The 60,397-nt window shown below is 37.4% G+C and overlaps 1 pseudogene; it reads left to right on the top strand.

The window, feature by feature from the left end:
- Nucleotides 1-6,700: 6,700 nt before the first annotated feature.
- Nucleotides 6,701-52,879, top strand: LOC103076344 (ethanolaminephosphotransferase 1 pseudogene; annotated as a pseudogene).
- Nucleotides 52,880-60,397: the final 7,518 nt, after the last annotated feature.

Here is a 60,397-nt window from a genome sequence, read left to right on the forward strand (position 1 = left end):
CTTTCCCTATCTCACTTTTCCAGCTCTCTTATTCCTGCTCCCTGGGGTCACCTCACCAGTCAACCACAGGCACCCAATTTCCCTGTATCAGATTTTGCTGTCACAGGAAAGGCAAACAAATACAAACCTTTTGTATTAATCTGTGCAAGGACAGATGAAAAATCTTAAGCTCTTTGGGTGAGGAAAGTGACAGGACTTCGAGACTGTGTTAATGGGGAGAAAATATAGGAGGGAGAATTCAAGGATATTCCCAGGTATATATTGGTGTAATCCATGCTGGTGGAAAAGAGGGGGAGGGCAAAAAATGAATAGTTCAGTTTTCTAGTATGACAGCCAAGGGCAGAAATCCAGAAGATATTTGAATGTGAAAGTGTAGAGCTCAGAAAAAATTCTTGAAAGCAACTAATGTTTCTTGGAGTCAGCTTCAGCTTGGTGTGGGAAATAGTTGAAGCAAAAGCAAAGAGAAGATCCCACAGGGGTGATGGGTAGAATGAGAAAACAAGAGGAAAAAAAGAACAGATTCTTGCACTAATGACCCCTCCAAGTCCTGAAATAAAGAGAACAAATGGCCATACCTGGATGGTTTCAACTATTCAGTGGTATAATAGTTCCACTGGTTTTTAATTGATATTTTACCCATAAAATGGTCTATGGTCAAATATAATTGAACACAGGCTTAGATATACATAAAATAATTTTCATTGCAGAAGAATTTTGACAGATGCTAACATGCTTTGAGAAGTTTCAAAAAGGGAGATATATGTGGCTTTTCTTAGCATTATTTGTAGTTTTCTTCTTGAACAACCCCAGCAAATATTATTTGGCAAACATTAGCTTAGTTGCACTTGAAGGTTCTTTCTAGTTATAGTATCCGATAATTACATTGTCTATAGTTTCAGTGATCTTTAAGAATAGTTTTCCTGACACCCTAAACAGTGAACCTCCAGAATTCAGGGATCCTATAAATTATAATAAATATAAAGAAAGCAGAATTTAATTTTGTCAGAACAAGCCATTACATTAAAACATTTTTAGCAAAGTGTAAAGCCTATGAGGAACATGAGAAAATATTCAGGAGTTCAAAGATGTGGTAGATAAATTTAATAACAAATTGTCACATCCTGGATATCCCTTCAGATTGTGTGGTAAAAACATGGCAGTGGTCTTATCCAGACTCTTACAAGGCGGCAAATGCCAATCCCTGATTATCCCAGTTCCAGGGAGATTCAGCTCCTGCAGGTGCCCAGGCATGCAGACTTGATCCCATTCAGTGCTTAAATCTAGTGGTCAGATGAAATCTTAAAGTGGTGATCTGAGTCCAGCAGGCAGTGTTCAAACCCCTCTTGAGGATATACTTGACGAGATGTAGCCTGACTCCCTGGTCCTGGCTCTGATTGCTCTCTCTGGCTGGTTGTGCCATTCTCTGATTGACATTTCCATTCTTATCTAGGTGAGGAGCCTTGCCCTGCATTCTATCCTGTTTTCTTGTGGCTCTAACAACCTGAAAAACTCCTGTTAGTCTCTGTAGAGGGTAAGAATAGAGTATGTGAAAACTGTTCCTATACTTTAGCTTCTGAAGTGGCTAAAGCCAGATGGATTCTCCTGTACCCAAGACATTCTATTCCATTGAGTGTAACTATACTACTGCTCTGCTCATCAGCTTGAATAGTTACTCCAAAAGAAGTATGAGACAAGACTGATTACCAGTTCTTTCAAGGACATTGTGATGTGGATGCTATTACGTAGGAGGCATAAAAGCTATATAAATATATAAACATATATACTGCTGTAGTGTATTCTCATTATAGCTGAATCTCCTATCCAGATTTTACTAATTGAAACAGAGAGAAAGAGGCAGAGGGAGAGGGGAAAAAACTTGAGAGCATATTGTTCAAAACTTAAGACTGAAAGAGGGTAAGCAAACCAAAGACACATGTTCACTCATTGATTCATTCAACAGATATTCTCTGAGAACAACTATGTGTCAGACACTACTCTATATTATATTTCACTGGAAATATAGTTATAAAAATAGACATAAAATTATCTCCCTTCATGGATGTTAAGTCAGTACATTCACAGCACATCTGCTCTTAAAGTAAATTCAGCTTATTTGGAAAGACCCAATTAAGGATAGTCCATTTGTTCAAGTACCAGATTTGAAACTTGTCTTTCTATAGTAGGTAAGGAGGATAAATAAGCCAAGGGTAGTTTTTTTAGGCATAAGAGCTATGATCACATGATCAGTTTTATTTACCTCTATTCATATTTAATAAACAAAAATTGAATAGAGTTTTTAATGTAGGAATTCCAGAGACAAAGAAAAACAATGAAAAAACTGTAAAGTATTACACTTTCTAAAGAATTAGTTTGTTCACAAGCATGATTAATTATCATATAAATAATCACAAATAGCTTTTATTAATCACCAATTTCAGTCTACCAGAAATTGAAATAAAGAGAGAATAGTCAACTCAGGTGGGTGCAGGAAATGTTTTAAGCACAAATTTGGGGCTTGTCTATATTTTCTTATCCTTTTCTCTGCTATTTCACTTTTTTCCTTTTCAGATACTCCTCAGTATCTGGAAGGCTTTCTCATTCTATTAAAATTTACTCTCTGCAAAACTCTCAGATTCCTGTGGCACAAACCTCACTCTAACTGCTTAGAGAGAAAATTCACCCATGACCTGATTCTGTTAATGGTCATCTAACCTAATTGATATGTCTCTGGTACTTGATGATGTTTACCACTTTCTCTTTCATAAAATTATTATCTTATTTTGCTTTAACAACACCATTATTTCCTGTTCTCCCTTTACTCATTTCTTCTCAACTTATTCTTTAATTCTTTATTTAACCACATCTTAAGTATTTATATTACCGTGCTCTTTAATTTAGTCCCTTTGTTACTCATCAATGAAACATGATTTCAAGATGTGTAGCTGCATAAGGGAATATATAGTCTATAACTATGGAATCCACTCTGTCATTAATTAATTAACTCATTAATTGACTAAATCTTTAATGAAATTGTCCTTTTCTATACATGATAATTTCTGGTCCAACATGTGACCTCATTATTCTACCATTACATCTGGAAAGATAATTATGATTAAAGTATCTCAGCAGAATTTTAAGCCTAATAAATTTCAATGGGCAGCAAATAACAGAAACTACTCTATTTTGCTTAAGAAAAAAAAAGAAAAGAAAAAAGGACTAATTGCAGTAATATTGTGGCAGCTCAGAGAATCAACGGTAAGGAGATAGTTGGGCATTGGAAACACACTGGAAGTAGATATTTAAACAACGCTGTTTCTGGCTATTTGTATTAGGGGACTATTGCCATAATAATGCCGAGTAAAAAAAAAAAGTATTTCAAGAATTTATTTTTCTTGCTTTAGGTCTATTACATGTTAAGTTGGAAAGCTTGCTTCAGACTGAGGCTTGGCTGGGTTTGGCTAGGATTTTCTCCAGGTTGTGGATTGGGTATAGGTATTTTCCATGAGCTTTGTCATTCTCCTTGGAGCCAGAGCTACCTGGAACGTCTACTTCTCCTAGTGCATCCTTGGAAAACACAAGTCTGAGCAGAAATGTTATTCTTATTAAAGCCTCAGCCTACAACTGGCATATTGACACTTCGATCCAAATTTCATTAGCCACAGCAGTTCATTTGGCCAAGCCCAACATCAATGAGACAAGGAAAAATACTCCATCTCCAGTTGGAGGTACTACAAAGTCACCTGGCAAAGGTCTTGGATAGATGCAGAATGACGATAAAGAATTAGAGATTAATGATCCAATACACCATGCTCCTTCATTCTGTCTATTCATTGTGAATTATGTATAATGATTAAGGGGATCACAAATCACTCAGTCTCCCAGGGTAAAATCCTCAGAAATGTCTTTGACATATCCAGATTCATAATTCCCTACATCCAGTCAATCATAAAGTTTCCTCTAATCTTCTCTCTCACTTCTAACCCTTCTTTCATTTTTATTACCACTGTTTGACTTTAGGTTTTATTGCTTTTATATTATTATATAAGTATAGGTTTTGTTGTATTTATATTATCACATAAATTTAAATTATCACATGGCCATCTAAACATAATTTAAGCATATAGGAATATAACCTAAATATAAATATTATATATAAATAATTGTTATATCCTCTGAACTGGTTTTCCTGTCTCGTCTCTTCTTACTGTTATCCACCATCTACATACCACCTAGAATTCCACGTTTCACTTTTTAAAGTACAATTCTGAGATTTTGTTTCTCTTCTGATAAATTTGTAACTATTTCTTATTTTCAGAGACTAAAATTCCTTAGTGTGGAATAGAAGTCCATTCACAGTCTTCTCCTAACTCATTTTTCACATCTCATTTTCTTCTTTCACTCAGCATGAACCCGCACTCCAATCACAAATAATTACTTGTCATTCTTGTATAGTTCTGTGTACTTAATGGATTTCACTTTAGGACTTCCTGTTACCTACCCCTTAAACCTCTGTCTGTGACTTCCTTTTTAGACCTTACCTCAAATTTCACAACTTCTGGGGAGCCTTAGCTGAGTTAGTGCTTCCTTCCTATGTCTCACCACAATACTTCATTTATCTAACACATTTTTTGCACATTACTGGAATGTTTACTATTATGCGTTTTATATACCATATTTATTCTTATCACTGCTTTGACTCCTTTGATGTGAGCATTTTCTCCACCTTAGTGATGAAGAAGTAATGGTTCAGAAAACTTAAGTAACTTAACCAAGGTCAGTGTACTTAGTAAGTGAAAAGGATAGTGTCCAAAGCCAGGTGCATCTCATCTCTCATGGAACCTGTATTCTTCTCTCTCATTTCCATTCCTTCTTTCATTTTTATTATCAATATTTGACTTTAGATTTTATTGCTTTAATATTTATATAAATATAGTTTTTATTGCTTTTATATTTATAATGTTTCCAAATGCTACATTATAATGCTACACAGTATATAATTGCAGATTGTATGTCAAGGGGCCTAGTTGTCTTGTTTTTTGTGTAGCTACCAGCCCCCAGATTTTGTCCCCAGGTATCTGTTGGACAAATTTATAGCAAGGACAAATAAACACCAAAGTGTAGTAAAACAACTGATTGCCCATCAGCAGGTACCTAGGAACTGTGGTAGAAAAGCAAGGGAGAAATATACAGAAAAGACCTGGAATTGATTAGAGTTGAGAGAGAACTTGGACGGGGTAAGAATTGTAAGTTTTTTACTATCCAATACCAAAGGAAATTGCCTTATGGCTCCGTACATATGCCTTTCAGAATTTCCCACAGGCTAAACAAGGCAATCTCCATGTATTATAGTGCATGTTTTATTTCATTTTCTTCCTGTTATAAAAATGAGTCAGTTCTGCTTGGAGAAGGAAAGTGTTTACTTTTGCTTTTTGAATAATTTCCTGGGGAGAACTGTTCTGTTTATGGGGGAGGGGGATGGGAAACTTCAAAATTGGTTTTCTTATGCAGAGCATTTTGAAAGCTCTGTAAAGATATCATAAAATAACTTTCTTTATAGAGGTCTCATTCTTACCCCTCAGACTGTAATTATTAACATAACCCTCTAGGCACTCTTGTCATCTCCACCTGAATGTCCTATCTTGTTTTATCTGTGATCTTTCTCCTGATTTATTAGTTTAAAGAGCCCTTGGCTACTCTCTAATGAGAAGAAACTGAATTTCTGTAGCTTAGGTCACCCTCTATTGCTTGAAGGGAGAAAGAAGAAAGTTCACTGGAAGGTAAAGAGGGAAAAAAAAACCTACAGGCAGACCTAATCTCCTTAACATCCTTTTGTAACTACTAAGAACAACCGGCCTGATAACTGAATTTTTGTTTTTGCTTGACCAAAGTTAAAAAAAAAGAAAAGAAAAGAAATTACATCACAGGCCTACAATATTTCCCCTTGGGGGAATTAGCCTTATCTTGCTGTTCTCTATCTCTCCTGTGATCTCTAAATGCTGACAAATCTGCTGAACAAAAAGCACTGGTGTTTCCTTCTGGACCCCCAAGTCCTCTCTTACAGCAGTTGGCCCTGGGTGAGGTTTTTCAATCAGTGTCAGCTTCAAGCTAGCAGCTTGCATCCTACTGCAAAATTTATGAAGCATGCTGATGAGAACAACGTGGCTCCCTGGGAAGATGACTGGGAATTGGCAGAGGAGTTTTTGTAAGTCTGAGCACTGCAGCTGGGCCATCGATTGTTCCTTCATCTGGTTGGACTTCAAAAGGTTACATGCCTTGTTATGTTTTGCACCCCTAACCAGAAGCTACTTTGGGAGCATGAGGTGCTTCTTAGAATACATTAAAGCCCTATCCACAACCTCATCTCCTGTTTAGCTGAGACCACTCATCCAATCTTCAAGTTTCTAGGGTGGTAGGGGAGAGAAGAAGGGAGTTATGCGTTTGGTTGGTCAGTTACCTAATCTATCTCAAACACAGGTGTTCAGGAGGGAAAACAAAACAAAAAAAGAATGGGTTGTATTAAATGGTGGTGAAATCATCTGCCATAGAGCCTGCTATATAGTATGCACCAAGTGGAGAGGAAATTAGGGATAGACTCTGAAGCCAGACTGCCTGGATTTAAACCCTGGTTCTGTTCCTTATCAGCTACATGAACACAGGAAGTTACTTACCCTTTTAATGCCTCAGTTTTCTCATCTACAGCATGGGGACAATATTAGTGTCTCCTAAGGTTGGTCTAAGGAAAGTGTGACAAAATACATGCATATTCTTGTAAGTATATTTGGCTTATGGCACATGCTTAATTAATGTTAGTTATTTTTTTAAATTGGAGCAATAAATAACAATAAATAGAGAAAATGGATCTCAACCACTTTCAAGGTCTACTGTCTCTCATTCTTCAAATAATATCTGAGCTATGACTGAAAACATTCATACTTTTCCATAGCTATTTCATTTCTGAAAGTGACCTAAGGAGGAGAAAGCTCTGTCTGATATAAAATGTATACAGTATACAGTATAGTATATGGTATATATACTATATATATGTGTGTTTATACATAAATTATATAGTTATGTGTTTATACATAAATCTTTCTATTTTTATATAAAGTACATGCAAGTCTTATTTATATATGTATAGGTGTATCACATTATATCATATTATATTATATATAATCTTATTTTTGAGCTCATTTTTGATATTACTGCTAAATTTCAAATCAGTATGTTTGTAAAGAGGAGAATGACTATTTTGAAATCTGAGTGTCTAAATTGTGACTATATTTGTATTTGCTGCCTAAGAACTGATGTGATGATATTATTTGGTTTAGAGAGTATTTGTTTTATCAGCTTTTGGGGGTACTATTTCACTTGGGCCAAAATAGTCTCTTTGAGAAGCACTTTTTTTTTTTTTTTGGCTCTGCTGCTCGGCGTGTGGGATCTTAGTTCCTCGACCAGGGATTGAACCTGGGCCCCGGCAGTGAGAGCACAGAGTCCTAACCACTGGCCCACCAGGGAATTCCCCAGGAGAAGCACATTTTGATCTGCTAATATAACATGGGGAAGCAAATACCATTGGATTCTAAATGTAAAATAGATGGGATGATGTTGGAGGAGATTTACTTTGTATTTGTCCTGGCTTATACTGTTATTCAGTGTGAACTTCATTTCATTTTCTCGATGGTTTTCTTAAATGCAGTTCTTCCCCAAAAGAAGCTGATGAAAAGCCATGAGAATTTTTGATCATCCACAGTAATATATACAAGAAAGCAGACCAAAGAACTCTTAGATATGTCTAGATGCACTCAGTTCCTATTAGGGACAGGATTTGGCCAAATTATACATCAAAAGAGGCACCCAGATGTGGTAGAAAGGACATAGGGTGGGGAATCTGATAGAGATGGGTTCGATTCTTAACTCCATCACTTGCTAGTTCATAACTCCGAAGGTTTAGATTTCAGAGTTTCCTCATTTATGCTTAGAGACTTCCATATTATCCCTCTGAGCCTCACTTTCTATACAGGGGTAATTATACCTCCTTATTGTTGAGTATTATATGAAGTACTGCTGGAGAATTCAGTCAACCAACTTGGCTGAGATTTTTTATAAAAAATTCATATTTTTGAGTGGTATGGATTCTTTCCCTAATATAGTGTCAATTAGAATTGTCAAATCTTAACCCAAGTTTTGATGAAGTCAAAATAGTATATATTTTAGAGATAAGATTAAGTGGACCTGAGTTTTAGACTTTTTTAAAATTCAAGTTTATTATTTTTTTAGAGCAATTTTAGGTTCACGACAAAATTGAGGGGAAGGTACAGAGAATTCCCATGTAGCCCCTGCCCCCATGCAGGCAAAGCCTTCCGCATTATTAACAGCTCCTATGGAGTCGTATATTTGTTACAGTTGATGAACCCACATTGACACATCATAATCATCCGAAGTCCATATGTTACATTTCACTCTTGATACTGTACATTCTATGGGTTTGAACAAATGTATAACATGCAACCATCATAATGGTATCATAGAGAGTATTTTCACTGCCCTAAAAATCCTCTGTGCTCTGCCTATTCATACCCCACCCCTACCAAACTCTGGAAACCACTGATCTTTTTACTGTCTCCACAGTTTTGCCTTTTTTAGAAAGTAATAGTTGGAATCATATAGTATATAGTCTTTTTCAGATTGGCTTCTTTCGCCTAGTAATATGCATTTAAGGCTCCTCCATATCTTTTCATGGCTTGACAGATCATTTCTTTTTAGCACTGAATACCATTCCATTATCTGGATATACAATAGCTCACTTATTTATTCACCTACTGCAGGACATCTTGGTTGCTTCCAAGTTTTGGTAACTATGAATAAAGCAGCTATAAACCCGTGTGTGGACTCTTTGGAGTGGACGTTAAGTTTCTAACTCATCTGGATAAATACTAAGGAGTACAAGTGTTGGATTATAAGCGTGTGTTTAGTTGAGTATGAAACCACCAAACTGTATTCCAAAGTGATTGTACCATTTTGCATTCCCACGATCAATGAATGAGAGTTTCAACAGAAATTCCACATCCTCACTGGCATTTGGTATCATCAATATCCTGTAGGCTTTATTTTTCAGTCTCATAATCCAGAGCAAATTAATTCATATAATAGCATCTCAGCTTCTTCATTGGTAAAATAGGATGTACTGAACCTGAGGATTTACTAAGTTATCTAGATGGTGTTCAATGTGCATTAGTTATTTTTTTTTCATTTTCTTCTTAAAATGTAAATAAATAGAAATTTGCTGTTTTTTTTTTTCTTGAAGTAAAGAAAATGGAACTCTAAGTCAATGATCTTGTGGTGTCACAGCTTTGTGCTTTTGCATCTTTTTCTTCTGCCCTATAATATTCTTATTCCCTTTCTTTTTACCTAGTAAACATTTATTTATTTTTTTAAGGCCCGTCAAAAATATCATAGGTCTGGAATATTACCCATATCCTCTAATATTAATATAGTAAAGAACTAACATCTTGGGGAATATGCTCTACCAGATGTCATTTCAGACACATGCATGGATTGTTCTTTTTAATTCTCACAACACCTTGTATTTTGATTATCTCCATGAGATTGGAGAAGTAAAGTGATGAACTCAAGATCACATCATTCATAGGTAGAGAAGTGGAGGGTCTGGGATTACTGATTTACTTGCATAACCCTAAACTTCCAAGTAAATTTCTTTTTTTCTCTTATCTTCCTCTGCTCCCAGAGGACTTTGTACTCATCTTTCTTCTAATTATGCAAATTCAGTAGAATCTTTTTCACATACTCATTTTCCTATTGAGATATGAATATCTCAAAGTCAAGGGCCTTAGTCTGTTGATCATTGCATCCCAGCTCGCAGTACTCTGTGGCAGATATTAGAAATATAGTCAGTGCTTGGGTTAACATATGTGTGAATATTGACATCCAGTTTCCAGATAATCAATTAGTCTTGCAATGGAATTATTAGCAAAATGATGCTTAGAACAATGCAATCCTTCCTGTGTCATTCAGAAAATTCTACAGACCAAAGGAGAACGTTAGGAGAAATACATCATTATGAATACCACTATCAACATCCAGTAAGAATAAACAGGTTTGTTTAAGGTAATACCTTTTCTGTAACTATCTGTAAATTTCCAAGTAATCTAGTGTTAGTCACATTTCTTGACAGCTGTCAGTATTTAAAATCTCAGTCTGGACAACATAGACTTATACACCTTATTCATGAGTCTCCCCAGTGCAGTATTTGTAGAGAGATGAATGAAAAGGTGGTTTGTGGGATTTACATAAATAAGTTTTAAAAGATTCTACATGTTTTAGTATCTTATTACTATACAGAAAATTAATTCAATCAAATTAATAAGAAGCCATACTTTTTCCATTAATGTTAGCAACTTAAAACTTTAAAAATAACACCTCTTCAACCAAATACAGAAGAAGCAAAAATTACTGATCTTGTTTGATTGGTTATCTATTTTCATAAGTCCCTGAAGTAGCAAACAATTACTCTTGTCAGTTTTTGTTATAGTCTTGGGAAGATCTAGGGCAACCACCCTTTTTCATTCTTTCTTCATCATGATTAAATGCAAACAACAAGGACACTTCACAAGCATATGCCAAAGACATCAATAGTTTTTTAATGAGGCTATAACCCTGAGTAGGTCATGGAATATTAAAAATAAATGAACATATTGCTGTCACTGGGGATTGAACTCTGTCAGCTGAAGGGTATCGATGAGGAAGCACAATACCAGGACACAATACACTGCACTGCCTACATTTCAAAAGGCAGTTGATTATAGAAGCTATATGAATGACCCTTGCCCATGTCCTTGGTGCACTCAAGTTACGTGTGTATCAATGAGAGAACTGTGCACTGCCCTTCTCAATAGAGAGCCAATTGGCTGAGACACATGACCAGGCTTTATCTACACAGTCAATTGTGAGAATTAAAAGGTCATTCAATAGGAAAGATTTCCCTTTTAGTGACCCTGTCTAACAAGGAGATTATCCTCTTGAACGAGCAAGGAAGAGAACAATAATTTGTGAAGACCTAGACCCAATCAATGAAAATTCTGAGGAGAAGAGGAAATGAATGAGAAGATAGGGTGTTGCTATAATGACATTTAGGCTCTTCATCTTCAGCTCTTCATCTGTCCTTCTAAACTCATCCTCCACTACTCACTACCACACAATTAGTGCAGAAGCGAAATGGGACTCCCTTGTCCTGTTTACATCTGCTCTATCTAACCTACAAACATTGCACATGTTTTCACTTCACCTGGGACATCCTTTTTGCCTGTCCTTCTGGATAATGCCTATTCTAGTCTCAGATCATGTGGCATCACTTCTCCGTAGGCCTCTAGACTCTTTTATGATTTTCTGGAAAAAAATAGATATTAATACTTATAATACAGTTGTAGAGTAAAGGAGATAAATGACATACGTTATTTTGCAGAGAAGGTGCTCATTAAAGAGTACTTTTGAGATTATTATTCATTCATCTTATTTTATGGTGTTCCTGTTATTGTGTGGCCAGTTTACTCAGCAGCAAAGCTAGAAAGGTGACAAGACATTTTTCCAAAGTCCACTTGTAAAGGAGATGTGCAAACAAACAGTGATTACATCCTATGATAATTAGAGTTTTAAAATGTAAGTTCTACAGTACAGTGTCAACATATTAAACTATTCCTGGATAAGTCATTATTAAGGGAAATCTTAGTTGGTAAAATTAATGAATTCCAAATTTCAATGCAGCTGTTCTATATGGCCCATTGTGGGCATCTGTGGCACAAATGGTTATAACAGTCCATGAAATTTCCCTAGCAAGAAGCTGTCTCTGAGAAGCACCTTCTCAGGCAGGGGTTCCATTTTCCAGATTCCCTATCATCTAGGTAAAATCCTTTATCTAGCTTTTGCTGTGGTCTATGGACAGAATGGTATGGATCACTTTCAAGTTAAGATGTTTAAGAAGTGGTTGTGTCCTCTTCTTGCTCTCTTCCCACATCCTGAAGATGAATACAGAGATTTAAAGACCCTAGAGGATGGCTGAGGAAAAAGGTGGCTGAATAACATATGGAATAAAACCACTTTCTGCCATATAGAACAGCTGCATTGAAATTTGGAATTCATTAATTTTACCAACTAAGATTTCCCTTAATAATGACTTATCCAGGAATAGTTTAATATGTTGACACTGTACTGTAGAACTTACATTTTAAAACTCTAATTATTATAGGATGTAATCACTGTTTGTTTGCACATCTCCTTTACAAGTGGACTTTGGAAAAATGTCTTGTCACCTTTCTAGCTTTGCTGCTGAGTAAACTGGTCATACAATAACAGGAACACAATAAAATAAGATGAATGAATAATAATCTCAAAAGTACTCTTTAATGAGCACCTTCTCTGCAAAGTAATGTATGTCATTTATCTCCTTTACTCTACAACTGTATTATAAGTATTAATATCTATTTTTTTCCAGAAAATCATAAGCTTTTATTCATTCAATGAGTATATGTTGATCCGTGATTCTGTACCATAAATTTTGCAAGGAACTAGAGACAGTACTGCAAAAATAGAGACTTGTTTTTTGTTCTTTAAAGACTATAGCTAGTGTAGTGTATTTATTTCCAAATGTTTTATCTTTAATGTCACTGAGGATGCTTTTAAGAAACACAGATCCCTATTGGTCTGAAGGTTTAAAGTCACACGGTTAAACACACAACAGAGTAGTGCTGGATTGTGGGTCAGGTTTTTCTACCCCCAAACAAGCACTCTTTCTGAATTAAAAGAATTATCAGATTGGTTTTTTTCCCATCAAGAATATGGATAGTGAGATCAGTGGACTTGGCTTGCTGACCATCATAATTTAGTTAACTGTTAAGAGAAGATAGTATTACCTTTCAGTCCACTGAGATTTGACAAGAAATTGAATCGCAATGTTGTTAGCTGTTTGGCTACTTTAGAAGAAGAACCAGATGCTCTTTACCTCTCTCCACAGTCACTGTTGGAGATAATTTACGGTCCTAGATAAAGAGGTTAAATAATTTCTCCAAGAACAGATCAGCGATTTGAACCCTGGACTCTTTAGTTCTAGTTCACTATACAATAAAATAAACCACATCTACTCCTTTTAAATGAAGGAAAAGCTATCTTTTCCTATTGCTTTACACTGAGGATTTTTTATTCTTCAGAATATATTAAGCTTTTATGGTAAAGAACAGTCTAAAAAACACAATCTCTTTACAATTAATTTAAAAAATTAACTTTCCCAGTTCATTATTAAGAATGCCAAATTGCCAGATGTCTTATTAATAGGGAGAAATTTCTGGCCAATGTGACAGGGTAAGTAGAGGATAGTTGCTGTATTAGTTTGTTAGTGCTACCATAACAGAATGCTACAGACTGGATGGCTTAAACTATAACATTTTATTTTCTCACATTTTTGGAAGCTAGCCATGCATGATCAAAGTGTTGGCAGGTTTAGTTTCTTCTGAGGCCTGAGCTCTTCTTGGTTTGCAGATCACTGACCCTCTTTTCACTATGTCCTCAAATAGCCTTTTTTCTCTATGTGTGCATCTGTGGTGTCTTTTTGTGAGTCCAAATTTCCTCTTTTTATATGGCACTGGTCATGTTGGATTAAGATATGCCCTAATCTTCTCATTTTAACTTAATCACCCTTTTAAATGTCCTATCTCCAAATACAGTCACATATAGAGTTAGGGTTCAACATATGAATTTGGGAGAGGGTCGCAATCATTGCATAACAGTTTCTGAGTAGTATTGAATAACATCAATAAAGATGTCATAATAAAAGCCATACCTAACAAACCTACAGCTAACATCATACTCAATGGTGAAAAGCTAAAAGCATTTCCTCTAAGATCAGGAGTAAGACAAGGATGTCCACTCTCACCACTTTTATTCAACATAGATTTGGAAGACCTATCTATGGCAATCAGAGAAGAGAAAGAAATAAAAGGAATCCAAATGGGACAAGAAGAAGTTAAATTGTCACTGTTTGCCGATGACATGATACTATACATACAAGATCCTAAAGACACTACCAGAAAACTACTAGAGCTCATCAGTGAATTTGGTAAAGTTGCAGGTTACAAAATTAATACACAGAAATGTGTTGGTGCTTCTAAACACTAACAATGAAAGATCAGAAAGAGAAATTCAGGAAACAGTTCCACTTACCATTGCATCAAAAAGAATAAAATATCTGGGAATAAACCTACCTAAGGAGACAAAAGACCTGTACTCCAAAAAATTTAAGATGCTGATGAAAGAAATCGACAATGACACAAACAGATGGAAAGATATACCATGTACTTGAATTGGAAGAATCAATATTGTCAAAATGACTATACTACTCAATGCACTATATAGATTCCATGCAACCCCTATCAAATCACCAATGGCATTTTTCACAGAACTAGAACAAAAAAATCTTAAAATTTGTATGGAGACACAAAAGACCACAAATAGCCAAAGCAGTCTTGAGGAATCAAAACAGAGTTGGAAGAATCAGGCTCCCTGACTTCAGACTGTACTATAAAGCTATAATCATTGAAACAGTATGGTACTGGCACAAAAATAGAAATATAGATCAATGGAACAGGATAGAAAGCCCAGAAATAAACTCAAACACCTATGGTCAATAAATCTATGACAAAGGAGGCAAGAATATACAATGGAGGAGACATGGTCTCTTTAATAAATGGTGCTGGGAAAACTGGACAACTACATGTAAAAAAATGAAATTAGAACATTCTTTAACTCCAAACACAAAAATAAACACAAAATGGATTAAAGACCTAAAAGTAAGAGAAGACACCATACAAATTTTAGAGGAAAACACAGGCAGAACAATCTATGACATAAATCGCAGCAATATCTTTTTCAATCCATCTCCTAGAGTAATGGAAATAAAAACAAAAATAACAAATGGAAGCTAATTAAACTCAAAATCTTTTGCATAGCAAAGGAAACCATAAACAAAATGAAAAGACAACCCACAGAATGGGAGAAAATATTTGAAAATGATATGACTGACAAGAAATTAGTCTCCAAAATTTACAAACAGCTCATGTGGCTTAATATCATCAAAACAATGACCCAATCAAAAATTCAGCCAAACACCTAAATAGACATTCTCCAGATAAGACATACAGATGGCCAAGAGGCACATGAAAAGATGTTCAACATTGCCAATTATTAGAGAAATGCAAATTAAAATTACAATAAGATATCACCTCACACCAGTGAGAATGGCTATCATAAAAAATCCACAAAAAATAAATGCTGGAGAGGGTGTGGAGAAAAGGGAACACTTGTACACTGTTGGTGAGAACATAAATTGGTGCAGTCACTATGGAGAAGAGTATGGAGGTTCCTTAAGAAACTAAAAATAAGGCTACCATATGATCCTGCAATCCCACTCCTGGACATATACCTGGAGAAAAACATCTTCTGAAAGGACACCTGCACCCCAATGTTCATTGCAGTGCTGTTTACAATAGCAAAGACATGGAAGAATGAATAAAAAAAATGTGGTACATATATACAATGGAATATTACTCAGCCATTAAAAGAAGTGAAATATTGCCATTTGCAGCAACATGGATCGACCTAGAGATTGTCATAATGAGTGAAGTAAGTCAGACAGAGAAAGAGAAATATTGTATGATATCACTTATATGTGGAAACTAAAAAAAAGATACAAATGAACTTATTTACGAAACAGAAACAGACTCACAGACTTAGAGAAAGAAATTAAGTTTACCGGGATGGAGGGGTGGGGGAGAGGGATAGTTTGGGAGATTGGGATTGACATGTACACACTGCTATATTTAAAATTGATAACCGGGGAGGAGCTTCAAGATGGAGAAAGACTAAGATGCGGAGATCACCTTCCTCCCCACAAATACATCAGAAATACATCTAGATGTGGAACAACTCCTACAGAAAACCTACTGAACGCTGGCAGAAGACCTCAGACCTCCCAAAAGGCAAGAAACTCCCCACATACCTGGGTAGGGTAAAAGAAAAAAGAAAAAACAGAGACAAAAGAATAGGGACGGGACCTGCAACAGTGGGAGGGAGCTGTGAAGAAGGAAAGGTTTCCACACACTAGGAAGCCCCTTCGCGGGCGGAGACTGCGGGTGGTAGAGGGGGGAAACTTCAGAGCCACAGAAGAGACAGCAGCAGCAGTGGTGCGGAGGGCAAAGCGGAGAGATTCCCGCACAGAGGAGTGGTACTGACCTGTGCTCACCAGCCCGAGAGGCTTGTCTGCTCACCCGCCAGGACGGGTGGGGGCTGGGAGCTGAAGCTCGGGCTTTGGAGGTTAGATCGCAGGGAGAGGACTGGGGTTGGTTGCGTGAACACAGCCTGAAGGGGGCTACTGAGCCACAGCTAGCCCAGAGGGAGTCCGGGAAAAAGTGTGGAACTGCCGAAGAGGCAAGAGACTTTTTCTTGCCTCTGTTTCCTGGTGGTTGAGGAGAGGGGATTAAGAGAACCGCTTAAAGGAGCTCCAGAGATAACCCACGGCTATCATCGCGGACCCCAGAGATGGGCATGAGATGCTAAGTCGGCTGCTGCCGCCACCAAGAAGCCTGTGTGCAAGCACAGGTCACTCTCCACACCTCCCCTCCTGGGAGCCTGTGCAGCCCACCACTGCTAGTGTCCCGTGATCCAGGGACAACTTCCCCAGGAGAACGCATTGGCGTACCTCAGGTTCATGTAACATCACACTGGCTTCTGCCGCCGCAGGCTCACTCCACATCCATACTCCTCCCTCCCCCCGACCTGAGTGAGCCAGAGACCCCGAATCAGCGGCTCCTTTAACCCCGTCCTGTCTGAGCAAAGAACAGATGCCCTCAGGCGACCTACACGCAGAGGCGGGGCCAAATACAAAGCTGAATCCCAGGAGCTGTGCAAACAAAGAAGAGAGGGAAATCACACCCAGCAGCCACAGGAGCAGAGGATTAAATCTCCACAATCAACTTGATTTACCCTGCATTGGTGGAATACCTGAATAGACAACATATCATACCAAATTGAGGAGGTGGACTTGGGAGCAACGATATATATACTTTTTTCCCTTTTTCTCTTTTTCTGAGTGTGTATGTGTATGCTTCTGTGTGTGATTATGTCTGTATAACTTTGCTTTTACCATTTGTCCTAGGGTTCCTTCTGTCCATTTTTTATTTTTTATAGTATCAGTGCTTATTACCATTGATGGATTTTTTTTTCATTTGGTTGTTCTCTTCATTCTTTCCTTCTTTCTTTTTTAATTGCATAAACTTTTTAAAATTATTTTTTGCTTTTTATTTTAATAACTTTTAAAAATCTTATTTTATTTTATATTTTTATTTCTTCCTTTCTTTCTCCCTTTTATTCTGAGCCATGTGGATGACAGGTTCTTGGTGCTCCAGCCAGGCATCAGGGCTGTGCCTCTGAGATGGGAGAGCCAAGTTCAGGACATTGGTCTACCAGAAACCTCTCAGCTCCACGTAATATCAAACGGTGAAAATCTCCCAGAAATTTCCATCTCAACACCAAGACCCAGTTCCACTCAACGCCCAGCAAGCTACAGTGCTGGACACACTATGCCAAACAACTAGCAAGACAGGAACACAATCCCACCCATTAGTGGAGAGGCTGCCTAAAATCATAATAAGGTCACAAACACCCCAAAACATACCACCAGACCTGGACCTGCCCACCAGAAAGGCAAGATCCAGCCTCATCCACCAGAACACAGGCATGAGTCCCCTCCACCAGGAAGCCTACACAACCCACTGAACAAACGTTAGCCACTGGGGGCAGACACCAAAAAGAATGGGAACAATGAACCTTCAGCCTGTGAAAAGGAGACGCCAAACACAGTAAGTTAAGCAAAATGAGAAGTCAAAGAAACACAGCTGATGAAGGAGCAAGGTAAAAAACAAACAGACCTAAAAAATGAAGAGAAAATAGGCAGTCTACCTGGAAAAGAATTCAGAATAATGTTAGTAAAGATGATCCAAAATCTTGGAAATAGAATGGAGAAAATACAAGAAACTTTTAACAAGGACCTAGAAGAACTAACAAGCAAACAAACAATGATGAACAACACAATAAATGAACTTAAAAATTCTCTAGACTGAATCAATAGAAGAATAACTGGCAGAAGGACGGATAAGTGACCTGGAACATAAAATAGTGGAAATAACCACCACAGAGCACAATAAGAAAGAAGAATGAAAAGAAATGAAGACAGTCTCAGAGACCTCTGGGACAACATTAAACACACCAATATTTGAATTATAGGGGTCCCAGAAGAAGAAGAGAAAAAGAAAGTGACTGAGAAAATATTTGAACATATTATAGTTGAAAAGTTCCCTAATATGGGAAAGGAAATAGTTAATCAAGTCCAGGAAGCACAAAGAGTCCCATACAGGTTAAATCCAAGGAGAAACATGCCAAGACACATATTAAACTATCAAAAACTAAATACAAAGAAAAAATATTAAAAGCAACAAGGGAAAAACAACAAACTACATACAAGGGAATCCCCATAAGGTTAAAAGCTGATATTTCAGCAGAAAAACTGCAAGCCAGAAGGGAGTGGCAGGACATATTTAAACTGATGAAAGAGAAAAACCTACAGCCAAGAATACTCTATCCAGCAAGGATCTCATTCAGCTTTGACGGAGAAATTAAAAACTTTACAGACAAGCAAAAGCTAAGAGAATTCAGCCCACCAAACCAGCTTTACAACAAATGATAAAGGAACTTCTCTAGGCAGGAAACACAAGAGAAGGAAAAGACATACAATAACAAACCCAAAACAATTAAGAAAATGGTAATAGAAACATACATATCAATAACTACCTTAAATATAAATGGATTAAATGCTTCAACCAAAAGACATAGACTGGCTGAATGGATACAAGAGCAACACCCATCTATATGCTGTCTACAAGAGACCCACTTCAGACCTAGGGACACATACAGACTGAAAGTAAGGGGATGGATAAAGATATTCCATGCAAATGGAAATCAAAAGAAAGCTGGAGTAGCAATTCTCATATCAGACAAACTAGACTTAAAAACAAAGATTATTACAAGAGACAAAGAATGACACTACATAATGATCAAGGGCTCAATCCAAGAAGAAGATATAACAACTGTGAATATTTATGCACCCAACATAGGAGCACCACAATACATAAGGCAAATACTAACAGCCATAAAAGGGGAAATTGACAGTAACACAATCAGAGTAGGGGACTTTAACACCCCACATTCAACAATGGGCAGATCATCCAAAATGGAAATAAATAAGGAAACACAAGCTTTACATGATACATTAAGTAAGGTGGACTTAATTGATATTTATAGGACATTCCAGCCAAAAACAACAGAATACACATTCTTCGCAAGTGCTCATGGAGAATTCTCCAGGATAGATCATATCTTGGGCCACAAGTCAAGCCTTGGTAAATTTAAGAAAATTGAAATCATATCAAGTATCCTTTCTGACGACAACGCTATGAGACTAGATAGCAATTACAGGAAAAGATCTGTAAAAAATACTAACACATGGAGGCTAAACAATACACTACTTAATAACAAGATATCACTGAAGAAATCAAAGAAGAAATAAAAAAATACCTAGAAACAAATGACAATGAAAACACGACGACCCAAAACTGCTTTTTGAGCAAAAGCAGTTCTGAAAAGGAAGATTACAGCAAAAAAATCCTACCTTAATATACAAGAAACGTCTCAAACAAACAACCTAACCTTGGAGGCTTCCCTGGTGGCACAGTGGTTGAGAATCTGCCCGCTAATGCAGGGGACACGGGTTCGAGCCCTGGTCTGGGAAGATCCCACATGCCACAGAGCAGCTGGGCCCGTGAGCCACAACTGCTGAGCCTGCGCATCTGGAGCCTGTGCTCCGCAACAAGAGAGGCCGCGATACTGAGAGGTCCACGCACCACTACGAAGAGTGGCCCCTGCTTGCTGCAACTAGAGAGAGCCCTCGCACAGAGACAAAGACCCAATGCAGCCAAAAATAAATAAATTAATTAATTAATTTAAAAATACCTATCAAAAAAACCAACCTAAGCTTACACCTAAAAGCAATTAGGGAAGAAGAACAAAAAAACCCCCAAAGTTAGCAGAAGGAAAGAAATCACAAAGATCAGATCACAAATAAATGAAAAAGAAATGAAGGAAACGATAGCAATGATCAACAAAACTAAAAGCTGGTTCTTTGAGAAGATAAACAAAATTGATAAACCATTAGCCAGACTCATCAAGAAAAAAAGGGAGAAGACTCAAATCAGTAAAATAAAAATGAAAAAGGAGAAGTAACAACTGACACTGCAGAAATACAAAGAATCATGAGAGATTACTACAAGCAGCAATATGCCACTAAAATAGACAGCCAAGAAAAAATGGACAAATTCTTAGAAATGCACAACCTTCCAAGACTGAACCAGGAATAAATAGAAAATATAAACCGACCAATCACAAGGACTGAAATTGAGACTGTGATTAAAAATCTTCCAACAAACAAAAGGCCAGGACCAGATGGCTTCACAGGTGAATTCTGTCATGCATTTAGAGAAGAGCTGACATCTATCCTTCTCAAACTCTTCCAAAATATAGCAGAGGGAAGAACACTCCCAAACTCATTCTACAAGGCCACCTTCATCCTGATAGCAAAACCAGACAAAGATGTCACAAAGAAAGAAAACTACAGGCTAATACCACTGATGAACAGAGATGCAAAAATCCTCAAAAAAATACTAGCAAACAGAATCCAACAGCACATTAAAAATATCAGACACCATGATCAACTGGGGTTTATCCCAGGAATGCAAGGATACTTCAATATACGCAAATTAACCAATGTGATGTACCATGTTAACAAATTGAAAGAGAAAAAGCATATGATCATCCCAATAAATCCAGAGAAAGGTTTGGACAAAATTCAACACCGATTTATAATAAAAACCCTCCAGGAAGTAGGCATAGAGGGAAATTTCCTCAACATAGTAAAGGCCATATATGACAACCCACAGCCAACATCGTCCTCAATGGTGAAAAACTGAAACCATTTCCATTAAGATCAGGAACAAGACAAGGTTGCCCACTCTCACCACTCTTATTCAACATAGTTTTGGAAGTTTTAGCCACAGCAATCAAAGATGAAAAATAAATGAAAGGAATCCAAATCAGAAAAGAAGAAGTAAAGCTGTCACTATTTGCAGATGACATGATACTATACATAGAGAATCCTAAAGATGCTACCAGAAAACTACTAGAGCTAATCAATGAATTCGGTAAATTAGCAGGATACAAAGTTAATGCACAGAAATCTCTTGCATTCTTATACACTAATGATGATAAATCTGAAAGTGTAATTAAAAAAACACTCCCATTTACCATTACAACAAAGAGAATAAAACACCTAAGAATAAACCTGCCTAAGGAGACAGACCTGTATGCAGAAAATTATGACACTGATGAAAGAAATTAAAGATGATACAAACAGATGGAGAGATATACCATGTTCTTGGATTGGAAGTATCAGCTTTGTGAAAATGATTCTACTACCCAAAGCAATCTACAGATTCAATGCAATCCCTATCAAACTACCACTGGCATTTTTCACAGAACTAGAACAAAAAAATTTACAATTTGTATGGAAACACAAAAGACCCCGAATAGCCAAAGCAATCTTGAGAAAGAAAAACGGAGCTGGAGGAGTAACGCTCCTGGACACCAGACTATACTACAAAGTCACAGCAATCAAGAGTGTATGGCACTGGCTCAAAAACAGAAATATAGATCAATGGAACAGGAGAGAAAGAACAGAGATAAACCCATGCACATACGGTCACCTTATCTTTGATAAAGGAGGCAAGAATATACAATGGAGAAAAGACAGCCTCTTCAATAAGTGGTGCTGGGAAAACTGGACAGCTACATGTAAAAGAATGAAATTAGAACACTTTCTAACACCATACACAAAAATAAGCTCAAAATGGATTAAAGACCTAAATGTAAGACCAGACACTATCAAACTCTTAGAGGAAAACATAGGCAGAACACTCTATGACATAAATCATAGCAAGATCCTTTTTGACCCACCTCCTAGAGAAATGGAAATAAAAACAAAAATAAATAAATTGGACCTAATGAAACTTAAAATGTTTCACAGCAAAGGAAACCATAAACAAGATGAAAAGACAACCCTTAGAATGGGAGAAAATATTTGCAAACGAAGCAACTGACAGAGGATTAATCTCCAAAATTTACAAGCAGCTTATTCAGCTCAATATCAAAAAAACAAAAAGCCCAATCCATAAATGAGCAGAAGCCCTAAATAGACATTTCTACAAAGAAGATATACAGATTGCCAACAAACACATCAAAGAATGCTCAACATCATTAATCATTAGAGCAATACAAATCAAAACTACAATGTGATATCATCTCACACTGGTGAGAATGGCCATCAATATATCTACAAACAATAAATGCTGGAGAGGGTGTGGAGAAAAAGGAATCCTCATACACTGTTGGTGGAAATGTAAATTGATACAGCCACTATGGACAACAGTATGGAGGTTCCTTAAAAAACTAAAAATAGAGCTACCATATGACCAGCATTCCCACTAATGAGCATATACCCTGAGAAAACCATAATTCAAAAAGAGTCATGTACCACAATGTTCATTGCAGCTCTATTTATAATAGCCAGGGCATGGAAGCAACCTAAGTGTCCACTGACAGATGAATGGATAAAGAAGATGTGGCACATATATATAATCAAATATTACTCAGCCATAAAAAGGAACAAAATTGAGTTATTTGTAGTTAGGTGGATGGACCTATAGTCTGTTGTACAGAGTGAAGTATGTCAGAATGAGGAAAAACAAATACCGTATGCTAACACATGTATATGCAATCCAAAAAAAAAAAAATGGTCATGAAGAACGTGGGGTAAGATAAGAATAAAGATGCAGACCTACTAAAGAATGGACTTGAGGACACGGGGAGGGGGAAGGGTAAGCTGGGACAAAGTGAGAGAGTGGTAGTGTATATATGGACATATATACACTACCAAATGTAAAATAGATAGCTAGTGGGAAGCAGTCGCATAGCACAGGGAGACCAGCTCGGTGCTTTGTGACCAGCTAGAAGGGTGGGAGGGAGGGAGAAGCAAGAGAGAAGAGATATGGGGATATATGTATATGTATAACTGATTCACTTCGTTATAAAGCAGAAACTAACACACCATTGTAAAGCAATTATACTCCAATAAAAACGTTCAAAAAATAAATAAATAAAATTGATAACCAAGAAGGACCTACTATACAGCACGGGGAACTCTACTCAATACTCTGTAATAATCAAAATGGGAAAAGAATTTGAAAAAGAATAGTACATGTATATGTATAACTGAATCATTTTGTTGTGCACCTAAAACTAACACAACATTGTTAATCAACTGTACTCCAATATAAAATAAAAAGTGAAAAGAAAGATATCATAAAGTCTTTCATGTGACATCTACTAAATTAACATGACATTTTTTTCTGAAAAAGAAAGAAAAGGGAACACTCTTGCACTGTTGGTGGGAATGAAAATTGATATAGCCACTATGGAGAACAGTATGGAGTTTCCTTAAAAAACTAAAATTAGAACTACCATACGACCCAGCATTCCCACTACTGGGCATATACCCTGAGAAAACCATAATTCAAAAAGAATCATGTACCACAATATTCATTGCAGCTTTATTTACAATAGCTAGGACATGCAAGCAACCTAAGTGTGCATCAACAGATGAATGGATAAAGAAGATGTGGCACATATATACAATGGAATATTACTCAGCCATAAAGAGAAATGAAATTGAGTTATTTGTAGTGAGGTGGATGGACCTAGAGTCTGTCATACAGAGTTAAGTAAGTCAGAAAGAGAAAAACAAATACCGTATGCTAACACATTTATATGGAATCTAAGGGGAAAAAAAATGGTCATGAAGAACCTAGGGGCAAGACAGGAATAAAGACACAGACCTACTAGAGAATGGACTTGAGGATATGGGGGGGTGGGAAGAGTAAGCTGGGAGAAAGTGAGAGAGTGGCATGGACATATATACACTACCAAACGTAAAATAGCTAGGGGGAAGCAGCCGCATAGCACAGGGAGATCAGCTCAGTGCTGTGTGACCACCTAGAAGGGTGGGATAGAGAGGGTGGGAGGGAGGGAGATGCAAGAGGGAAGAGATATGGGAACATATGTATATGTATAACTGATTCAGTTTGCTATAAAGCAGAAACTAACACACCATTGTAAAGCAATTATACTCCAATAAAGAGCTAAACAAAAAAGAAATTGATGTGAAGTTTCAGACTTTATTTAGCTCCCCCACACAAAAATATGTAATATTCTCGATGATGCCGTAGCATTATTATCTTTGAAAGGAATGATATTTTTATGCTAGAGGCTCCAAAATGTATGAAGTCATTGCTGTATATTGATATATTGAAATGAGTCCTTGGTGCTTTTGTCTTGGTGTCTGTTGAAACAGTTTATTATCTGAGTTCTAATTGCATTCTTTCTGGGTAAATGAACTTTTGCAGATGACCTACATGCCTAGAAAAGTAATGATGGTATGAAGTCGGATTTCTTTCTTGCCCAGGTATATGTAGCCTCATAACACTATACTTATACCCATGTAACAATCTTACTCTTGCTTGGAATCTGAAATTCCGTTGCTCAACAGTTAAAATTCACAGTATAAGGTCAATCATTATGGATGATACTAGCTTGGAGCTAAGCCTCCTCCTTGTCTTTGTTTGTATGTCAGTGGGATTTCTCTGTGAGCGTAAACCCCATCAATATCCATCCAAGGAAACTAGCTTGAAGAATAATTGAGCGTGCATGCAGGCAATGATCAAACAAAGGTTTTTGTACTCTCAGAATAAATTTCAGGGAATGCAAAGTAAATATCCCATTTCAGCAACTAAATGCAAATGTTTATATTGTAGGGTAGACTACAAATATGGACTCTTTCATCAAATGTCAGTAACGGTGGTTATAATAGCTGTCGTTCCCCAGGAGAAGCAATATAGTATAGTTGTTATAAGCATAGGTAGCTCAGTGGTTTCTCTCACAATCCTGCTTCTGCTATTTTTTTTGTGGGGGGGCAAGTTTTCTTAACCTCTTTCTGACTCAGTTTACTTTCCTAATGAATGCAGATGATGAAAATCATGCATGATCGTAATGAGACTTAAATATGAAAATGGATTTAAATGTCTTAGCCACAGTGAACAGCATATATTGAGTTCTCAGTAAATATTAAGTTTAAATCTTATCCTGTAATGCATTGTAAAATGCAGTTTTCTAGCAAATCTGAAATATATCATAGAGGTCAAGTAATATTCAGGACTCTTTGTATTGAACACCACATTTCACATTATCCTGAGTGTTATTACAAGAGTCCTAAGTTTTACTTCATTCATATGTTATTGCCATGAATGGAAATTTCCCCCAGGGGCATTAGGGTTGAGCAATACTTGAGCATCCACAGCACAGAAAAGCAGGGGAGATATGCTTTTCCACAGATTTCATTCCATTTATCATTTTCATTAATTTACAAGAAACAATGGTTCCATTTATCATTTTCATTAATTTACAAGAAAAATTATTTGGCATATTTTCTATTTGCTCTTTTCTCCTTCACCAATCTTACATATAGATAGCTGCTTGACAAGGAAACAAAAAAATTAGTTCTTGTTAATTATTGTCAAATTATTCACAGATGTGCTCAATACTATTGATGACATCTTATTGGTATCTAAGTGAGATGTGCTTTTGGCTTAAAACATGGTGCCCAACAATTTATTATAATAATAATAATCATAATGAGAGAGAGAAGCAGATAGAGAGTGGAAGAAGAGGAGAAAGGGGAGGAAAAGAAGAAGATGAAAACGAGGGAGAAGAGGTGGAGGAGGAGGGGAAGAAGAACAATAAGAAAGAGGAAGAGAAACGGAGGGGAAGAGAGATAAGAGAAGAGAAATGCCCCGAGTCTGATATTTGGAAGTTCAAAGTAAGAATATGTTTAAATATCTTTTCCTCTCACCTGGAATCATCATCTTCTTCAGGAAGCTATTATGTTAAAAATGCTTATATAAGTAGAAAAGATTCAATTAAATTCCATTCTACAGATAATTGATGAAACATATGTATTCAATTTCCTGTGAGATTTAAAGAAAAATTATATTTTTGTTTATTGTAAAATTAAAGTGGGTTTTGAGTCACATTTAGGTTCAAATCCCAGCTCCAACATATGTGACTTTCCCTTGGGAAAGTGTCTGTTTCTTCTTGTACATAATGGAGGTAAAGTATTCTATTTTAAAAACTTGTTTTAAAGAAAAGTCCAACAATGTATTTGAAGTACTGAGAAGACCAAATACACACCAGATTTGTAATATATTTTAGTTTTCTGTCTGCCTGCCTTCAAGAAACTTGGATTTTCCTTGATGTGACACAGCATGAGTATCTGATACTTTTAATCCACTACCAGGTTGTATGGGGTTATGGAGCGAGATAAGCCACTCAGTAAGGCATGCAGAGAATTTAGGAAAAGGACCAGGCTGGAGCCTCAGGGACCAGAAGGGACTGGGGTTGGTAGCTGAAAGGAAAAGAAAGGGAGTCTTTGCAGAAAGGGAGATTGGTGTTTAAGCAGGGCAATGAAATCAGAGGCAGCTAGGAAAGATGAAGAAGAGGCTAACATTTCTTAATCTCCTGTGGTTGAAAAGCATCATACACAGCTTCTTTGGCAGAATTGTTGGTTCAGATGATGACAAGAAGACAATGCTCCTCTGATGCAGTAAAATCACCAAATATGAACCTAGGAAAACAATGCCATTGTTGATAGCTCCTGCAGGAGGCTTTCTTCCTGGGACCAGATCATGACATCTATAATTGGGGAATCTGGAAAAAGGGCAAAGGAAGCTATGTTAATTTTCCTTTTAAGACAATGAACAGTATTCATAATGATTTATTGTTTCTATTTTTCAGCCATGGTACTGAGCACCTCACAGAATTTACCATTAATTCTTACATTTTTAATTAATTGTTAATTAAAGAGAGAAAACTGAAGCTATAAGAGTTTAAGCAACTTGACCAAGGATCCACAGTTGTAAGTGGAGTGACCAAGTCTTGAATCATGACTCGTTTTTCCCCCCACGAGTACTAAGATTTTATTTTTTAAGTATGATAGTACAGTAAAATTGACTTTTTCACTTTTATAAAATTAATTGACTATACATTTTTAAAGATGTACTGATTTGTGTGACTACCACTATAATCAAGATTCAGAACAATTCCATCACCTCAAAAATTCACTTGACCTACATCCTTATAGTAATCCACTAGTCCTACACTTAACCTCTGGTACAAAATCATACAGTAAATAACTGTTTGATACTGGTTTCTTTTACTACATACAGTTCCTTTGTGACTCATACAAATTGTTGTGTGTATCAATAGTTTGTCCTTTTTTGTTACTGAATGGTATTCCAAAGTATGGATATACTACTGTTTTGTTGTTGTTGTTGTTTTTTAACCCAGTCACTCACTGAGCAGCATGAATTCAGATTTATTTGATATTTTCTATCACAAATCTAAGGGGACTTTTCTATAAGCCCTTAGGAAAGTTTTATATCTCATTAATAATTCAGAATGTTGATTTTTCTTAATCTTACTTCCTTTGATAACACTCTATCTCTTCTTTCTCATCTTACATACATAAGTCAGTAATAGCGTAATGGTTGGAAGTATATATTCTCTAGCCAGAATTCTCAGGTTTAAATATGTGCTCTGCAATTTACTTGCTATGCAACATTGGTAAGTTAATTAATCTTTATGGGCCTCAGTTTCTCTATCTGTAATTTAGGAATAATAATGCCTACGTCATCAGTGTCTTGTTAAGATTAAAAGAAATGATACACACAAAATTCTTTGAAAACTGCCTGCCACAAAGTTATTACTGTAAAATCTCAGCTGTCTCCAGACACCTATACTTGGGTGTAGTGAAAATATTACACCCACAAACTTTAAAAGTTTTTTTATATGTGTATGCATATAGGGAATTAATAGGTTTAAGTTGAATTTCCAATGTTAAGTACTACATGAGGCTAAAAAAATTAGACATGATACCATATAACAAGCTTTTAGAGTAGATAGAGTATATGAAAATTCATCAACACTACCTATGTCTTTTGGAGAACAGCTCTGAAAATTGACAGTGAGAAATGGATCAGATTTTATGATGGAATTATGTTTCTAAATTCAATTGCATTTCAAGCAGCAAAATAAATGTGCTGTTCTTTGCTGCAGGTTGACAAAATGGCATTGACTCTACTTCCATTTCTTATGTTATCCCCATTCCTTAATTTCTTAAAAGAGAATAGCAAAGAGAGAAGATTGTAAAAGCAAAGACCTCCTTTTTCTTTGTTCTTTGTTGTAAAAAAAAAATTTTTTGGCATCGATCTTTTAAAAGTGTTTATATTTCCTTTCTTCCTAATTCAGAAAGCTAAAGGTGGGCTTGTGCTCTGTATACAAAGAATATTCACTTTTTGTATTTAACTAAAGCTTATATAAATCTATTTTGATCACTAATATGTCATAATTACATTGAAAATATGTTAAAATGTGGGTTTTCCTTGAATGTTCAAGTGCCTCTGGCTTACAAATAAAGCCAAAACATTTAACCTGAATACTTTTGGACTAGGACAGAACATGACATATTTACTTTCCTCCTGAAAACAAACAAAACAAAAACTATCTTTCATCATATCCATAAAGAAAGAAAATAAATACAGACAAAAAATAGAGTGACAGGGGTTTACAACACAAAAATAATAATCCATGCTGGTTCTTCCCCATAAAGGGAAATGTATATATGTTCTTTTCTCCTTTATCCATTAATTACTAAAACCATTTACAAAGTATTTTTCATATACTTTCACAAATTCCTCATTTCTGAAAAAATCTCCACTTATCTGTCCCTGACTATAGAACACTTGACATTGTCTTTATGCCTAACTTCATAAACTATAACCATGTTTTCCAAATAATATGACTCTTTGACATTTGACTTTTGTCTTCTTTGAAGTTTTCTTTGATTTACACATTTTATTTTTCTGCCATCCATTCTGGAACTACTCTTAAGAAGGCCAGATTTATCTTATAAATGGATTCTAATCATAATCTTTCAGTAATCTTCCTGTTTTTAATGTCTCCTGTTTGCTTATCCTACTTACAGTCCCAAATACATTCCTAAATCTCTCCTTTCTCACCTCTCTGTTCAAAAGCTTATTCCTTCCCCATGCTTCCTCAAACTATAGTCATCCAACAATTCATTTGATAGCAATTCTCACCCACCTCTTTATTGTTTGGGTCAAACATTATGTAGTCATACTTAATATTTGCTTTTTCTCAAGTTCACTTGCACATCAATCACTGAGATGATCCATTATGCTCTATGTCAATTGTATTGAGACTCCAAACTATTCTCTCTCCTCTACTGCTACTTCCCTATGGATTAAGCAATAGTTTATACTTTATTTATCTATAGCTTCATAGATTGCTCCAAATTACTTCAAAACTTTTTTTGTGATTTAAAGCAATATTTTACTTTTCTCCATTGTTCTCTGGGTTGAGTGGGCTCAGCAGAGTGATTCTCACTTGAGGTCTTTCATGCATTCACAGCCTGATAACACATGAAGACTGGATGCCCAAGACGGCTTATTCATTTGCCAGGCCGTTGATCCTGGCTATTGACTAGAGCTCATCTGGGTCTGTCAACTGGATGACCTACATATGGATTTCCCATGTAGTTTGTGTTTCTCACAGCATGGAGACTAAGTTCTAAGCTGGAGCTTCTCGACAGTGAGATTTAAGAAAATTATTTCAAAGCTGTGGGACTTATGAAGACCTTCTATTACTCCCATATCATTTAATTACTCAGACAAGTCCTTAAGTCTGCCCCAGATTCAAGAGAAGGGGGATGAGTGAGCCCCCAGCTCTTAAAGTTGAGAAGCAGCAAGTGCATAAATCAGGGAGTTAAGGAATTAATCTAGATTACCTTGGGGACTCCTGATCATAGCTTCTTACTTGTCTTTGTTTCCATCTTTGCCCCCCTTCATTTAATGGTTGTTGACTCATCAAGAGTAGTTCTAAATGTTTGTCAGAATATATTAGTCCTCTGCTCAAAACCCTGTAATGGTTCCCAATATAAGTCAGAGTAAAAGCCAAAGTCCTTACAATGACCAACAAAACCCTACACATTGGCTCTCTGTTACCTCTTTAAACTTAGATTCTACAACCATTCTATTTCTACTTTTCTTTAGTCACACTGGTTTCCTTATAGTTTTTCTTAAACACTCCAGGCATTTTCCTGACTTAGGGCATTTGCACTGGCTATTCCCACTGCCTAAAATATTCTTCACTCACATACCTACATGGTTACATCCCTCATGTGTTTCCAATCTTTGTTTAAACCTCAGTTTCTCAGTGAGGTCAAAGTGAATATTTAATTTAGAATTACAACTCCATCCCAGCTTAGGGCTCCTCAGTAAGGTAAGTGTCTTCATAATTTCTGTTTTGATAGGGATCTTGATTTGTTAAACAGTTTGGTGCACTCTTACTTCTATACAATCTATAAGAAATGAGTTTTGGAGAACATTTTTCTTATTTGGAAGTATATATACCTGGTATGTATCCTCAAGTATCTATACATATCTTAGACGTGCTGCATCAGCATTACCACACTTGAAGAGGCCTGGGTCTTCTAGAACAAGTATTTTAGTCAGGTACTTTCTTTTCTACCTTAGTCAAGTACTTTCTTTTCTCCATTCATTTTCTCTTTCTTTTCCTGGTATAAGAAATGTCTTTGACCATTTTCATCAATTTACCCATTTTCAAATATCAGCTTCTAACCCCGCTTTAACTCTTCCATATATATCCATGCTCCAAACTCTTATTGTAAACATAGTTAGTTTCAGGAGAATATCTTTTAATTCGATGGTTTTCAAAGCATGGTCCCTGGTGGTTTCTGAAGCTCTTTCAAGAGGTCTTTTGGATCAAAACACTTCAAAATAAAACTAAAGTCTTATTTGTCTGTTTCACCCTCTTGCTCTATAATAAGGCAGCATTAAACCCATACCTATTGATGAATTAGGTTCTGCAATACAGCTCAGAATATCATATCCTGTGGCTTTAAATGGGGTAGAAAAAAGAGAAAAAACACACATCCATGTTTTCCAAATAGAATGAGCAGAAGAAGAAAAAGTGTAATTGTAAAACTGGGTTTAAAAAGTGTAATTTCAAAGTCAGATAAAAATGTAAATTGATACAGCCACTATGGAGAACAATATGGAGGTTCCTTAAAAAACTAAAAATAGAACTACCATATGACCCAGCAATCCCACTACTGGGCATATACCCTGAGAAAACCATAATTCAAAAAGAATCATGTACCACAATGTTCATTGCAGCTTTATTTATAATAGCCAGGACATGGAAGCAACCTAAGTGTGCATCAACAGATGAATGGATAAAGAAGATGTGACATATATATACAATGGAATATTACTCAGCCATAAAAAGAAATGAAACTGAGTTATCTGTAGTGAGGTGGATGGACCTAGAGTCTGTCATACAGAGTAAAGTAAGTCAGAAAGAGAAAAACAAATACCGTATGCTAACACATATATATGAAATCTAAAAAAAAAAAAATGGTCATGAAGAACCTAGGGGCAAGACAGGAATAAAGACACAGACCTACTAGAGAATGGACTTGAGGATACAAGGAGGGGGAAGGGTAAGCTGGGAGAAAGTGAGAGAGTGGCATGGACATATATACACTACCAAATGTAAAATAGATAGCTAGTGGGAAGCAGCCACATAGCACAGGGAGATCAGCTTGGTGCTTTGTGACCAGCTAGAGCAGTGGGAGGGAGGGAGATGCAAGAGGGAAGAGACATGGGGACATATGTATATGTAAAACTGATTCACTTTGTTATAAAGCAGAAACTAACACACCATTGTAAAGCAATTATACTCCAATAAGGATGTTTTAAAAAAAATTCAGATAAAAAAAGATCTAGTGTAAAACTTTGAGAAATAGATTAACAAAATGTTTGTTTCAGTCAGAGGAGTTCCTGTCCTAATTATTAACACCTAATCATGATACTTCAGTCTTTGACTATGTTTCCTGATTGCCCCATTGTCAATGATACATGGGGTGTTAGAATGAGAACAAAGTTAAGACAAGGTGTCAACTACCACATCTGGAATGGATTGAACCCACCTTCTACCCCTATTGTTAACACCCTCTTTACACCTTTCTTTTGATACTGCCTAGGCCAGGAAGGGGTAAATTGGTGGACAGGTAAGACTGTACAGCTGGAAGTACTTATCTACTGTATTTATAACCTTCTTGATGGGAAGAATTATTCTATACTATGGATAGAATTGATTTCTGCTTCTGTGGACAGTTTCATCTACTTAATTGTCAGCCCACTCTCCTTTGCTGCATGTATCCCCAAATAATTCAATGGGACAACTGAATCAAATAAAATAAATTGAATCCCTGTTTTATAGATAAAATGAGAGATCTTAATCAGAAAACATATTGAGAGATTAAACAAACACAGGGAGTAGATTTTGAACAGCTTTCCAGAAAGATAATGGGATTATACTGAGTCACATTTTCTTTTAAAGTTCTCCTTATACATCACCTGTTCATACTTGCAAGGCAGCTTGAGTGCTGTAAGAGGGAGACTGTAATCTAAAAAGAAAAAAATCCTCTACTCATACCAAGGATGTACCTAAGATTCCAACTGTCCTGGTCCAGAGCTGTAGAAAATGTAACATTAAGGGACTGTGGAGAGAGCCTTGTTTCTATGGGTAATGAGAGCCAGCAGATATAAGTTGTCCAAGTCATGACACTTACCAGGCAAAAGTGCCCCTTCATTTCTGTAGGTGCCATTTTCTTTGAGTGTAAAGTAAGAAGGATTCTAAGCTCCTATGCAGATCTGAAAATCCTATAACTTTAAGTAAATATGTACTTTTAAGCCCATGGATATGGTGGAAATGCCAGCTACAGGCACTTGTCCTCTGAAGCACATCAGTCTGTGATGATGTGTCTGTTTTGAGCTAAGCTGTCACTCTGATTTCTGTCTCCCAGTCCCTGTCCCTGCAGCCACTCAAAGGACAGACCCACTCAACTGTGCAACATAAACCAAAGAGAAGTGACAGTCATTCAGAGGTCTCAGCCACCAACACGTGTCTTGCAGGGTGTTGCCATAAGCATTCAACCCTTGGAGCCACAAGGGCAATAAACTAAGTCAAAGGAGGCAAATGCATCTACTTAAAAATATGGCTGGCTGACACTTCATAGTGTATCTTGAAAGAAAAAGAGAAATTCAGTGATCTAAAATGATGGCAAAATGGATACCTAAAAGATCATATATTCTTTGGATACTTTTGGTTTCACTGTAGGACACTAATATTTCCAAATAAGAGGAATATAATTGGTATTTACTTCCTTTGTCATTCAGCGGATTCATATTAATCAAATAAATTCATCAGAACGCATTTTGATATAACTTGACTCCATAGAAACTTTATTGCAACTTAGCCTTCCTTTAAATGTTTGCATGCAATATGTGACTGATATTTTTAATCAAAACCACATTCATTTGTGTACCCTAAATCCCCTACAGCCCTCATTAAAAATGAAAAGTCTTCTGTCTTATAACTCCTGAGGTCATTGAATTTCCCAAACTCACCCTTACCCCTTCCTGAATTTTATTCTACTACTTGGTCAACAGGAACTGTTTGCTGTGTTTGGAGATTTTAGGTCTTATTTGTCCAGTGTAAAAGTTGGCACTGAATCTTAAACTAGATTTGCCACATGGGCTTTATGGGGAGATTCTAGGTGAAATGAATTATTTTGCAAAGATAATAATACTCTCATAGTCCCCATGTAGTAAATTGTCAAGTGTAGTGACAGTCTTTAATAGCATTTGCTCCTTTTATTTTTTTAGCAGTGAGCAATAAATTTTTTCTCCTATGCCCAACACACACATAAGTTGACCATTATTTTCTGATGAGAGGGATTTGTTTTGCTTAGACACATAAAGCCTTTTAAAAATAAATATATATATATACACACACACACACACAAGGCATATGAAAAAGCATATCTCTACGTGATGGTATAAATTAGCTGACTGCTTTAATCATCTGTATTTTCCAATTTTCTCTTATTATACATTATTTACAAAGTTTCTCTAGAGAAGATTCTTCAGAAGTTGTACACATTTATACACGTCTATTGCTGAAAATTTCTCCAAATAGCAGTGGACGATGCTAGGATATTTTTGATTGTTGGCATAGATCTTCACAAGAAGCTGGGAGGGGATGGAAGCATTTGGGATTCAGAGGTAAAAGAATTGGCATCTAAAAGCAACACAGAGGATGTTTTCTTAGATGCCCATGATTAGGAACATTTTCTCCCTTCCTTTACCTTCCAAATCATAGCAGGTTAATGACATTGCCTGCATAGGGAAGCATGAGCCTGCCATCTCAACAGTTGGAAGAATTAACTTGACTTCCAAGGGAAGCTGCACAGTAGTACCAAGCAATAAAGAGCCTGAAGCCCAGGAATGAGAAACAATTAGACATCACTTTATTAATGCTTAATGATGCAGAGCAGGCATACAGCAGAGCTGATTTGTGTTCTGTCTTGGCCAATGATTCTCGCATAATGCCAGTGTGCTATTATAAATGTCTCTGTTCTGTTGGCTATGGATCAAAGAAGCCAGGAGATGAAATTATCTGGGGAACCTTAGTATGACATATTGGAGAAAAACCAGAAAATGGGCAGTGTGGATACCACTGTAGATCTCAGTGCAGGTTGGGGAAATGTTATATACTTTTTATATTTGGTTTCCTAAGCCTAATTCTTAATAGGCATGGTTAAATCCCACTGAGAATTTCTGTTCCTAATAATGCATTAAGCATCTCAGTTGGAAGTTTCCATAAAACATTTTCCCCTCCTTTTTTCCCTATCATACTGCAGTGAAAAAGGATTAAGAATATACTGCACAGGTGCAAGTTGCAGCTGTTGAGGGTAAACTCTGTTCTACTATATTAATTCATATCCCACCAAGGGAATTGGAGAATAGTTTAGTTCCCATAAAAAGAAAAAAAGTTGTCTTCATCAAGGAAGAAAGAAATTTCTTATCCAGAGTGTAACACTGTTTGTGGACAGAGGGGTCTTTATAAATACAATTTCCTAACCCAGTCAAACAATCATAGAAATAAAAACTCCTTGGTTTTGGTTAAAAATTATTTATTTAAAGTTATACATATGTGTGTGTGTGTATGTGTGTGTGTATGGGTGTATGTGTACACATATACAGTATGCTGTACATATATGGTATACTGACACATATACACAAGACCTCAAGAAGCTACATTTTAATAAAATGTTTAGTGATCAAGGCCAAATAAGCAGAATCACATAGTCAGAGCCTTTTATTGTTCTTAATTCCTGGGACAAAAAAAATCAATGACGGACTTCCCTGGTGGCGCAATGGTTAGGAATCTGCCTGCCAATGCAGGGGACATGGGTTCGAACCCTGGTCTGGGAGGATCCCACACGCCGTGGAGCAAATAAGCCCATGTGCCACAACTGCTGAGCCTGTGCTCTAGAACCCGTGAGCCACAACTACTGAAGCCCTCGTGCCTAGAGCCCGTGCTCCACAACAGGAGAAGCCACCGCAATGAGAGGCCTGCACACCGCAACGAAGAGTAGCCCCTGCTCGCCGCAACTAGAGAAAGCCCGTGCGCAGCAACGAAGACCCAATACAGACAAAAATAAATAAATAAAATTTAAAAATAAATTGAAAAAAAGGAAGGATTCACTTTCCCCTTTAAAAAAATATGTCACAGGTTACAGACAAAAAAAAAAAAAAAAATCAATGACAAAATGTACATTTATATTACATATTCATTTCAAAAGTAGATTATATATCAAGGCAACCTTGCCTTAAAAATATGGTTCCATCTTCTTTATTTCCTGTAGTCTCATGTATAACTGTGTATGTTTATTGCTTGTGTTCACAGCCATGACCTCCAATGTACAAGCTTTGAACTATTAAATGAAGGTTCACATATGCTCAGTCTGGTAAGAAAGAAAGAAAGACAAAGAGGGAGGGAGGGAGGAGAGAGAGGAAGGAAGGAAGGAAGGAAGGAAGGAAGGAAGGAAGGAAGGAAAGGAAAGGAAATAAAAGGAAAAAGAGAAGAGGAAGAGGAGAAGGGAGGGGGAGGGAAATGGAAACGGAGAGGTCTTGCTGCACTTTCTCCTTCCCAGACTCGCTGGCTCCAGGGTGATTTTTAACTTCTAGGAGCCTCAGTTACTTCAGAATGAATAATAGTTCCTGACCTGCTTGTCTTCCAGAATAGTCATAAGAATCCAACAAAATCAATATCAAAGATCTACTGTAATCTATAAAGATGTATATAATCATATCATGCTCTTTGTAACCCATATCACCCTGTGCTGTGATATTTTCATAAAGTCTTCTTGGCTTTCCTATCATGTTTCAGAAGAATCCATTGCCTCTCCAAGAATTGTGTAACTTTTACATTTTTATGGTCACTTTCAGCTCTGTTTTCCTCACAACTATACTAAGCTGTCTAACCTACGGGAGCCATTTTATCTTGTGGCCATTCTCTTCTCGCACCTGACTCAGATTTTAGTTGAAATCCCTTGAGTTCATGAAACAGCAGTCACACAAGGCAGGTTTGCCACAGAAGTTGACATTCAGTGTCTGTACATCATTTGACCTTCTCTGTCAGGGACAGTTCTCACACTTCATATTTTTTGTCCATCTCCACTAAGTCATCTTCCATTCCTCCTCTCTTACCCTTTTCACTGTTCTCATCTTTCAACAACTCCTAAGTTCATGTTTATTTTTATAGAGCCATATATCTGCCACTGATTTCTTATCTCATCTAAATAAGGACATGTGAGAAGATGACGGGCATCTCAATTTTAGCACCCAACATAGCGAATAGAAAAACGACCATGCGTTCTAGAAGGAAAGGGTGACAGTCCATTTTAGATAGGAAAACTGATTTAAAGAACTGTTTGATATAATGTTTTATTTTATTTTCATATTTTATATTCCCAAGTCTAAAAATCACAAGTATGTGGTGCATATGCCCTCATTTCCTCTCTACTAAACCCATGGCAGACATTCCTAAACAAACATGACCTTCTGTCTAGAATTCAGAAACGACGTTAGAATTCTTGTGAATAGAGAGCTTCTGACCAACTCTGGTACTCTATAGATTGTACCTCTTTTCCATCCATACCTTAGAACATCTGTACCAAGGCAGGAATGAGAAGCACTGCATTCTTTCAAAAAGTATATACTTATATGTTGGATACTTTGATAATTGCTCAGAATACACAGGTAATGTTTTCACAAAGATGATAGTCTAGTGGAGGACACACCAATGCCAATAAATAAGTGGCAGGAAATTTAACAGATGATATGACTGAAGTGTGGTTGAGGCTTTGTAAAGGCACGTAAGAAGGGGTGATCAGTGTACAACTGAGATTAGAAAAAAACTCACAATGGAAGAAGTACTTTATATCTGCCTTGAGAGTAAATGGAAGTTTAATAGATGAATAAGTTAAGAGACCAGGAAAGGCATTCTGAGAAAGAGAAATAATATGAAAAGTGTACAGACACACACACACATACACAAACACACACACATATATGAATATTACCTCTACATATATAAACAAATGCAATGATAGTGATTTTAAAAAATAGGTATTTTACAAATAAAACTCGAACAGTATTTTTTTTTTTTTTTTTTTCACGGTACGCGGGCCTCTCACTGTTGTGGCCTCTCCCGTTGCGGAGCACAGGCTCCGGACGCGCAGGCTCAGCGGTCATGGCTCATGCACCCAGCCGCTCCGCGGCATGTGGGATCTTCCCGGACCGGGGCACAAACCCGTGTCCCCTGCATTGGCAGGCGGACTCTCAACCACTGCGCCACCAGGGAAGCCCTTGAACAGTATTTTTGCTATTCAATATTTTAATTAAATTATATGGTAGGTATGCTCACACCATATTCTTCTCAATGATAGTGATTTTTTTTAATTGTGTACCAATGCATCTTTAATGTCCAAAAGAGTAATTGGCACAGAGAGGGTGCTTAATAAATATCTGATTAATTTAATTGAGAGATATATGAAGAAATGTCTTCTTTCTTTGTAGGTTCTATTTACCTAGTTCTTATACCATTCCAGTGGGAAACTATTTTGGGTTCTTTGTGTATCCTCACAGAACTTTTAGGTAGCCAAATGAGAAGTATAATGCTTTTTTATCTGTTTGGTTTTTTTTTGCGGTACGCGGGCCTCTCACTGTTGTGGCCTCTCCCATTGCGGAGCACAGGCTCCGGACGCGCAGGCTCAGCGGCCATGGGTCATGGGCCCAGCCGCTCCGCGGCATGTGGGCTCTTCCTGGACCGGGGCACGAACCCGTGTCCCTTGCATCGGCAGGTGGACTCTCAACCACTGCGCCACCAGGGAAGCCCTATCTGTTTGATTTTTTTGCCAGCTTTATTAAGGTATAATTGGCATATAGTAAATGACAAGTGTTTAACATGCATAATTTCATAACTTATAAACACATCCACGAAACCATCTTCAAATCAAGGGAGAGAAAATATTTATCACCTTCAAAAGCTTCCTTGCAGCCCTCTGTTATTTCTCTTTCCCGCAATCCCTGCCACCCCTACCTCTATCCCCAGGAAATCACTGATCTGCTTTCACTATAGATTAGTTTGTATTTTCCAGAGTTTTATATAAATGAACATACAACATATATTCTTTTTTTTTTTTTCTGGCTTCTTCCATTCAGCATAATTATTTGAGCTTCATCCATGGTGGTACATGTTCCTTTCTTTTAACTGCTGAGTAGTGTTCTGTAGTACTGTAGACCCATTTGTGAGTTTTAAGCAATTGGATGAAATTGTCATTTTACATGCATTAAATTCAAAATGAGCTAAATCTAATCCTATTGCTAGGCTAGTTTTCTACTACTCTCTGCTCTTCTTTGTAGGAATACTATATTATTTTTTTCCCATGAACTGACTATTTTGGTTAAAGGCCTTTAATCTTTCCATATGCTAATCACTAGCTTAGAAAAACATCCCCTTGACTGTTCATGTAGTGAATGCCTATTTATCATTAGGAGCTCTGCATTTGAACATCTCTAAAATACACTCTATCTGATGGGAGTGTTCAACTTTTGTTCTTTGTTATTTCAGAAACTTGTGAAGATGCTGGATTTACCAAGTTATCCAATTCTGTGGGTATCCCACTTAGGAATTTCTGTGCATTTCTTCCTTACAGAGCTGCAGCAATGCTAAGGTTTTATAACGCTCCAGAGATTTTGGCAAGAAAGAGAACTACTGAATTTTCTTAATTTTAAGATATATTTTAAATATATATTTTAAAATATTTCTTTCAGTATTTTGTATTTACACTTATGGAGTAGTATTTCTTTCCCTTGCCAAAATATTTTAAAAAGCTATCACTAAATTTATATTTGTCATAAAATGGGTTGCATTTGAGAATTAGAGAACCTCACTACATCAGGATCGAGTACTGCTTATAAGAACATTCCTTTTAACCTTAGGACTTCGGATGTAGTGCCTTGAATGTCATCTATAGCAGATATGATTCAAAACTGTGCACTTGGGCTTCCCTGGTGGTGCAGTGGTTGAGAGTCCGCCTGCCGATGCAGGGGACACGGGTTCGTGCCCCGGTCCGGGAAGATCCCACATGCTGAGGAGCGGCTGGGCCCGTGAGCCATGGTCGCTGAGCCTGCGTGTCCAGAGCCTGTGCTCCGCAATGGGAGAGGGCACAACAGTGAGAGGCCCACATACCACAAAAATAGAAAAAAAGAAAAAACTTAGTATTTGCAGAGACTTTGCTGTTTTAAATATTTTTGAGTGTAAACACCACGTGATAATTTTATGAGCATGGATTTTGTAGACAGACAGACTTAGGTTCTAATTTCCAGCTCCAAGATTTACCAGTCGTGTGTCACCACATATCTGACATGTATGTATATATGCAAGTATGTACATGTGTATGTATGTACCATATGTATGTGTGTGTCCAAGGGTTAGCTCAGTACCTGCTATATATTAAGTACTCCATACTTGGTAACTATTATTAAGTGTATCCGGGTTTCGGCCTCGCATCCTCCTTCTGTCAAGCATACTTATGTATGTAAGCAGAGGGTTTAGACCAATTGACATTTTGGAGAGCTTCCCCAGTTCTGTGTCTTTCTGCTCCTCTCCTAGCTCTGACTCTACCTATTCTCTTGGACCATTCAGCACCATGGGGAACTCAGACAAATATATCTAATGCATGCAATGACAGCAGAGTCTCCACAGAAACCACCAGGAGACAAAGCTGGAAATGTCTTCCTTCCCCCTGACATCTTTTTCCTTCCTTCTCCCCAAGCCAAAACACCAGCTGTACAAAGCATAGACAGAATTACATACTGAAAGTTCGGACTATGGTATTCAAAAAACCCGAAACCAAAACAAAAAACAGTGAAGGATTTTGTGTACAGTGGAGATGGAATTCAGGAAAACTTCCAGCTTAGGAATCCACTATGATTTTTTGTTCACTGGTCCTCGAATGGACTGGTTCCATTATTACAGATGTCATAACAAGAGATTTGTAGTCCAAATCCAGTCTGAAAAATAAAGAGCTTGAACAAAAATTAAATTACTGATAACTATTCTTTTTAAGATTAGAAGAGCTGACATAAAAGTCTGAAATTCTAGTCTATGTTTAGATATCAGGAGACCTGGCACTCATGAGCTTTATTGTTGCTTTACAACAATCACCTATAGCTTAGTAGGGACTGCTGTGTTTTAATTAGATACATTCCTCATCAGTGCCTATGGTTTTATATCAGGTATGTTTCATTTGTTTACATCATCATTTATCTGCTTGCTCCTCTCAATAGAAGGTGACAGTGAATAGTCCAGACTAAAACCTGTTTTTGGAAAGGAAATATTTCTTAATTAGTTAGGTAACTCAGCTTTCTTCACATTCAGTGCTCCCATTATCCATCTTTTTTTATATTTTTATTTAATATTGGAGTATGGTAGATTAACAATGTGTTACATTGTTATAGTGTACAGTAAAGTGATTCAGTTATACATATACATGTACCCATTCTTTTTCAAATTCTTTTCCCATTTAGATTATAACAATGTTGAGCAGAGTTCCTGCTATATTACCCATTCTTAAGTGCAGTATTTCCCAAGAGGCAGCACATAACTGCATCAAAAGTACCTGGAGTGCTTATTAAAATGCTATTTCCTTGGCTCCTAACTGGGCCTACTAAATCAAAATAACTGAGATTAACGCCCAGGAATATGAATGTTCAATAAATTCCTAAGATAATCGTACATAAATTTAAAGACTGCTGTCATCCCCAAAACTTTAGAAAATTGATTCTTCTGGGCTGACATTAGGCATGAGAAGTCTGTTATGTTGGAAAGACTCTGGAATTAACATATTTCTGGGCTCTCTGGTGTAAGACCATTTCAACGTCTTTTAGATAAATTATTATAAATCATTTTATTTGCATCATGATTACCATTATCAATTTCATCATCATCTTTATCATAACATGTACTCTGAGTTGGCACACTCAGTACTTTAGAAGAATTCCCTATACAACCTGAGCACCAAGGACATAGGTAAGAACAACCCCAGGAATCAAATGACAACCAAAGTATATATTTTAGTTTAGAAATATTTTAGTATAGTGGTTCTCAACCAGGGCAATGTTGTCCCTCAGAAAACATTTGGCAATGTCTGGAGATATTTTTGATTGTCTTACATTATGTAAGTGATGTTAGTGGCATTTGGTGAGTAGAGAGGCCAGGGATACTGTTGAATATCCTACAGGGATGCTGTTAAACATCCGAACACACAGAGGAAAGCTTCCCAAAGCAAAGAATTATCAAGCCTCGAAATGTCAAAATTGTTGCGCTTGAGACATCCTGCTTTAGAATTTTCTCTCATATTGAAATGCACTAAATGCCAAGAGTATTTACTTTGGATCATAGTTTCACTTTGGCTCATAATTCCATTTCTAAGTGACAGCAGCAGAAATTTATCCTGGCTTCTGGGGCACAGGAGCACGGGAACTCAAGGGGGGGTTAGGATTGGAAAATACCTACAGTGGTACTTAATTACATAGAGTGTATAATCCAAACTGTTTGGCCTTGTGGTTCAAAATCATTAGCACACATCAGAACTGCCTAGAGGATCATTAAAACCCAGATTTCTGAGCCTCATCCCCAGAGGTTCCAATTGAGTAGGTCTGCAGTGTTGCCAGTAATTTGCATTTCTTACATGCTCCCTGGAAGTGCTGATGCTTCTGGTCCAGGGACCACCCTTTGAGTACCACTGTGTGTCACTCTCTGTCTGTCTGGTCCCAGTCTGTCTTTGGAACCTTATTAACTGTCTCCAGTCAAGCATTTGCAGCAAAATGAGGTGGAAATCCTCTTTGATTCCTCTTACATATGTCGTTTATTTCTTTATTTGCTCATTTTTACATAGGTACTTTAATTCTGTTTTTATTTTTCTCAGAATGGCCTTTATTGTCATGTTTCACAGCATCTCCTTTTAAGAAAATAGTGCCAGGAAAAAAACAAAGCACAAATCAATAAGCAGCTAACAAAACAATCCTTTTCCTTCCCCTTTAGCAGACTTAGTAATTATTGATATAATAACTGACAGTATTTTTCTCTTCATTTGGTTAGAGGCAAATTTACATCCAACCTCCTAAACAAAAATTAACTGAATACTCTGAATTACAATTTGCTAATGTTATGCCTTTCTTACTTCCTTTTTCTTTTTCACTCATTATTTTCCCCTAACTCCTGTTTTCTGCTCCTTGCTATTTTTAAATTTTGTTTTATAACATGTTTATAAGAATTTTATATCTTTTGAAAAACAGGGCAAGGTATAAATTATGAATAATACAGCCTTCAGGGTGCCTTAAAATGCTACCACACGCAAGAATTTCCCTGCTTTCACGATCTTAAAATAATATTGTAATGATGCTCTCTTCTGAATGCTCGTAGAATGTTATTTATACCCCTTGTATGCCATGTTTTTTAATGTTTTAATGTGTTATATTATTCAGTATTTGATAACTTAGTAGAAAATATGTAACATAAACATAAGTCAAGATATAGCAATAGGACAGAAGCCCCTGAACTCACCTTCTAACTTAGGTAATCTAGTAGTACAAACACTTCTGGGATCAACCTTGACATGTGACCTTGTCCTGTAAGCAGGTGCTTCTCTAGGACTGATTTTAACTTTATAGCTGAATAGAACTGCCAGATTGCAGTGTATGTGTATGATCAATTTTGTGACATACTCTGGATTGTTTTCCAAAATGGTTGTGCCACTTTCCACATCTCACAGCACCAGATGAGAGTTATTCTTTCTTTAAGGCTTTAGCAATACATTAGTAGGGTCATATTTCTTAAATTTTGCCAATTCATTCAGAAGGAGTAAAATATCAATAGTATTTCATTATGGTCTTGAGTTGTCTTTCTGTGATTGAAATTGGAAATTAATTTATCTTTATTTTATTTTTATTTTTTGCCTATCTCATTTCTTTCTTTTAAAGAGATTATAAAACAGTTTATTATTTTTTTGTGATAACTTAAGTACAACAAATACAACATTTGTTTCACAAGACATTAAATGATGTCACCAACACACTCTCTTTTGCTCTGGTCCAGGCTACTGGTTTCAGAGAAAATAAGCAACACTTACTGCACAAATATTTTATTGCAGGGGAATGATTTTAAAAATGGCAGAATTAGAAGGGCAAGGTCTTCCTTTAAGCCCTGGTTTCCCAATCTCAGTTGCTCATCTCCTACATTCTCTTAAGATTATAAACACCAGATACAATTCTAATTGTCAAGGACATAAAATGAAAATAATTTTATTTCCAAGGCCAATTTGTGTTAAAATTATCTTCTAATTAAGAAGGATCTGCCAAGGCCATTTCTTCTTTCTTAACCCTGTTTTGTAAGAGATCTTGGGTCTCACAACCATGTTTCTACTACAGGAGCCTGTTTAATCTGTTTCTAAATCTGATTGTATCTGAATGCCCCAAGATTTATAATCAGACTATCTCTTCCTGATATTTGGGAGTGGGCTTGAGGGACACTGAAGAGTCTGTACTGGTTGCATGAACAGAGGACACAGAAGCTCAAGAGAGACAGGGCAGCAAAGTAAGACATGCATTCAGAAGGAGGGCAAACTATTCTGCAAAGACAGGGGGAAGATTAAAATAGACACACAGAGAAAAGCTGATAGGAAGACAGGGAGCAGTTGCCTGGGTTCATAATGGTTTTCCTTGGGTTGAAAATAATCACTATTGGGCTTCCCTGGTGGTGCAGTGGTTGAGAGTCTGCCTGCTGATGCAGGGGACACAGGTTCGTCCCCCAGTCCGGGAGGATCCCACATGCCGCGGAGCGGCTGGGCCCGTGAACCATGGCCACTGAGCCTGCGCATGCGGAGCCTGTGCTCCGCAACGGGAGAGGCCACAACAATGAGAGGCCTGCGTACAGAAAAAAAAAAAAAGAAAAAGAAAATAATCACTATTAGTAATGATACTTTTTGAGAATTCACTATATGCTGGCAACTGTTCCAACCATTTTACCCATGATATACTGACTCTTTCAATGCTTACAGCAGTAAGATGACTAAATACTCTTAGCAACCCTAAAAATGGAAGGAGAGTTTATCTACCTATGGTCTCAGAGCTTGCGATAAGAAGAGCAACAATCTGAACTTAGGCTGAATGACTCCATAGCCTAAGTGTGCTCTCTCTTTCCCTCTCTCTTTTAACTTTTATTTTAACTCTGTTTCTTTTTTCCCAACAAGTTTTATTTTGAAAAGTCCTTCTTGGTCTCTAATATTTTTTTTTTCTTTTTACATCTTTATTGGAGTATATTTGCTTTACAATGATGTGTTATTTTCTGCTTTATAACAAAGTAAACCAGCCATACATAATACATATATCCCCATATACCCTCCCTATTGAGCCTCCCTCCCACACTCCCTATCCCACCCCTCTGGGTGGACACAAAGCACTGAGCTGATCTCCCTGTGCTATGTGGCTACTTCCCACTAGCTATCTATTTTACATTAGGTAGTGTATATATGTCCATGCCACTCTCTCACTTCGTCCCAGCTTCCCCTTCCCCTCCCATGTCCTCAGTCCCTCCTCTACATCTACATCTTTATTCCTGTCCTGCCCCTAGGCTCATTAGAACCATTTTTTTTTTTTTTTTTAAGATTCCATATATATGTGTTAGCATACGGTACTTGTTTTTCTCTTTCTGACTTACTTCACTCTGTTTGAAACTCTCTAGGTCAATCCACCTCACTACAAATAACTCAATTTCTTTTTATGGCTGAGTAATATTCTAATGCATATATGTGCACATCTTTATCCATTCATCTGTCGATGGACACTTAGGTTGATTCTAAGTCTGGCTATTGTAAATAGTGCTGCAATGAACATTGTGGTACATGACTCTTTTAGAATTATGGTTTTATCAGGGTATATGCCCAGTAGTGGGATTGCTGGTTCATATGGTAGTTCTATTTTTAGTTTTTTAAGGAACCTCTATAATGTTCTCCATAGTGGCTGTATCAACTTACATTTCCACCAACAGTGCAAGAGGGTTCCCTTTTCTCAACACCCTCCCCAGAATTTTTCGCCTGTAGATTTTTTGATGATGGCCATTCTGACTGGTGTGAGGTGATACCTCATTGTGGTTTTGATTTGCATTTCTCCAATAATTAGTGATATTGAGCATCCTTTCATGTGTTTGTTGGCAATCTGTATATTTTCCTTGGAGAAATGTCTACTTAGATCGTCCGCCCATTTTTAGATGGGTTGTTTGCTTTTTTGATGTTGAGCTGAATGAGCTGCTTGTATATTTTGGAGATTAATCCTTTGTCAGTTGGTTCGTTGGCAAATATTTTCTACCATTTTCTTTTCATTTTGTTTATGTTCTCCTTTGCTGTGCAAAAGCTTTTAAGTTTCATTAGGTCCCATTTCTTTATTTTTGTTTTTATTTCCATTTCTCTAGGAGGTGGGTCAAAATGGATCTGGCTGTGATTTATATCAGAGAGTTCTGCCTATGTTTTGCTCTAACAGTTTTATAGTGTCTGGCCTTGCATTTAGGCCTTTAATTCATTTTGAGTTTATTTTTGTGTATGGTGTAAGGAAGTGTTCTAATTTCATTCTTTTACAAGTAGCTGTACAGTTTTCCCAACACCGCTTACTGAAGAGACTGTCTTTACTCCATTGTATATTCTTGCCTCCTTTATCAAAGATAAGGTGGCCATATGTGCGTAGGTTTATCTCTAGGCTTTCTATCCTGTTCCATTGATCTATATTTCTGTTTTTGTGCCAGCACCATACCGTCTTGATTACTGTAGCTTTGCAGGATAGTCTGAAGTCAGGGAGCGTGATTCCTCCAGCTCCGTTTTTCTTTCTCAATACTGCTTTGGTTATTTGGGGTATTTTGTGTTTCCACACAAATTGTAAAAATTTTTGTTCTAGTTCTGTGAAAAATGTCATTGGTAGTTTGATAGGGATTACACTTAATCTGTAGATTGCTTTCGGTATTATAGTCATTTTCACAAAGTTGATTCTTCCAATCCAAGAACATGGTATATCTCTCCATCTGTTTGTATCATCTTTAATTTCTTTCATCAGTGTCTTATAGTTTTCTGCATACAGGTCTTTTGTCTTCTTAGGTACATTTATTCCTAGATATTTTATTCTTTTTGTTGCAATGGTAAATGGGAGTGTTTTCTTAATTTCACTTTCAGATTTTTCATCATTAGTGTATAGGAATGCAAGAGATTTCTGTGCATTCATTTTATATCCTGCTACTTTGCCAAATTCATTGATTAGCTCTGGTATTTTCCTGGTAACATCTCTAGGATTCTCTATGTATAGTATCATGTCATCTGCAAACAGTGACAGTTTTACTTCTTCTTTTCCAATTTAGATTCCTTTTATTTATTTATTTTTCTCTGATTGCCGTGGCTAAAACTTCCAAAATTATGTTGGATAATAGTGGTGAGAGTGGACCTTGTTCCTGATCTTAGAGGAAATGGTTTCAGTTTTTCACCACTGGCAATGTTGTTGGCTGTGGGTTTATCATATATGGCCTTTACTAGGTTGAGGTAGTTTCCCTCTATGCCTACTTTCTGGAGGGTTTTTATCATAAATGGGTGTTGAATTTTGTTGAAAGCTTTTTCTGCATCTATTGAGATGATCTTATGGTTTTTATCCTTCAAATTGTTACTCTGATATATCACATTGATTGATTTGCATATATTGAAGAATCCTTGCATTCCTGGGATAAACCCCACTTGGTCATGGTGTATGATCCTTTTAATGTGCTGTTGGATTGTGTCTGCTAGTATTTTGTTGAGGATTTTTGCACTTATGTTCATCAGGGAAATTGGTCTGCAGCTTTCTTTTTTTGTGACATCGTTGTCTGCTTTTGGTATAGGGGTGATGGTGACCTCATAGGATGAGTTTGGGAGTGTTCCTCCCTCTGTTATATTTTGGAAGAGTTTGAGAAGGATAGGTGTCAGGTCTTTTCTAAGTGTTTGATAGAATTCACCTGTGAAGCCATCTGGTCCTGGGCTTTTGTTTGCTGGAAGATTTTTAATCACAGCTTCAATTTCAGTGCTTGTGATTGGTCTGTTTATATTTTCTATTTCTTCCTGGTTCAGTCTTGGAAGGTTGTGCTTTTTTAAGAACTTGTCCATTTCTTCCAGGTTGTCCATTTTACTGGCATAGAGTTGCTTGTAGTAGTCTCTCATAATCCTTTGTATTTCTGCTGTGTCAGCTGTTACTTCTCCTTTTTCATTTCTAATTCTGTTGATTTGAGTCTTCTCCCTCTTTTTTTCTGATGACTCTGACTAATGGTTTATCCATTTTGTTTATCTTCTCAAACAACCAGCTTTTAGTTTTTTTGTTTTGGTTTTCAATACGTGGGCTTCTCACTGTTGTGGCCTCTCCCATTGTGGAGCACAGGCTCGCACACGCAGGCTCAGCGGCCATGGCTCATGGGAACAGCCACTCTGTGGCATGTGGGATCTTCCCAGACCGGGGCATGAACCCATGTCCCCTGCATTGGCAGGTGGACTCTCAACCACTGCACCACCAGGGAAGCCCCCAGCTTTTAGTTTTATTGATCTTTGCCATTGTTTCCTTCATTTCTTATTCATTTATTTCTGATCTGATCTTTATGATTTCTTTCCTTCTGCTAACTTTGTGGTTTTTTTGTTCTTCTTTCTCTAATTTCTTTAGGTGTAAGTTTAGGTTGTTTATTTGAGACTTTTCTTGTTTCTTGAGGTAGGATTGTATTGCTATTAACTTCCCTCTTAGAACTGCTTTTGCTGCATCCCATAGGTTTTGGGTCATTGTGTTTTCATTGTCATTTGTTTCTAGGTTTTTTTTGATTTCCTGTTTGATTTCTTCAGTGATATCTTGGTTACCTAGTAGCATATTGTTTAGCCTCCATGTGTTTGTGTTTTTTACAGTTTATTTTCCCCTATAATTGATATCTAGTCTCATAGCATTATGGTCAGAAAAAATATTTGATACGATATCAATTTTATTATATTTACCAAGGCTTGATTTGTGACACATGATATGATCTATCCTGGAGAATGTTCCATGTGCACTTCAGATGAAAGTATATTCTGTTGTTTTGGGGTGGATTGTCCTATAAATATCAATTAAGTCCATCTGCTCTAATGTGTCATTTAAAGTTTGTGTTTCCTTATTTATTTGCATTTTGAATAATCTGTCCATTGGTGTAAGTGTGGTGTTAAAGTCCCTTACTATGATTGTGTTACTGTTGATTTCCCCTTTTACAGCTGTTATGGCTATTAAAATTTGCCTTATGTATTGAGGTGCTCCTATGTTGGGTGCATAAATATTTACAATTGTTATAGCTTCTTCTTGGATTGATCCCTTTATATTTTTGTAGTGTCCCTCTTTGTCTCTTGTAATAGTCTCTATTTTAGAGTCTATTTTGTCTGATATGAGAATTGCTACTCCAGCTCTCTTTGATTTCCATTTGCATGGAATATCTTTTTCCATTCCCTCACTTTCAGTCTGTATGTGTCCCTAGGTCTGCAGTGGGTCTCTGATAGACAGCATATATATGGGTCTTGTTTTTGTGTCCATTCTGCCAGTCTGTGTCTTTTGGTTGGAGAATTTAATCCATTTTCCTTTAAGATAATTATCGATATGTAAGTTTCTATTACCATTTTCTTAATTTTGGGGGTTTGTTATTGTAGGTCTTTTCCTTCTCTTGTGTTTCCTGCCTAGAGAAGTTCCTTTAGCATTTGTTGTAAAGTTGCTTTGGTGGTGCTGCATTCTCTTAGCTTTTGCTTGCCTGTAAAAGTTTTAATTTCTCTGTCAAATCTGAATGAGATCCTTGCTGTGAAGAGTAATCTTGGTTGTAGATTTTTCTCCTTCATTGCTTTAAATATGTCCTGCCACTCCCTTCTGGCTTGCAGAGTTTCTGCTGAAAGTTCAGCTGTTAACCTTATGGGGATTCCCTTGTGTGTTATTTGTTGTTTTTCCCTTGTTGCTTTTAATATTTTTTCTTTGTATTTAATTTTTATGGTTTGATTAATATGTGTGTTGGCATGTTTCTCCTTGGATTTAACCTGGACGGACTCTCTGTGCTCCTGGACTTGCTTGACTATTTCCTTTCCCATGTTAAGGGAGTTTTTGTCTATAATCTCTTCAAATATTTTCTCAGTCCTGTCCTTTTTCTCTTCGTCTTCTTGGAACCTATAATTCAAATATTGGTGCTTTAATATTGTCCCATAGGTCTCTGAGACTGTCCTCAATTGTTTTCATCTTTTTTCTTTATTCTGCTCTGTGGCAGTTATTTCCAGTTTTCTCTCTTCCAGGTCACTTATCCGTTCTTCTGCTATTGATTCCTTCTAGAGAATTTTTAATTTCATTTATTGTGTTGTTCATCACTGCTTGTTTGCTTTAGTTCTTCTAGGTCGTTGTTAAATGTTTCTTGTATTTTCTCCATTCTATTTCCAAGATTTGGATCATCTTTACTATCATTACTCTGAATTCCTTTTCAGGTAGACTGCCTATTTCCTCTTCATTTGTTTGGTCTGATGGGTTTTTACCTTGCTCCTTCATCTGCTGCATATTTCTCTCTCTTCTCATTTTGTTTAACTTACTGTGTTTGGGGTCTCCTTTTCGCAGGCTACAGGTTCGTAGTTCCTCTTATTTCTGGTTTCTTCCCCCAGTGGGTGAGTTTGGTTTAGTGAGTTGTTAAAGCTTCCTGGTGTGGGGGGACTGGTGCCTGTGTTGTGGTGGATGGGGCTGGACATTGTCCCTGTGTTGGGCAGGGTGCATCCAGTGGTTTGTTTGGAGGAGTCTGTGAACTTAGTATGACTTTAGGCCACCCATCTGCTAATGAGTGGGGTTGTGTTCCTGTCTTGCTAGTTGTTTGGCATGGGGCATCCAGCACTGGTGTTTGGTGGACTTTGGGTGGAGCTGGTTCTTAGTGTTGAGACGGAGATCTCTGGGAGAGCTCCCAGCAATTAATATTACATAGGGCTGGGAGGTTTCTGGTGGTCCAGCGTCCTGGACTCAGATCTTCCACCTCAGGGGCTCAGGCTTGACACCCGGTCAGAGCACCTAAAGCCTACCAGCCACATGGCTAAGAAGAAAAGGAAGAGAAAATAATGAACAGACAGAACCCAAGACAAATGGTAAAAGCAACACTAAGCAGACAAAATCACAAAAAGAAAAATATACACACACAGTCACAAAAAGAGGAAAAAAAGAAAGAGAGCAACGAAACCAATAAACAAACCACAAATGAAAACAATCACTAAAAAACTAAACTAATATAAACATGAATCCAAAACCAAATCAAACACAGAAGGCAAACCCCAAGTCTACAGTTACTCCCAAAGTCCACTGACTCAATTTTGGGAACACTCATTGTATTCAGGTATTCCACACTTGCAGGGTTTATTAAGCAAATTGTGGGATTTAGTCCACTGCTCCTGAGGCTGCACAGAGAAATTTCCCTTTTTCTTCTTTGTTCACAGGGCTCCTGGAGTTCAGCTTTGGTTTTGCCCCCACCTCTGCCTGTAGGTAACCCTCAGGCGTCTGTTACCCACCCAGACAGGAGCGGGTTAAAGCAGCAGCTGATTAGGGCTCTCTTGCTCACTCAGCCCAGGGAGAAGGAGGGGTAGGGTAGTCATAATTGTGATGCGGGGACAGCCTGCGGTGACAGATGTCAGCGTGTAGTTGCAACAGCCTGAGCTATGCCATGTGTTCTCCCAGGGAATTTGGCCTTAGATCATGAGACCCTGGCAGTGGCATGCTGCACAGGCTCTTGGTAGGGTGTGGGTAGTGACCTGCGTTTGCACACAAGACTCTTGGTGGCAGCGGCAGCAGTAGTAGCTCTCCTTTGCCCACCTCTGGGTCCAAGATGATAGCTGCAGCTCACGCCCATCTCTGGAGCTCACTTAGGCAGTGCTCTGCCATTTGTGAGCACATGGAGCAGGAAGCCCCTCTCCTTGTGCACCTGAAACGATGGTCTCTTGCCTCTCGGCAGGTTCAGACATTTTCCCGGACTCCCTCCCGTCTAGCTGTGGCACACTAGCCCCCTTCAGGCTCTCTTCATGCAGCCAACACCAGTCCCCTTCCTGGGGTCTGACCTCTGAAACCGAGCCTCAGCTCGCAGCCCCGCCCGCCTCGGCGGGCGCGCACACAAGCCTCTCGGGCTGGTGAGTGCCGGTCGGCACCGATCCTCTGTGCGGGAATCTCTCCGCTTTGCTCCCCGCACCCCTGTTGCTGCGCTTTCCTCCGTGGCTCTGAAGTTCCCTACTTGGCTGACTCCAAATCTAATAAATTTTTCTGGCTTTCTGCTGGCTGTGTTCAATTTTCTGCTTATGGCATACTTTGATCCTGACTTTTATGCTTCAGTACCATGTCACAAGCATGTGCCTGATTGGATTTGGATTGTAGTGGGCATCCTCAACTTCGTAGCCTGCACTTAGATGGTGTGGATGGAAAGCAAGCCTGTAGAACCAATTCCAGCACCCCATTAGGGGAGCTTTTTGACCATGGCCTGGATAGTTGGTCATGTGTTTACTTTGTTGTAACTGTGTATTCCATTTTTGGACGAGGATCATTTGGTGTCAGTGTTTTTGTTCTTTATCTCCTGCTCTGGGTAGTTTTATTTTCTTTCATCCTGTCCCACTGGGAAAAGTATAACACAGGGATTCTTTTCCTGCCATGGGCATATGACGTTAGCCAGGTGACTATTTCTTTTGCCTACATAGTGACTGCGATTGTGGGAGTTGAGGCCTGGTATGAACCTTTCCTGTTTAATTTCTTTTATAGAGACTAATTCACTGCAATGATCATTGATTGTGCATTATGCGTGACTCTTCCAATGAGTTTATTAAACTTTTTCAGAAGCTATAAAAATAACACCTTGAAACACAGTTCAGTCTATGAAGCTGATGCTAGTGACCCAAGCCTAGCTGATAAAAAAGGACCATGTTGGTTTTGTTTTTGTTGTTAAAAGGAATATGTATGTAATCTAAGTTGGCCAAATGAAGTTCAATTTTATGATTTTCTTAGCACTATTAAGATATAAAACTCTCCTTGTAAATTTGAAGGTAATTTGAAAGGAGTTTCTGGAGTTCAGCATAAGAAATCTGAAAACTCTAACCAACCTACTTGAAAGCATAACTGAGAAAAGTAGAGAGAAAAAGGAAGGAAGGAAGGAAGGAAGGAAGGAAGGGAGGGAGGGAGGGGGGCAGGGAGGGAGGGAAAGAAAGGGCTAGATGGGATGATATTGAGTAATACATGATGATATACTTTTGGCACCTAGATACACCCATTCCCAAAGGAAGCTATATCTCCTAGGCTTTTCATTTATAAGTGTCATTGAGTTTCCTGTTTTATTAAGGCTGTTTGATATTCTTTAATTTGCATTTTAAGGAATCTCAATTTCTTGGAAAAGACTGGAAAACTGAGATGAAACTGGAATGCATTTGTTTGAGACAGGGAAATATTCCAAAGTGAAACAGATAATAACTGATATGAAGAGATTTTACCAACAATGTTCTCATGCTGAAACCCATTACACTTTGGAATTTGGGGTCAAATAAAACTGTGTGCAAATCTTAAATCCATTACTTACAGGCTATGCATTCCAGCTCAGAGTCTAGCAGCACATAGAAGGTGCTTAACTAATTATATTGAATAAACTAATAAATAAGTGGGTGAATAAACTTGGCAAGGTTACCTAACTCTCTTGTAGAAAAAAGGCTATGGGACTATAATGTTGCATTGTAATCTAAATTTTAAGTCTGTGCAATTCCTGAGCACAATACAAAATCTACAATAGCTTCCCTTCGCTACTTCTTAGTGATAAAATTGAATGAAAATGAACATATCCAGGACAAACTTAAAGAAAAAAAGAGAGAGAACGAAAGAGAAAGAGAGAAGGGGAGAAATAGAAAAAGAAAGAAAGAAGAGAGGGAGGAAGGGAGGGTGGAGAGAGAGAGAGAGGAGAGAGAGAGAGAAGTAAATCCTTTGCAATTTAACTAAATTTCTGAAAGAGGTTTGCATATAACCCTTACATTGGGTTTAACAACCTTCTAGAAATGCCCTTTACCCACTTTATCTTCAGTCACTGACTACCTCTGGGCATTGGTTTCTATAGGTAGTATTCAGAAAAGAAACCATTTTATGATATGAGTAGGATTCATATCCTTTGCCATAAGGGAAGTTGATATGATATTTTGTCAAAAGAATTCATCTGTATGCACCATCACTATTCTCCAAGGGAGTGATTGCTGTGCCACACAGCAAATTATACAGGCTACAGACTGACAAGATCAGAAGGAAAGTGCCAAAATGGAAAAGGTTACCATAGGTATCAAATAAGATGTCACCTTGATTAACATATACACAGGTTTGTGAAACATTTATAGAAAATATTGCACTTGGGGAGTTGCTTTGTGTGAAAATTTCTGCAAAAACCTGGTTTCATCATTTTCTGCTGGCAACCCATATTTATAAATTATTTTTCACCGAACAGTTGTAATATTGCAAAGTATACATATCTCAATTGTGCTTTTAAAATAACTAGTCTTGGAATTGGAAATATACAATTAAAAATAAAACTAGGATTTTAATAGAGTGGAGTTAATTTAGAAGATTTTAACCAGCAGCCTGGGATAGGCAAGAATTGGCCACATTTCACTTCTTATAATTGACATAAAGGAAGAATAAAGAGCTTCCTTCTTGAAGTGGCAGGCCAAGTCTTGATGCATTCCTTTGCTTTCTGGAAGTTTATGTATGCATGTGTGTGTGTGTATGTGTATATGCTTTTTGAAGAGCTGGGAGTAGTCCAGGGGCTTTGTAGGACCCCAGGTTCAGCACTTACATATATACATGTGATTCTCCCTGCAACAGCAATGTGTCACTAAAACTCATCACAGTAGCTTTGCATTCCCACAAGTGGCCAGTTTATGCTTTAGCAGAGTGTTTCTTCAAGTATAATCCCAGGACAGCCCTCTTCACTATCACTTGGAGTGTTTGTTTAAATTGTGTTTCCTGAGCCCCACCATAAACCCATGTCATTTCTGGTAGGGCACTGGAAGAATGTGGAGTGGGAAATTTGCAGTTTGAAAATCCCTACCATAAACAACACAAAATAGTATACTGCAGTGACTAAAGGGAAGATATTAGAACCTAATTGCCTGGTTTCAAATTTATTTTCCACCAGCTAGTTATCAGTTGTGAAACACTGAGCAAGTTACTTATCTTCCTTGTACCTCAATTTCTTCATCTTTAAAATAGGCACAGATACATATTATATAACAATACCTAAATTACATATACATTGTTAAAATTAAATAAATTGATAGTGTAAACAGCTTAGAGAAATGCTAAGCTCCACTGTTAATCAATATTATTTTAGAGGTTACCAGGTATAGAAATGATCTTAACTCATAAGGGTTTTCCCAAATTTCCCCACTATTTCATAGTATCGCCTTTGTTTTGATTTCTCAGCTCCATGAATGTGAAGATTATGTCAATTTGCTCACCTCTTTGCCCAGTGCCTACGATATTGTACTCTGAATAATTTTTAAAATTTGAGTTAATTTAACACTGCCCTCTGTTTCCTTATTAGAACCAATGGCAAAGGAATAGTGGTTAACAGCTTACTGTCTCATAGGAAATTAAATTTAATATTTTAGGATTGAGAAAAGTGTGTGGACTCTTCAAACCCAGAAAGTTTCTGGACTTTAGCAAAACTTTCCTCATAAAAGACTGGCTTGCACCCCTTTATCTTGTTGCTTTTGTTTTTTCCTTCTCCTTTTCTCATAAAAGGCCCTCCATAGTCTTCTGCTTGACTCCCACCTTCATCTACTCTTATTTCCCCCCATCTCTTGCTCAGCTCTGGGTCCGGACACATGATTTACCTGTGTTACCAAGGACCAAAACTCTTAGCTATGAGTTACCACACCTGCTGCACTTTCTGCCTAAAAAGTTTCTTGAAACCTTCGCCATCTCTATTCAAAGTTTGTCAATGGATCTCTGTCTCCCTCTGTTCAGTGAGTATCTAGTAGTGAGGAACGTTGTTTCATTCATCCTTACATCATCAGGGCCTGACACTGGGCATCAAACACACTCCCACTGAAAAAAGGAAGGAACCCAGAACACGACAGCGTAAGATTCTTCCATTTGCTTATGTTCTCCTCTCAATCATCTTCATGGACGTCAATCTAGGTTATGATTATCTTAGGAGAAACTTGGCATTGAACCTGTTAGGGGCCAGACTGACCAGCTAGAAAGAGAAAGATCAGGCTGAAGAACACTCAGAGGAACCATTCCATAAAGCCCTTTTGATGCTTCAAGCCTTCTCCTAAGCTGGTCTCAGAAGTCACTCAACCCAATTCTGTGGTGCTTTCTTAGTCACAGGCTAATGGTAGGGGTCTTCTCAGATTCGAGGAAAGAGGACTAACAAGAACATGCATTTCTATGGGGGACTTGATTCATCAGTTGGAAGGCTGAAGTTCTTTCAAGGCAAGCCTGATCTTTTTCTGCCTCCTCAGATAAATTATGAATAAGTATGTTATCATGAACACTGCAGAAACGTTTAGATCTGCTACACTTGGTTTCAAAGCCCAAATCCATCATTTACCAGGCACCTGATATTATCTATGAAAGGGACCTAAAAAATATTATACCTATATTATAGGGTTATTGTGAGAAGTAAGAAAATATGGGCACAACATCTGTAAAGTAGGCACTTAGTAAGTGGTAGCTGTTGTTAATATTATTTTGATAATTTAATAAATATGTATTTGTTAAACATTTGAAAGAGATAACATACAAGATTTACGTTTTTTCCTCTAAAAAATATCTCTAAATCAACCCCATTCTGAATGTCATTAAACAATATAAGATTATATATTTTCAGCTCAGTTTCAGTGTATTTTATATACAGGTCACCCTTAAATTTGAAATGAAATCAGTAACATTTAAATGCTCTATTGATTTAAATCTACCAACGACAGTGTGTAGTCCAAAGCTTGTAAATATTATTTTACCCAGAAGAATTGGTGATAACACAATGTTCCAAAATACTTGGCCTATTATTAAATTAAATATCTTTTTCTAACTAATGAAAGTAACCTGCATATCAAGAACATGCAAACCTATCAGTTTTCACAATTTCCTTATGAGAAAATATTGCTATTCCAACTTCTTCCTTTATTTTTTTAGGAAAGTTAGGCAGAAGGGTTAAGTGACATGACCAAATCCATTCCATAAGTTCATGATGGAGAGAGGATTGGTGTTGTGTCTCTAACTCTGAGTCTGTGGCATTGTTACCAAGTACAAACTGCTGTACTGGCTCCCTACCAGATGCTACCAAAAGTAAAAAAAGACTGCCTTGCAAAGCATTATTCTAGTTTGACTGTCAAGGTGTTATATTTTGATTAGAGAAACAAAAGTAAAAACCTTGATAAAACAAATGGCAAGAATGTGTTCTGATTAAAATCAGAAACACTGACCCCTGAAGATGATTCGTTTTTAGAATTATAGCAAAATGAATTTCCAATAATTCAGTGTTCCTTATGACTTCAAGGCTGCCCAAGATTTTTAGAGGTCAATGAATTCAACCCCCTATTGCTAAGCAAGACCCAAATACACTTAAATGCCACAAGAATGGACCTTTCCCTTCTTAAAATTGCCAGCCCCAAATTTCTCTTAGCTCTGTTCACAACATAGATAATAAAGCATCTGATCTTTTATCCAGAAAACACTTTCTCATCCATCTTTTCCACTTTTCTTATTCTGAAAATGAAGGAATAGAAGTTCAGAGTCCCTGTCAACTCCTCTTGTCCAGTGCCAAGTTTGTCACTTCACCACACCTCCTGACTGTGCTACGGACAACATCTAACACTTCCTACATCTGCAATTTAAGCAATTTAAATTAATAACAGAAATTTAGGATTTAAATTATCAATATGAAATATCAATTTCAAAAATAGCTGAGAGTTTCATAAGGACAAGGACCATCTTTTCTTTTCTTTTCTTTTCTTTTTTGTGCGGTATGCGGTCCTCTCACTGTTGTGGCCTCTCCTGTTGCAGAGCACAGGCTCCGGACGTGCAGGCTCAGCGGCCATGGCTCACAGGCCCAGCCGCTCCGCGGCATGTGGGATCTTCCCAGACCGGGGCACGAACCCGTGTCCCCTTCATCGGCAGGCAGACCCTCAACCACCATGCCACCAGGGAAGCCCCATCTTTTAATTTTTAATTCCCAGTTTTCCTTATATTGTTTGAGAGATAGAAGGCTTTCAAAATATACATGGTAAATGAAAGAATGGAGGGATATATGAATTAATTACCTCAATCTTACTACTATTCAGATAGGCAGATAGTACTATCTGTACTTCTCTAATTTTTGCATATTAAGTCATCACCTGACGAACTGACTAGAATCTCAGACAGAATAAAGAAACCTTTTGGCAAAATAGGTCATCACTATCAAGCAATTTCTCCTTTTATTCCAGCATTGTTTTTTCTGGAGTATGTCAACCTAGTGGTCTCTTCCATAACTCAGCTACTTTTTACTGCATGTACAATGTGTGTCAAGGACTATGCAAAAACCCTTATATATTACTTAATTTAATCTTTACAACAACCTCATTGAACAGACTTTCAGAATAAGGCTTTCAGAACTGAGTCTTATTGACTTGTCTAACATGACGGGAAAGGTAATGATGGGATTAGCTAGCGATTCTACATTTTCTGGCTCCAAAGCCCATGTCTTTATACATGATACTCTTCTGTCTTAAAGTAGTATTGAAAGATGCTTTTCCCTATTTCTGAACTGGATCTGTATCTACTTTCTTACCAAGTCTTCTTAAGGGAGACAGTATTGCCAAACTGGTTGATCTAAACCAGAGACATCTGTGGGAACATATTGAATAAGTGGGCTGAGTTCCTGTGTCTTAAAGGTAGTAGAGCAGTGAGCTTTCCTCCACTCTTCACCTTTGTGGTCATAGATCAGTGAGAGGCCTAGATTCATTTCTGTAAGAAAGGAAGAACCACATCTTCCCTCTGCTTTCTCCTGAGGCATGCTCAGGGCTTAGTGGTCTGTCAAGGGTAATGCTTCACTTGGGTTTGCTCCACCTTACTCCTTTCCCTGTGGTACTGGTGAGTATGTTCTTATCACATTACCATAGGAAGATTGTACCCTGAGGTCAGAGAGAAGAGAGAAAGCAAGAAAGAAAGAACTTCCCTTTTGTCTTCTAATTTAAACCAGTGAGAAAGTGGAAAACAACCCTGTTAACAATCTGAGTGCAGTATTCCTAATAGAATATAAATAATGCTCAAACAAGGACAACACTTAGGCCACTCTGCCCATGTTTGGATAGATGTAGACAAGACTCCTTATGACCAAAGAAATGACTAACCATCCTCATCTCCTGATATACACCACCTTTCTTTGAGTGATTGCTGATTCTTTACTATGGCAATTCTAACTCTATTCTACTTGCCTCCAAATTTAAATTTATTATAATATCTAGTTGCCCTCACATTTTAAATTTTGTTTTTTAATTGCTATTTACTATACTTTATTTATTTATTTATGTTTTTAATTTTTGCCCACACTGCACAGCACGTGGGATCTTAGTTCCCTGACCAGGGACTGAACCCATACCCCCTGCATTGGAAGGCAGACTTTTAACCACTGGACCACTGGGGAAGTCCCTGCCCTCACTTTTTGATAACATCGGTTCCAAACTGGTTCCGCCTTAGAATTCTCTAACACAAACACAAATCCTATAGTAAGCTACTCCTGATTCACTCTTCCCACCTAGTTTCCCCTTGGGTAAACCATTTCTCTCTGCAGCAAGCTAAATAATCCAACCATTCTTTTGACTGGAGAGATGTTCCTGGTGGGCTTTCACTATGTGTTCCTCAAGCCACACCACATTCTCCAAATGTTATAGTGCTCTGTATTTGGGGATTCTGGGTCCTTGCCTACCTATAAATCAAAGTTATAAATGGTTTTCTATGAGATTACTGTGCTCCATGGTAAAGCTCCCTCAGTGAAGAAGTTGATCAGGAAAAAAAAATGTGAATAATTTTCAAGAACAGAACAGCATTCTGAATCATACAAGTTGGTAGTTTCTTTCCATCTGCCTTGCCCTTTTTTGTCTGTCTTTGGTGGGCAGGACCAGATTAAGATCTTTAGAGCTGGAAAGCTTTTAAAAATATTACTGTTTCCTTTTGTTTATTTTTGCCACTACTCAGTTCTTCCCATAAGCATTTACTTAGTCTGAGTATTAGTTAATTAGCCCATTCTGCTTTGTGCAGTTGTGGAGGACCTTTGTTAGGACTGCTGTCATAAAGTCACACCCTCCAAACTAAGGGAAAAATCAACAGGAAGGAGAAAAAAGGCTCCACTTACCTTAAGCCTAAACTACTGTTTCTTTTTATCTGAAAAACACTGTTTGGGGTGAGATGTGTGTGTGTGTGTGTGT

The sequence above is a fragment of the Lipotes vexillifer genome, unplaced genomic scaffold (assembly GCF_000442215.2).
Source record: "Lipotes vexillifer unplaced genomic scaffold, Lipotes_vexillifer_v1.1 scaffold321, whole genome shotgun sequence".
In the NCBI taxonomy this organism is placed as follows: Eukaryota; Metazoa; Chordata; class Mammalia; order Artiodactyla; family Lipotidae; genus Lipotes; species Lipotes vexillifer.